The sequence below is a fragment of the Cyclopterus lumpus genome, chromosome 15 (assembly GCF_009769545.1).
Source record: "Cyclopterus lumpus isolate fCycLum1 chromosome 15, fCycLum1.pri, whole genome shotgun sequence".
Lineage (NCBI taxonomy): Eukaryota > Metazoa > Chordata > Actinopteri > Perciformes > Cyclopteridae > Cyclopterus > Cyclopterus lumpus.
This window is the reverse complement of record NC_046980.1, coordinates 18122815-18194903: the sequence shown is the minus strand read 5'-3', so window position 1 is coordinate 18194903 and position 72089 is coordinate 18122815.

The window sequence follows — 72089 nt, the reverse complement described above, 5'->3', positions numbered from 1 at the left end:
GTGTGTCGGCGCTGATGGATCGAAGCTGGAGAGGCTGTTGTAATAGAGTTCCACTTCAGTGGCTCTGCAGCCAGTTGAACGGCCAAATTCGAACATATCTGCAGCCTGCTCTGTCAACCACGTTGGTCACTGTGATTCAGTGATGCCTGACCTTATTATGTATGACTGTACGTGTGAGTTTGTATAGGGTGTACAATTTTTTGCATGTGGCTGTGACTTATACACTTAAGTATTTGCGATTGTGTGTGTGTTTAAATGCGTTGAATGATAAGGATCTGATATGGGAGTACACAACAGTAAATGGGTGAAATATGTGTTGTGCATTGTTATTTTTTTTGTCTGAGTGTGGATATATGTGTGCACATTTTAATGGGTTAGGATATATCTCTGCATCTTAAATTGAATGCATTTATGGTTATGTATGTGTGCATCTGTGAGTGCCCATCTATGATGCCTCACAGATGGAACAACTGCTGCAGCTACCAATGTGTTTTTTCACCTTCTAAAAATTACACCATGCTGTTTACCTCAAGCCTGTAATTTCACAGAGAGCTTCCACTGCATCGTCCTTGATGGTGAATCGATGGCTCTTTTTAATGTCCAAATGGCCCTCGCTTTGTTGTCAAGTGCACCGAAGCACATCTTTGCTGAACGAGTGGAAAGTGGGACGCTAAATACATGTGAGGTGTTTGGAACTCCAGTCAGGTTCTTATATTAACCTTTTGAGTTTTCATCCGTCATGTCTCCATGACCTCATCATTTAATGCCACTCAACTGCCTCTCCCCCTTTTTGCATTCCTATCCACGCCTCTCCCATCCTACTTCCACCTCCCCCTTTATCTTTTTCTTTCTGTCTTTATCCCGCTTTCCTCCCTGCATACTAAGCTCCGCCTCCATCTCCATCGTCTCCCCCTCTCCTCTACATATCTCCCTTAGCACAGGCTTTCCTCCCTCGATGCCTCCCTCCCTCCTTTGCTCCCAGGTGAGTGACAGGCCCATAAGTGCTCCAATGATAGCGGTGGGGGTGTTAGCGTGACAGCTATCGAGGCAGTGACAGCAGCCGGGCTCAGCCTGGGAGCTCATACTGCCTCTGCTTCTGCGGCCGAGCCCTTCTCGCCTTGACGGCAGACAGTGAGGAAGAGAGAGACAGATGGAGAGAGAGTAGTAAAGAGAGAGAATGATGATGTGGGGGGGGGGGGGGGGGGGGGGGCCACCCCATCTCACACCATACAATCGCCATGACAGTAGGAGCCGGTCACTTTGCCAACTGCTTGCCAAAGACTTTCAACTTTCGACATAGAAGGCCTGCAACAGATGGATGGTAGAGATGGTTTGTGCAGGGATTTGCCCGAATTTCTTACAACAGAGTATTATTCATTTGCTCCCCATAGCCATGGTGGTTTCAACTTCTTTTGGTTGGGGAGTTGGAGGGGATGGAAAAATGGGGTGCACAGGGAGAGCGTGATTGTACGATTTAATGAGGAGAAAGCTTGGCAATTTGCCTAACCAATGTGCTTAATCACATCTCTGACAATTATGACAAAGTACCGGGATGGTTCACTGGAATACATAGTTTTTATGCCATATAGCTTCATAAAACATCTATTTTTAGGGACCCTCCAATCAAATGAAAAAGGTTAAAAAAAACAAAAGAAATATAGCACATTGACATTAACTTTAGATGGTACAAAAGCCTGTTATTTGATTAGCTGTTCTCTTACTGTCAAGATGCCCAGAGATGATACAATTGCAGTTTATGTTATAGATGAATACTGGTCCCAGACTGTAGTGATAAAAATCTCCCCGTGCTAAGGAGCAGGGCCCTGAGGTTTACTGATCAAAATCCAAACTAAGTTGTTTCAAAGAGTTTCTGCACAAAGAGTCAGATTGCCAATATAAACTCTGCAAACCCTAGGCTCCTCAGGCAGTAACTACAAAAGAGAAATTAGTTCTCAGTTGACCAGTTTGGTTAAATGAGGTGTTTCTTCCCTTCAGAGAGGCAAAGCCTGCAGGCAAATGCTGTGTGTGTGTGTGTGTGTGTGTGTATTTGGGTGTACTTGTGTAGCGGTGCATTCATTTGTGTGTCTGCATGGCCGTTAATGCAAATGTGACAGAATGTGTGTGATGATTGGAGTGTTTTTGTATGCAAAGTGTTTGTGTGTATGTGAAATGGACACACATGGAAAGAGATGCACGGTGCTTTCAGGTTCATTCAGTCTGGGGGTAAATATGCACCTCAACCATTTACAGTATACCTCTTATTATCACACTTAATTGCTTGCAAGAAAAGGCAGAAATGAGAGCTTTCCCTTACAGGCGACAGGAAGACGGATGCTATGTGTGTGCATGTGTGTGTGTGTATGAACTGGGGTTAGGTTGGAGGGGACACAGGAGCTTATTATCTGCCCAGCTATCTCATGGACAGTGAAGGAGGTAAAAGCTGCACCGGCTTTTCAATCGTGAGTGAGCTGGAATTTGAATTGATTGGCTCCTAAAATTGCTTTTTCTGCAGAAGCTTTGAGAGGCAAGGAAAAGGAAACCAATTACTGGCTGTCAAAGCCTGCTGTCAAAATAGAGATGACCCCCAGTCCAAACACAGACAACCTCCTCTGTCTCAGTGTTGCACACCTAAACACAATCACAGAGAACAGATAACCCCCCCCCACACACACACACACACACACACAGGACTGTGTTGCCAAGTCATGCCAAGTTTCACTAATAGGGGGTTCTTTAGAGGCAAATATTCTTTGTATCCATGACAAGATCACAGATCAGTCCTTACAAATACTATCCAGGTGGTGCAAAGAGAACAGCGCCTCTTCATGTTAACACTTATTCTACTCTATGTGTGTGTGGTAAGCAGAAAGCAGCATCTTGATCATGTGACAATCGCCGCTTGCATACTTCTGTGTATTTAAGTACTGCATCGTCACATTAATGTAGGTTTGTCGCCCCCACTGCACTTGCAGGACAGATGGGAATCTGGATCGTGGTCCATGCCTACTAATTATTCATACATTCTGTCACATGCATTGAATGTGTTGTAACTCTGTAATGCTGTTCATTCTGTACACATGACATCTATTGCTTCTGTCCATCCGGGAGAGGGATCCTCCTCTGTTGCTCTCCTGAAGGTTTCTTCCTTTTTTCCCTGTGAAAGGTTATTTTTGGTGAGTTTTTCCTGATCCGATGTGAAGTCCTGGGATGTGTCGGTATGTGTACAGATTGTAAAAGCCCTCTGAGGCAAATTTGTAATTTCTGATTTTGGGCTATACAAAATGAACTGAATAGGAATCAAATGTAAATTCAGAGGGAGATATGCATGTCTCACATGTATCTCAGTTTACAGTGTACTATTTAGGTTTTTGATATCTAGACCTCACTGACTTAATAACAGAAAATGTCTGTACTTGACTGTATTTATCACCATTAATTTTAAAAAGCAACTGGATTCCACAATTGTCATTGACAAGAAAAGTTCAAACTATCGTAAGTGGTCAAACAGCATCTTAACGTCTGTTAAAGCGACAACAGTCACTGCAATAACCTGTTTAAAGTGTAACATCTGACTGCTGGTCTAAATCTTGACGATTTGGTTTCTCAAATGCTAACATTAAGCCTGGTGTTTTTCCTCACAGACTGATGTCATCAGTTCAGTCAGGTCTCGGGACATTATAGCGGAGATAGAAAATTATCTTATGTAATCAATCAATAGGCAATGAGTTACTGACGGTTATTCCTTATGATTGTGTTACGATTTGCACCATTTCTCTTCTTACTGAACAAACAGCTTGTACTTATATTATCCATCCACTTTGTTACAAATAAAAATGTATGTACTTATTGTTGTTATTTAATTTTAAAAGCAACCAGAAAGAAAAAAGTAAAGATTATTGTCAATTTATGGAGCCAAATCCAGGCCAGTAGTTTTGTTCGTTTGAAAAAAAGATTTGAACCTGAAAATTCAAGTTTTGGTCTTGAACTTTGAAAAATTCAACAATGTCTTCGAAATGAAAATAAGTGTATGAAAAGTGTTGTTGGTTTAAATATAATTTAGATTCAGTTATGGTTTCAACTACAGGGGCGTGGTATCATGAGTGACAGCATAACAGAGAAGGCTTGACGACCTGCCTCAACTACGTTGCCTTCAGGAAGCGTAGGTACCGCGAGAATTATGACTCAATACTTTATATACGCCAGATTCACGGGATTGGCAGTAAAGAAAATTGACGCTAGTGACTAAGTTATGTTTAGCAAGCTATTTCAGACCATACTTGGTATGAATCGCAGTATAAGAGCCATAAACTATGCCAGGTTGTGCCATTCACAAAGAACACTATTATGTCAGGATCTGTGGTGTTGTGTCGTGTTTCCTGTTTTATTTTGAAGTCCTTGTCTCTCGTGTCCTCTGTTTCTCTGCACTTCCTGTCCCTGTGATTGTCTGTCCTGTCCCTGATTGTTTCCTCCTGTGTCCAATCACCTGCACCAGCCCTCTGTATTTAAGTCCTGTTCGTGTCATTCCCCTTTGTCGGTTCGTCTTGTCTAGATCATTGAAGATCATGTGTGTGAGCCTGTTTTGTTTGTTTTGAATCCTGTGGAGCAATAAAGTTGCCTTTTCCAGTGTTGACGGCGTTTGGGTCCAGTGTCCTGTAGCTACACACAACACTATAATATCTGACGAAACCACGGCCCCACGCCAGATCCCGGCCAAAAGTCTGAAAGTGAAAAAAAGAACTGAACCTGAGAAAAAGATTTCAAGCTGAAAAATATGAAACTGTAAAAAAATAAGATTGAAAGTTGAAAATATAAAATCTGTTACTGAAAAATGAAAAAAATATATTTTATTTGAAATAAAAACCATAACCGAATCCAAATTATATTTAAAGCAACGAAACTTTTCATACACTTATTTTTATTTCGAATACATTGTTGGATTGTTCAATGTTCAAGACCAAAACTATTGGCCTGGATTTGGCTCCATATCAATTTCATATTTATATAATGTGACCGCATTGGCTTTCCTAATACACCAGTAGTGCAAACACATAGCTGAGATCAAATATGATCTGATTACAACCAAATTCAGGTTTTAAAGTCTATTGCTCAAAACCACCAAATAAAGTCGTACTGACTTTTAATCCGCATTAAATAGTTGCACAGTTTAGTTTTCTTTTGTCTTCAAAATGTGTGACAAGAGGACAAGTCAAATATATTCAAATATGTCAGCTCACAAAACATCTAAAAGTATGACTAAAAATAAGAAGTGAATAATTGACCATGAATATCGAATACAAATTCCTTCTATGTTCCTTTGTACACAGACTGCTGTGGGACTGTGTTTGTTTCTCTGAACAATATTACAGAGCAGCGGCCTGTGAACATCCCACAAACATCACACTGAGGTCCAATTAATGACCACATGCCCTGAACAACTCAATTAAACCTATAAGTGAATTCATATATTCTGTTTCATTTCAAATTTTGCCCACGTGAATGTACAGCTGAAGGTGTTTGAAATGACGCGAAACCCAAACCTCTTCAGCAGAGACGAGATGAAGGAGTGCCTCGGGTCAAACAACAACAAACACAGCACTCCGCAGTCCCCCAAGCTGTGACCCCGTGCACCTGCAGGGGTTTATGGGCACTGTGTGTGTTTTTACTGCAGACACTTTATAGTAATGGCGATGGGGAGCGTACGTTTACGACTGCTTTATTTCTCTAAACCATTACGAGCAGGTGGGGGTGCTCACAGCGACTGCTGCCTGCCGACAGGATTGAGCAGCCGGTTTCTATTATCTCCCGACCACCCAGATAACGGAGACAGAGCGAGCGAGAGATACAACTTTTAACACTCCTTTAACAATGTATACTTCTGTAAAAGAAGAGTCCAATAAAGTGCATGTCTTCACAGCATACTGTGACAGCTTGCAATTTAAATTATACCGTTTGCACGCATACACAGACACTATATACTGATTGCAACCACATGTGAATCACTGGGAGAAAGAAAAAAACAGCTGTTACCTCTGGAATAAGAAGGAAAGAAAGAGAGCAGTGTACAGAAGCTGGAGATAGAGGTTGATCTGCCAGTGAAAAGGCCTAATGCAGCGCTCATGTGGCTGGCAGCTTCACCTTGCAGACAGGCCTTGCTTGTCCCACTCTCTTTCTCTGTTTCTGTCCTCAATGATGAATCAATGAGATTAGCACAAGAACCAGAACAGGGAGGATATAGAGACAATGAAGACTAAGGAGAAACTACAGACACACCAAATGGGAGGGACATAGAAGGCCCGCTGATAAACATGAACTACGGTCAGCATAAAGTTCAGGCACAAAAGCCTTAAACACAACCCATTTTCATTTCAAAGTATCAAAGCAAACCTGCCCCCTTTCACTTCCGCTCTGACTCATTTTTCGATGCATTAACAGATGACTAAACAAATGACCCAATGGAGAACAATCTGTAGCTCCACTACACTCCCCAAACTCAATTTTCATCTAATTTTGCAACCTCACAGCTCCGGAGAGCTGATAGCAAACCAACCTCTGAGATCCCGTTGGTTCATCTCCAGCCCTGCGCACCTATTCACACCCAGTCTCACAATGTCAGATCACACACGATGAGCGCCCTATTATTAACAGTGACGCTGCTGGAGCCGCACGCCTTTCATTACAATAATGAATTATAATTACTGTTGTGACTACCATAAAGGCCTGTCTAAACAGTGGCGAAACATCCTCCACGCTGTAATTTATAACCTTCTGCCGGAAGCATTTATCATCGTGCCTTCGCTCTACAATGTACAGCATCTGCACAGATAGAACACACATTATGGCATTGGAGAAGACAAAGAAGACACTAATCCAAGAAGAATGCTGCATCTGATATATTTCATAGACGTAAAACAAACTATAAGAAGAGGGGAAGGCACACTGTACTTGCATATGCATACGACACCTGCATATATCATCTTCACATATATACATGTGCTCTAAGGTGGAGCCTGCTGGGTAGAAGGAGCAAGAGAGAGCAGACACAGATAGGAAACCGCAGAGTGATTCAATGCAACACCTGACAACCATTAGCAATCTAATGGTAAAACAGAGAAAGGGGAAGAAAATGATAACGGAGGGCATCTAATAAATAAAAAATGAAACAAGGCAAATTCTCTGAAACCCAAGGAGAGAAATCAGTGATTCTACTGGTAGGAGCAGCTGCTATGTCTGAAGTCTCCAGGGTAAGGAAGAGACCGAAAGACAGAGTGAGAGCGAAAAGGACAGAGACAAAAGAGTAAATCACAATAAATATTTATAATGATAAGTAATGCTTCAGACCATAAATATTAAACAGCCCCTGCCTGTGTGTATACTCCTATGTTAAGCGTGAGTGTCCACAGGGATGCAGGAGCGGGCACTGAGTAACGCATCGACTGACATTGTACATAAGCCCTGATCAGAACAAAGCATTTCAATTACATCACGCCGCCTGTTTGGCACAAAAAATAAACAAACATCCACATTTTAATAGCATAAATAATTATATAAACACCATCCAGACCCCACCCTCTTTACATATCAACCACCATAAACACATTATTGATGAACTGCAACACACGTTCATGCTCAGGAAACTGCAATGCTTTTCAAAATCCTTACTTCACTGTGAGAAAAACTCTCTGCAGTCTGAGAGTTACTGTAATATCAGGGCATACAGCTTCTTCTGATGACCCTCTCTGCTTGCCTTATTTACTCATTTGTTTGCACTCACCGAGAGGAGCTACCATCACCGAAGATGTTCGCAAATCGGGTTGGAAACAAAGTTCTTGAATGCAACAATGCACAAACAACAACGGCCACGGTGATGTTGTCTCATCATAGTCATTAGTAATGTGATCAGCACTGAAAATAACTATTCTAACACTTTGCTTCTGTGTTGGCATACACATATTAATAACATATGGGGATATATGGGAGATATGCTGCTCTTCACAACTGTACCCTCTGTACTCTCATTACCACACAAACTAAATGTAAAACCCACAAGGTGTTTGATAGTGAGTTATACGTCTGCTGAGGTTAAAATATGAATTAACTTTAGAGGTGCAGGTACATGCTTCCAGTCTTTATGTGAAAATGAGCTAATCGGCTCCTGGCTCGAGCTTAATGCACAGGCATGAGTGATGAGAGTCATAGCAATCTTCTCAGCAAATAAGCACATTCCCCAAATTGTCTAACAATTTTTTTATTGAATCCATTTGCGTGTGTTGTGTATAATGTGGAGGGCTGGCCAGGCCACCTTGAGAGAGTAAGAATGAAAGAGCTGTCCTCCCTTTTGGTGCTAAAACATAATTTGGCCACCATCTGTTTCACCTCACAGCCATCTGACAGAGAGCACCGAGAGGCTAGTCTCAGCCCCGCAATCTGGTTATATTGTAATGCTTTGAGTTTTTCTCTGCACTTAAACATGCAGACAGTTTGAACTGCTGGAAGACCTTAAGTGAGACAGGTGCACAGAGATTCATGAACATGAAACAGTCCTCGCAAATCAAAGGACACTTAAGCGCAGGTACAGGGAGCTGTAAAATAAAGTTTAGAATATAATAAGCTGGAGTTAAGTGCTCATGTAATACACGTTGTGTAATAACAACCAGTTGTTAGGGACCTCATGTATTAATTTTGTCACAATTTAACACTTTAACTCAAAATGCTTTTCTGCGGTTGGTGGGCAACGGGGTTTGTCCTTATTAACAGTCTGCCTAATTACTGTACCTGCTGCTGACTCACAGGAGTGGGTTGAACAGTGCTCCTGCACAAGGCTATTTTACCTTTCTATACTATATATATACTTTAAAATATATAATATTTCTCAACTCCCACTGAACAATATGAAGCAGAGAACCAGCACTTTAATGCATCTAACTTTTTCTGTGCTTCACTTTGTAACTTATGTTGTAAATTACGTGGATGCAATGTCCAAGATAAATACCTTAGTCGCTTGTTTGATCATATTGCATTCAATGGATTACAACCGGTGTAACATGCTGCCTAAATTACTAATGAACTAAATTATGACAATCCCACATAAGTAAACAAGTCTGTTCAAACACATTACTGAACACGCACACACACATAAATGGTAATCTTATAGGATAACAAATGGAGAAAGGCCTACAATGACCAATGACTTTGGTTTTAGCCATGGGTTGACCTTGATATTGTTGTGTATAGCCCATATGTGTTTGTGTGTCTAGTTCTCAGCCTCAGAGAAAAAGCTAGCTGAGTATGGGAAACATCTGTTTAATCTGCGTGTGTGTTTTGTCTCCAGTGGAATCTCAGAGGGCTTGAGTGTGTGTGTGTGTGCATGTGTGTGTGTGTGTGTGTGTGTGAGTGAGAACAGGTCAGAATATCAAAACCCTCATCTAACAGTGTATGTATACGAGTGCTGCCATCCGTGCCATTGTGGCCTCACCGAAACCGTCACATGTCATTCCATTTACAGCCCATTCACTCCCTCCACAGCCAGCACTCAGGATTCCATGGCGGTCTGCATGCTGCAGCACGAGGCCAACATCAGCCAGACTTATCAGGTATTAGACTGCCATGCAATCTCCATTTCATGAGCAACCAGTCTATAAACACTATTGATTTTCACACTGCACTTTTTGCACTTGTATCTGGTAGGTTGCGGGCATTCTGTCACAGGAATGACTGGTAATGAATAATAATTCAGAATTAAAGCTGCGAGCAGCAATGAACGGGTCCTTGCAGATTTGAGCAAGTCCAGTTGAGCCAGTAGGTGGCGCTTCAAATATGAGTGAAATTAAGCTTGTCGATATCCTCAGGCCGTGACTTGTAACAAGCACAACAATTTTGGGGCAGATTAGAGCAAGTCCAGTTGAGCCACTAGGTGGCACTTTGAGAATGTGAACAGATACATGCATCATGTGTCTCTACGTGAAGCGTAGACCATGTTGTGTAATTTTCATGTGAATCTGTTGCATTTTTAGGCTTATTTGTTTTGGCCAGTAGGGGCGCTTTGAGAATGTGAACAGATACATACATCACGTGTCTCTACGTGAAGTCTAGACCATGTCATGTAAATTAAAGCTACAAAAAAAAAAAGTGATGAAAAAATTTGCCCTGGCCTGGATTTGAACACACAACTCCAAGACCCAAGTCATGTGTCTATCCCACTGAGCCATCAGTTTGCTAAAATGTTTTTAAGCGACCTTAGGGGTCTGAGAGGCTTTTTTGTAGAACAGGTGGATATGGACATCTGTGACAAATTTCAAGTCAATCGGACATTCTGGGTGAGGGGCGTCGCCGGTCAAAATTGGAGGGGGCGCTAGAGAGCAACTATGAATTGCAAAAATTTGACTCCTTGATCAGATGGCTATTTTCACCAAGCCTGACAAGCGTGCCAAATATGGTTAGTTTTAAAAATGTCTACGCGCCCCAGAAATGCTCCCAATATAGATGAAGCAATTTCAATAGGGTCCTCTCGGACTGACTTCGTCAGTCGCTAGGACCCTAATTAAAGGGAGGTGATTGGAGATTTTGTTCGCGATTTGGTTAAAGCTGCTGCTGTACAGGACAGTAACTGCGGCCACTCTGAGGAGATGGGTGGTCGCACTTTAACTGTGAGAAACTAAACAAAGGGTACAATAACAGACCTTGAGGGAGTAAATAATACAACAGAAGGTTTAAAAACAATTCTTAAGCCATGTTCTAATTGGATTATGTCTCTTCTGACATTAGTGACCTCTTTAATATGAATCCAATATGAACAGTAAGACATTCTAAGATCACCTGATAATAGTAATCCAGTTTAAACTGATATTTATGTATATGCTTTACTGTAGTTTACTATAAGTAACTAAAGGTAATAAGTTAACCCCGCTAAACTTACTCTCTCGACTTAGCGAAATAGCAACAATCACACTACTGGACATGACCGTATAAGTAATTTGGCTTGAATTGAGGACTTTTTGCTCTGGATAATTCAACCAAAATTGAAACTCATACTGTGTTGGCAGTTTACTTCTGCTTTTGCATAATTATGTTGAAGGAGGGTTTAAGTCAAGGCACAGATTGTCTTTGTTGCCAACATGGTCACACAGAGTCTCTGCATTAACAGTGGTGAGTGAATTACTTAACTGTGATTGTTTGTGCTTTTATCAGAGGCAGCCTAGCTTGAGTCACCATTAATCACAACTCGTATGTCCCAGGAGAGTACTGGGTGACATGGCACCATTTCTTTCTCAATAAAACAAGCCCCATAAAAGTTACCAGTAAGTCAGGTTTATTGTAATCTATTTGGATTCCAGTTAAATATTTCTTCTGTAATAAATCACAAGAATCCATTGAGTAATTAATCACATTCTTACCAGGATACGAAGCAGTGAGGTACCAGGGGGGGTGTTTTCAGGAAGGCTGATGTTGTACAGCGGTCTGCTGAAGATGGGTCGGTTGTCATTCTCATTGATTAGCTCAATAAAGACACGAGCGAAACCCACATGGTCGGACATGGACTCATTGGCATAAAGCTGGGGAGTGACAACAAAGAGTATATACGTAACTTACAATTTTAATATTACCTTGAAACAATTATCCCTCTCTCTCTCTCTCTAATCATAATTTGCTATTGTGCCAAAAAAATAACTGTCGTACAGAACCGACTTGTTTTCAATTATACACATAGCGGAGCCCTGCTCCAACTGGGTGTCCAAACAAATAAAAGCAAGTTGTAAAACAATACAATAAGGCTACATTCATTCTTGTTGCCTAGAAATCTGTCTAGAGTTCATTCAAGGGAGCTGCTCTGTCTCGTACTCAAACTACTCACTGCTTGGTCATCAAAAGATGCCTTCTCTTATTCCACTTTGTATTTTTTATATGTTTTACTAAATGTATCCCTTTGACATTTACAATGATTGAACATTTCTTCAGCAAGTTGAGCTTCAATACTTCTTCAGAAATATTAGCTTAAAAGATGTGCCTTATCCTCTCCCCCGTGTGCTTATCATGCAGTTCAAAGCTGAAAACTCACCGAGAAGCTGTAGCTGCGAATGTTTTCGAAGTCCAGTGGCAAGGCCACCCGCACTCTGATGTCGGCGCGCCCCTGTACTGCCGTGGGGGAGATGGTGAAGTACTCAGAATTGTTTCCTCTCAAAAACACCTGGAACATGCTGTTAACCCCCTGTCATAAAAGAATAAGAGAAAAGGAGAGTAAAGAGTGACTGCGAGAACGAAATACACAGCCTCAAAGTTTCAGTGCACAGTCCAAAATGTCTTCAATTTTATTATTTTATCTGTGTGAAATTGTCAAAATTTGCATATGATTTATGGCACAATGACCTTGACCTTTGGTCTTTGACCACCAACATTTGACCAGTTTATCCTTAAAGCCAAGTGGATGTTTGTGCCAAATTTGGAAAACTCCCCCCAGGCACTCGTGTGACATTGTGTTGATGTTGTGTGTGTGAGACAACCCAAACACATAACGGCACAGAGGCATTAAAAAGGTTTTTAAGAGAGCGAAGGCAGGTGATGATGAATATGTTCTGTCTAACTAACTAGTGAAGAATGTAGACATGGTATTGGACAAAGGATACAATTCATAGCGAAAAATGGACAGATAATGTACACATCTAGAGAATGGAACTGGAGATTCAACAACATATGTATGCCCCAGAACACATAAAGGTATGTGAGCAGGTATGCCCCAGACCACATAAAGGTATGTGAGCAGGTGTGCCACATACGACATACAGGTATGTAAGCAGGTATGCCCCAGACTACATACAGGTATGTGAGCAGGTGAGCCACAGACCACATAAAGGTATGTGAGCAGGTGTGCCCCAGACCACATACAGGTATGTAAGCAGGTATGCCCCAGACTACATGCAGGTATGTAAGCAGGTATGCCCCAGACTACATACAGGTATGTAAGCAGGTGTGCCACAGACCACATAAAGGTATGTGAGCAGGTGTGCCACAGACGACATAAAGGTATGTGAGCAGGTGTGCTCCATACCACATAAAGGTATGTGAGCAGGTGTGCCACCGACCACATAAAGGTATGTAAGCACTATGCCACAGACGACATACAGGTATGTAAGCAGGTATGACCCAGACTACATACAGGTATGTGAGCATGTGAGCCACAGACCACATAAAGGTATGTGAGCAGGTGTGCCATAGACCACATAAAGGTATGTGAGCAGGTGTGCCACAGACCACATAAAGGTATGTGAGCAGGTATGCCCCAGACCACATAAAGGTATGTGAGCAGGTGTGCCACAGACCACATAAAGGTATGAAAGCAGGTATGCCCCAGACTACATATAGGTATGTAAGCAGGTGTGCCACAGACTACATACAGGTATGAAAGCAGGTATGCCCCAGACCACATAAAGGTATGTAAGCAGGTATGCCCCAGACTACATACAGGTATGTAAGCAGGTGTGCCACAGACTACATACAGGTATGTAAGCAGGTATGCCACAGACCACATACAGGTATGTAAGCAGGTGAGCCACATACCACATGAAAGTATGTGAGCAGGTGTGCTCCAAACCACATAAAGGTATGTGAGCAGGTGTGCCACAGACCACATACAGGTATGTGAGTAGGTGTGCCACAGACCACATACAGGTATGTGAGCAGGTGAGCCACAGACCACATAAAGGTATGTGAGCAGGTGAGCCACAGACCACATACAGATATGTAAGCAGGTATGCCCCAGACTACATACAGGTATGTGAGCAGGTGAGCCACAGACCACATAAAGGTATTTGAGCAGGTGTGCCCCAGACCACATACAGGTATGTAAGCAGGTATGCCCCAGACTACATACAGGTATGTAAGCAGGTGTGCCACAGACCACATAAAGGTATGAAAGCAGGTATGCCCCAGACTACATATAGGTATGTAAGCAGGTGTGCCACAGACTACATACAGGTATGAAAGCAGGTATGCCCCAGACCACATAAAGGTATGTAAGCAGGTATGCCCTAGACCACTTAAAGGTATGAAAGCAGGTATGCCCCAGACTACATACAGGTATGTAAGCAGGTGTGCCACAGACTACATACAGGTATGTAAGCAGGTATGCCACAGACCACATACAGGTATGTAAGCAGGTGAGCCACATACCACATAAAGGTATGTGAGCAGGTGTGCTCTAGACCACATAAAGGTATGAAAGCAGGTATGCCCCAGACTACATACAGGTATGTAAGCAGGTATGCCCCAGACTACTTACAGGTATGTAAGCAGGTGTGCCACAGACCACATAAAGGTATGTGAGTAGGTGTGCCACAGACCACATACAGGTATGTAAGCAGGTGAGCCACATACCACATGAAAGTATGTGAGCAGGTGTGCTCCAAACCACATAAAGGTATGTGAGCAGGTGTGCCACAGACCACATACAGGTATGTGAGTAGGTGTGCCACAGACCACATACAGGTATGTGAGCAGGTGAGCCACAGACCACATAAAGGTATGTGAGCAGGTGAGCCACAGACCACATACAGATATGTAAGCAGGTATGCCCCAGACTACATACAGGTATGTGAGCAGGTGAGCCACAGACCACATAAAGGTATGTGAGCAGGTGTGCCCCAGACCGCATACAGGTATGTAAGCAGGTATGCCCCAGACTACATACAGGTATGTAAGCAGGTGTGCCACAGACCACATAAAGGTATGTGAGCAGGTGTGCCACCGACCACATAAAGGTATGTAAGCACTATGCCATAGACGACATACAGGTATGTAAGCAGGTATGACCCAGACTAAATACAGGTATGTGAGCAGGTGAGCCACAGACCACATAAGGTATGTGAGTAGGTGTGCCCCAGACCACATAAAGGTATGCGAGCAGGTGTGCTACAGACCACATAAAGGTATGTAAGCAGGTATGCCCCAGACTACATACAGGTATGTAGGCAGGTGTGCCAGAGACCACATAAAGGTATGTGAGCAGGTGTGCCATAGACCACATAAAGGTATGTGAGTAGGTGTGCCACAGACCACATACAGGTATGTAAGCAGGTGAGCCACATACCACATAAAGGTATGTGAGCAGGTGTGCCCCAGACTACATACAGGTATGTAAGCAGGTATGCCCCAGACTACATACAGGTATGTAAGCAGGTGTTCCACAGACCACATAAAAGTATGTGAGCAGGTGTGCCACAGACCACATAAAGGTATGTAAGCAGGTATGCCCCAGACCACATACAGGTATGTAAGCAGGTATGCCCCAGACTACATACAGGTATGTAAGCAGGTGTGCCACAGACCACATAAAGGTATGTGAGCAGGTGTTCCACAGACGACATACAGGTATGTAAGCAGGTATGCCCCAGACTACATACAGGTATGTGAGCAGGTGAGCCACAGACCACATAAAGGTATGTGAGCAGATGTGCCCCAGACCACATACAGGTATGTAAGCAGGTATGCCCCAGACTACATACAGGTATGTAAGCAGGTGTGCCAGAGACCACATAAAGGTATGTGAGCAGGTGTGCCATAGACCACATAAAGGTATGTGAGTAGGTGTGCCACAGACCACATACAGGTATGTAAGCAGGTGAGCCACATACCACATAAAGGTATGTGAGCAGGTGTGCCAGAGACCACATAAAGGTATGTGAGCAGGTGTGCCATAGACCACATAAAGGTATGTGAGTAGGTGTGCCACAGACCACATACAGGTATGTAAGCAGGTGAGCCACATACCACATAAAGGTATGTGAGCAGGTGTGCCCCAGACTACATACAGGTATGTAAGCAGGTATGCCCCAGACTACATACAGGTATGTAAGCAGGTGTGCCACAAACCACATAAAGGTATGTGAGCAGGTGTGCCACATACCACATAAAGGTATGTAAGCAGGTATGCCCCAGACCACATACAGGTATGTAAGCAGGTATGCCCCAGACTACATACAGGTATGTAAGCAGGTGTGCCACAGACCACATAAAGGTATGTAAGCAGGTGTGCCACAGACCACATAAAGGTATGTGAGCAGGTGTTCCACAGACGACATACAGGTATGTAAGCAGGTATGCCCCAGACTACATACAGGTATGTGAGCAGGTGAGCCACAGACCACATAAAGGTATGTGAGCAGATGTGCCCCAGACCACATACAGGTATGTAAGCAGGTATGCCCCAGACTACATACAGGTATGTAAGCAGGTGTGCCATAGACCACATAAAGGTATGTGAGCAGGTGTGCCCCAGACTACATACAGGTATGTAAGCAGGTATGCCCCAGACTACATACAGGTATGTAAGCAGGTGTGCCAGAGACCACATAAAGGTATGTGAGCAGGTGTGCCATAGACCACATAAAGGTATGTGAGTAGGTGTGCCACAGACCACATACAGGTATGTAAGCAGGTGAGCCACATACCACATAAAGGTATGTGAGCAGGTGTGCCAGAGACCACATAAAGGTATGTGAGCAGGTGTGCCATAGACCACATAAAGGTATGTGAGTAGGTGTGCCACAGACCACATACAGGTATGTAAGCAGGTGAGCCACATACCACATAAAGGTATGTGAGCAGGTGTGCCCCAGACTACATACAGGTATGTAAGCAGGTATGCCCCAGACTACATACAGGTATGTAAGCAGGTGTGCCACAAACCACATAAAGGTATGTGAGCAGGTGTGCCACATACCACATAAAGGTATGTAAGCAGGTATGCCCCAGACCACATACAGGTATGTAAGCAGGTATGCCCCAGACTACATACAGGTATGTAAGCAGGTGTGCCACAGACCACATAAAGGTATGTAAGCAGGTGTGCCACAGACCACATAAAGGTATGTGAGCAGGTGTTCCACAGACGACATACAGGTATGTAAGCAGGTATGCCCCAGACTACATACAGGTATGTAAGCAGGTGTGCCAGAGACCACATAAAGGTATGTGAGCAGGTGTGCCATAGACCACATAAAGGTATGTGAGTAGGTGTGCCACAGACCACATACAGGTATGTAAGCAGGTGAGCCACATACCACATAAAGGTATGTGAGCAGGTGTGCCCCAGACTACATACAGGTATGTAAGCAGGTATGCCCCAGACTACATACAGGTATGTAAGCAGGTGTGCCACAAACCACATAAAGGTATGTGAGCAGGTGTGCCACATACCACATAAAGGTATGTAAGCAGGTATGCCCCAGACTACATACAGGTATGTAAGCAGGTGTGCCACAGACCACATAAAGGTATGTGAGCAGGTGTGCTACAGACCACATAAAGGTATGTGAGCAGATGAGCCACAGACCACATCTGCCACACATGTTTTTAGCAGCTCACAAGTATTTGTTGTACTAGAGGTATGTGCTTCTCAACTGTGACAAAAGAGCTTTGTGTGATCGAGGGACAAATTAGGGTGCTTTTTGTAAGGTTGAAACAATTATATAGAGCTTGTTCCTGTTGCTGCGTGAAATTTGCTGGTAATTGAGCTGTTAATGGCAGTGGGGACGCTGACCCCTCAAATTGTTTCAGGGTCCTGTTCACATTTGACCGGGAAAGCTGTGTTTTGCCGGAAAAGGAGGCAGCCAGTAACACAAAAAACATTAAGATACAGATTAGACTGCACAACAGATGGAAGAATCAGTCCATAACTACACGTTCATCTTGTCTCCTAATTTAAATTTGCCTTCATCTCCACTACATAAAGCCCACACTGTACTGTTTCACATTATGTTAACGGCCATTCGAATGCAACATGCAGTAGATCCCCATTCACTGCCCACAGAGCTGTGCACAGTATGTCCGACTGGGATGATTACCCAGCCGGTGAAGAAGGTAGAAACCGTGTGCTTTGATCATCACAGTGTGTGTTTTATGAGAGAGGAGATCATGTGATACCCGTTGTCCACCATGAACATCTACATCAATACAGATACACACGTCTGTTTGGTGTTAGGCTCGCTGTACCGCATGCTGAAAAGACAATGTTAGATTTAGAATTTAGAGTCTGATTTAGAAATGTTCTGCATTCAGGTTACTTGATTAGTGGTGATATCAAATTTTGATTAACCTCTAAGAGAGACCTACAAACTTCATGTGTCCAATACTTCTCTTTTATGGAGATAAATCCCTGAAGGGCAAAGGCCTTGTGTGTAAATATAAACAATGTCAGGGTCAAAATGACATCCTGCCCTGAGAAGCCTGTGGCTGTCATGAACACATCTCTAGATCCCCGCTGTCTTGATATATAAAGCTGCAGGGCGACCAATCATGTAACCATTGTGGCAGACTGAGGAAGACGAGTGGAGGTGGTCGATTGGCATTATGCTGGCTGTTGAAATAGCCCCCTTGTTTTTGTTTTCATCTCTGGGAGAACCATTGTGGCTGATGACTCCTATTTAAAAGACCATCCAATATGCAGGGATGTCACCTCAAACTGCCCATAAACGTAATTGCCCGTCCATTTGCTCCTGCCTTTAGAAGCCCCGAATAAAAGCACCCTGTCAGGCGTAACTGCCACAAAGTTTAGTGACAAGTTCCAGCAGCAAAAGTTTTATGGATGCTAACCGAGCAGAAGAGGATATGAAGGGAGCGACAGACGGAGAGAGCGGTAACTACCACTTGTGTCATAGTCTAAGAAGTGAAATGTCTGCCTCTAATGCCTCACACTTGGAAAAAGTGAGATTAAAGCACAGGTGTAGCGGGGTGTGAACGAGTGTGTGTATCGGCACTGACATGCAGGTTTAAAGGATCAAAACAGCAATACAAAACCGCAAGACAAAAAAAAACGTCTCAAAGATTTTACTCCTTGGAATGGATGTATGTGTGACAATGCAAGTCTCGTAGAGCACGGGCTATTTATGCGTCTCCAGCACACGACTTGAGAGCACAACGGCATTTCACTTTTTTTGTGCGAACCCCTGCTTCCTTGATCTCTTCCTGATGCATTTTGTTTTGTTATATGATGATGAATAAGCAGTCAGCGGTGGCTGCTAATGGACTAGTTCTGAGGAAGTGCTTTTTAATGCAGCATCTCTGGTGACTCTGGTTAAAATCATCCCGGGATTACCATAGACATTCCCCAATTTGCGGATAGCGATCACGCGCTGGAGATGCTGTAATGTAAAGTGGCTTGATACCTCCCCAGAGTGTGCTGCTTTCCATGGTGTTAAAACGTTGGGTGGTAACCTCCAGAGGAAACTCCTATCGCACGCCAGGTGTCTGGGTCGTCACCCCGCCAGAGTGCAGCTCCGCACTCACGCACCCCCCACTTACCCCCTCTGCCTTGCAAAACTCCTGCTATCTCTCCTTAATGTGCTTCCTTTCTCTGCTGTTCTCCCTGTTGCTTTCTGTTCCACCAATTATTCAGACTTCTGGTTTTGCTCCATTGCAAGCTACTTTCTGTTCAACTATTTTCCTTAGAGTTCCTCCCTTCCTCTCCTCCCCTCATGTCTGTCTCTCTTTTCTCTCCACCTCTTTCTCTATCCACTTGACTTGCAGTTATCTGTCAAATTCCACCCTGGCGGCTGCTGTGCCTGAATCAATCAGAGTTGACTAGCTTTCGGCTTATCTGCACCCTAGGTGATTGATTTTCCTCGTTAGGTATAATTTGATGCTCTATCCCATCTCTTCCAGAGCAAATTAAATTGTAGTCGAGTCCAATGCACTGGTGTGAGTGAGCGTGTGCACATGTGAGAGCAAGAGAGACAGAGTGGCAGCGCCAGCCTAAAGTGAGAAAAGTAGTGTATGTGTGTGAGAGACTGTGTGTCACCACAGTACGTTGATAGATACAACTAATGGAACATAGCAGACACACTAAAGTGTGCTGTTGTACATGGCTGCTGACAGTCCACACGCTCATGCGTGTGCGCACATACACACATGCACACACACACGCACACACACACGCACACACACACACACACACACAAACACACGCACACACACACACACACACACACACACACACACACACACACACACACACACACACACACACACACACACACTCTCTCTCTCAGATGACAAAAGACTCAGATGGGAATCAATCAGCTGGAGAGAAGATGTATCACTTCGTTGGTTTTGTTAGAACTATTCGGAACTATTCACATATGATCTTTGACAGACTACAGCTGCAGAGAGGACTTTAAGCAGACAAGTTTCATTTTGGCCTGTCGTCAAGTTACTCATGGCATTAACGTTAATTCCATTAACTGCTGCCGGCAACATTCATCATTTTAGGAAAGTGACGAATAGAGATAACAGATTAATTTGTGTTGGAGCGCAGCAAATCGGTGTTTTGCCAACCTCTGCGTCTTCATTCAGTTACGTGCACCGCTGCGGTAGAATTTATTTTCACATTCACAGACTTAATTTTCACTTGCATACAAAGAAATGTAGAGGTTGATGTTCATAAAGGAGAACAAAGCAGGCCGAGGTGGACAGAACCGCAGAGTATACTACAGAGAAGATCAGATTTTGATCAGGGCTATTTTATCCGATACTGATTTGTCCGTATTGGACCAGATAAGGATTCTTAGGAGCGGCTTGGGACATTTCTACAAACAATTGAGAGATACCGAGGCAGCATGCTGTCAGTGCAACCTTATCTGCATCAGAGTATCAGCCCGTTGACAAGAATGCTGTGACTGTGCCAGCCATCAGGACATGATCCACCCACCTCGTCCTTGTCTTCAGCCTGAATGAAGAGGGGAAGGGCAAAGCCCACCTGGGCCAGTTCAGTGATGAGGACCCGATACTCAGAGCTGTTGAAAGTCGGGGCGTTGTCATTCTTATCAATTAGCAGGATGGTAAAGGTGGTCTTCACTGTTGCATCGGATGGACTGCGATCCTCTTTCAACTCTGTGGCCTTGTAGAGAGTAACAGAGGGAGGAGAGGAGGAGGAGAGAGAGAGAGATTTGATTGCACTGAAAATGTCATTTTGGATGGAGGTGGTCAGCACGCAATTTCAGCTAGGTATTTACAGCTGTTCATTTATTGGATCAAAAGGTGGACAGACGGACTCAAAGCAATCATAGAAATAGGCTCAAAGTGAGGGCAAGAGAGGGCCAGCGCATGTACATCCACACATCCACACACACTCACAATGAGATTTAAGAGAAAGAAGTCCCGTTAAGAAGACACAATTACGCACTCTCTCGGTTTCTGGCTGCCTGAGTATTGAAGATGTGCAGCCTCTGAAATGGAAAAGAAATAGGAGAGACAGATAGGACTGGGCAGCTGTGGTCTTTTATTGATGGAAGAGTGTCACAAGCAATAGGAGAAGCGGCAGGAACAACTTGCTGGTCTCTGGGTAATCAAGGTAGTTTAGCCTCTCTTGTCCCAAAGCCAGTGAATCATTTGACCTCCACCTCCACACGCTCAGCACTATCTAAGCTGCCTGAAGTTGAGAAATTAGTTGTATTACTATGGCACACCGTAATCAATAGTAGCACCGCCTAAGAAAGCACACTCAGAGAGAGGGAGAGAAAATGTAGAGGGAAAAAAATCCATATCTTATAAATACATTTTTGGGCATCGTTTTTTTCATTTTCTTTTTCATTTTCAGCACTTTTGCTTATTCTACTTTTCTTCTTTGTAATTATTGATTTCAATTAAAAAGATGTACTGAAGGTGGAATATGTAAGCCGGCATCTTTTTTTCCTATTAAAACCCAGTTGTATCACAATGTCGTATTTCTCATACACAAATGTCATTTCTGAGCAATAATCACAGCTACATGCTCGTAAAAACCATTAGTGCTCTTAAGAGCCATTTATTGTGCTTTACAGATGTAAACCATTTCACTTGACATGGCATCAAAATCCCCAATGTAACATTGCAGTTACACGTCTTTGATCGTAAATCCTTTCACATTCCGTTGCACTTGGAAATCCGTTTCACGGAGCCTCTCACACCCTGTGGGATATACTTACATTCACAATACTGGAAGAGAAAAATGACGGAAAAAAAATAAAGTGTGTGTGTGGACAAGGTGGGAAGGGGGTGTTGTGAGAGGGCAGGACTGACATGCTAAAAAACCAAGTGAGATTGAGGCTCAGTGGAGAAAGTGCGATTCAGAGACTGCACCTGCGTCAAACGGAAGCAAAGCGAAAGAGAGGGGGGAAACAAAAGAGCTCTAAGCGTTGAGGAGGACTTTAAATCCTGTTCCTTTATCTTGTCCTCCTCAGCTCCCCTCGTCCTCCCTGGCTGCTGGCTGTTCACAGAACACACGCCTCCGAGGGGGACATTATCACAGAATCACAAAACACACTGTCTTCACTGGCAAGCCCAATAAAGGTACTTCGCCACATTTGTGCAAAAGGCTTGTTGACACAGTCTTTAAACACATATCATACTGCAGGAATATTGTATTTGGTTGATCAAGTATTGACCTTGAAATCTATCTTAATCATAGCAGTGTGCATCTACCTCAAAGGCTGTCACAATGGGTGCAGGATGAGGTACAAGGTGAAGCACTGCATTTAGCAGGTCTTTTGAGGCTATATCAAACCCAGACATTGCATTGATTTAACACACTATCATACTGTATCAAAGCCCTCTCTTGATCCACAGACTTTCGATCCCTTCTCTCGGCTGCGACAGCCCCCCGTTCGCCTCTCACGCAGTAGCTCACCTTGACAGTGAGAGAGAATCCTGCTGAGTAGAGTGGGTTTTCCCTGTCCAGCTGGCCATTCACTGTCAGTGACCCGCTGATGTAGTCCAGGGCAAAAACACTGTTGGTGTTCCCTGGTTGGATGGATGGGGGGAGAGAGAGAGAGAGACAGGGAGAGACACAGAGATAAGAAAAAGTCAGATGGACAAACAAAACTGATGTTGTGGATAATTCAACATAACACCTGGGATGCTGTGAGGAGCCTCTGCACGGGAAGGAGGTGAACATTCATGCAATATGGATACAGCTTTTGCTGACTTGTCTCTTGTCTCTCTACCTGCCTTTGGCTGACCCACCACCTCCAAGCTGTCCACACGCTGCCTCTCCTGCAATCCTTTTGTTTCATCTGTCACTGTCTGCCCTCAGTCCACTGCTTCCATTTCTTTTCTTCACCAGGGTCAGTGTCAATTCACACTCACTGAATTCAAGTTGTGTCTGGTTTATTTTCAATATTGAAAACACGCTCAATTCATTACTTTAAACCAGCAAAGCCTCTGCTGAGAATACAATCCCAGACACATTTCTAAATACAAGACACAATGCAATTATTTTTGTTTGGAGCTTTTAAGTGATAGACCACTAATGTTGGCACAACGCTCATTTACGCCACTTGACTTGTGCTGATGAATTGCATTAACTTTGCTATAGTCTATGCACTCCTTCGAAGAGGAGCGTCTCAAATGATGAACCCTGCACTGTCCTCATTAATACGCGTGTGCCTGGTGTTCACTATTCACTTTAATTATGTAGGTTAAATTATTTCTTTCTTTCTCTCTCTCTCTGTCTGAGCGTGAGCACGGAGGTTGTGAGCTGAGAGCGTTGTTTCGTGAGTAAATTGTGATTTTTGTCTGTTTGTCTTGGTGAAAGTGGTCGACAGAGAGTAATGTATGTTGTAGTGTCACGGGGGTGTTGTGTGGTGTTACTGTGTGCACGAGGGGGTTTCTGTGTGCGTTTTGGCGTGGCCGGCGCTATCGACCTCAGCTGGCTGACACAGGTTTCGCGTGCTCGGTGGAGGACTGCAGTCTGGCGGTGGGGCGGGTGGTGTGTCACGGCAGCGTGAAATCCGCTGCCCACATGAACAGCACGGTCATGATTTTTCTCGACAGCGTGGAGAAGGTGAGTATGGTGGTGGCAAAAGGGATCGTGGTGAAAGACACAGGGGTGTCGGTTCTTCCGCCGGTAACACCGGCAGTCAGAGTCACGGTGGACAACGTGCCTCCGTTTATTAGGGATGAGGTTCTGGTCAGGTAGCTGGTGCAACACCGGAAGGTGGTGTCGCAGGTGAGGAAGGTGTCCTCGGGGTGCAGGTCTCCCCGGCTAAACACGTGGTGTCTCACAGGAGGCAGCTCCTCATGGTCCTGAACAACAGGAGTGAGGAGCTCAACCTCGTGATCAAGACCAGAGTTGAGGACTTTGATTATGTTTTTTTGTGACCTCGGAAACGGGAAATGTTTCAGGTGTGGACGAGAGGGACATCAGGCCAGGGAGTGCCCAAGCAAGAGGTCAGCTGAGCGGGACGCTTCTAGCGAAGAAGCTGCTGAGGGACAGAACCAGAAGGGTCCTGAGGGGGTCGGAGGGGACCGTCAGAAGGGGCAGTGAGGACAAGGGGAGATGGGTGGTGCCCAGCAGGGGGAAGAGGGGCATGAGGAGGGGCTGGGTGGTGCCCAGCAGGGTGGAGAGGGGGATGAGGGGGGGCTGGGTGGTGCCCAGCAGGGCGAAGAGGGGGATCAGGAGGGGTTGGGTGGGGCCCAGCAGGGAGATGAGGGGGATCAGGGAGAGACAGGTGGGATCCAGCAGGTGGATCAGGTCGACAAGCGAGGGCAGGAAGTGGTTGTCGTGTTGACAGACAGTGAGGTTGTCATGGAGGAGGGTGAGGAGAAGCTTCAGGTTCACCGTCTGAAGAGGAAGAGCAGGGAGGTCGGAGAAAGCTCACAGGCGAAGAAAGGAGCCTCGGGCAAAGGGGAAGGGAAGTCTGAGTCGAGTATGGAGGAGGACTCTGATTCTGAATGTGGATCCTCTGAGGACAGTGATTGCCCAAGAGGGTACAGTCAGGGCAGAATAAAGTGGTTTCTCCATGATAAGGTGAACCTCCTTGAGGTTCCTGAACGCATCGCTCTCTCTCTTCCGGTAAGCGTATTGCATCACTTCCGGTTGCCAGCTTAGCAGCTCGCGATGTTTTCTTCTCCCCCTCCCGCTCCCTCTTGCTCAGAGTGTCTCATGTATAGCTATTCCTCTGCCTCTCTTAATGATAACGGTACATGCAACAAGTGTAGTTCATTTGCTAGGTTGGAGGCAGTTCTAAGTGGGTTAGATGCACGGCTCCGCACCATCGAAGCTCAGACAGTTACGCTAGTTAGCTCGCCACCCCCCATAGCCGGCGCGGGGCCTTTAGCTTTAGCCTCTGTTAGCTGTCCCCCGGCAGCCCCCGAGCAGCCGGATGGCTGGGTGACTGTTCGAAGGGGTTTTAAGTCTAAACAGAAGCCCACTGAGCACTGCCAACCTCTTCACGTTTCGAACCAGTTTTCCCCACTCAGCGACGCACCCGCTGAGAAACCCACTCTGGTTATAGGTAGCTCCATAGTCAGAAACGTGAAGATAGGGAAGCCAGGGACCAAAGTCATATGCATCCCGGGGGCCAGAGCGGGCGACATTGAATCTTGTTTAAAACTGCTGGCTAAAGATGAGCGTAGTTACAGTAAGATTATAATACACGCCGGCGGTAATGACTCCCGACTGCGGCGGTCGGAGGTCACTAAAATTAATGTGGAATCGGTGTGTACTTATGCCAAGACAATGTCGGACACCGTAGTTTTCTCTGGCCCTCTCCCCAATCTGATTAATGATGACATGTAAAGCCGCATGTCGTCGTTCAACCGCTGGTTGTCCAGGTGGTGCCCAGCAAACAATGTGGGCTACATAGATAACTGGCAGACTTTCTGGGGAAAGCCTGATCTGATGAGTCGAGACGGCATTCATCCCACTTGGGATGGAGCGCGTCTCATTTCTGCGAACATGGCGAAGTTGATTAGCGGACTTAATCCATGACCCAGAATTCAGATCAGGAAGCAGAAGCAGAGTTGTAGTCTTCCACCCTTCTCTGCTCTTCCATTCGAGCAGTTACCCACCCTTAAGCTTAACTCTATAGAGACTGTGTCTGTCCCACGGCCACTTAAATTAATTAAATCAAAAGTAACCAGAAGAGGAGTCATACAAAATAACCTCATAAAGGTTAACATCACTACTGCCACAGTGCAACAAAAGAAGATAATTAAATGTGGACTCCTAAATATTAGATCTCTGTCATCTAAAGCTGTATTAGTAAATGATTTAATATCAGACAATCACATTGATTTATTGTGTCTTACTGAAACCTGGCTGAGGCATGACGAATATGTCAACCTAAATGAATCAACTCCTCCAAGTCATATTAATACTCACATTCCTCGAGGCACCGGCCGAGGAGGTGGAGTAGCAGCCATCTTTGACTCAAGCCTATTAATGAATCCTAAACCTAAACTAAACTACAACTCATTTGAAAGCCTTGTTCTTAGTCTTTCACATCCAACCTGTAAAACATTACAGCCAATTCTATTTGTTATACTGTACCGGCCACCAGGTCCATATTCAGAATTTATATCTGAATTTTCTGAGTGTTTATCAAGTTTAGTCCTTAAAACTGATAAGGTTATTATTGTAGGAGATTTTAATATTCATGTGGATATTGACAATGATTGCCATAGTACTGCATTTATCTCATTGTTGGACTCGATTGGCTTCTGTCAGAGAGTACAGAAACCCACTCACTGCTTTGGCCACACCCTCGACCTTGTTCTTACATATGGCATTGACATTGAGCATTTGGAGGTCTTCCCACAGAACCCTCTTCTGTCAGACCATTACCTCATAACTTTTGAGTTTATACTCCCGGAGTATACACCGTTAGTCAAAAGTTTCTACACCAGATGTCTAACTGACAGTGCTGTAGCTAAATTTATAGAAGCGATTCCTTCTGCATTTGATTCAATACCACGTCTCAATGTGACGGAGGACTCCTGTGCTAACTTTAGTCCGTCCCAGATTGATCATATTGTCGATAGTGCTACAGGCTCACTGAGAATGACACTAGACTTGATAGCCCCACTGAAGAAAAAGACAGTGAGGCAAAGGAGGTTTGCTCCCTGGTATAACCCTCAGACCCGCAACCTAAAGCAAACTTCACGAAAGCTTGAAAGCATATGGCGTTCCACCAATCTGGAAGAATCACGCTTAGTTTGGCGAGATAGTCTTAAAACATATAAAAAGGCTCTCCGTAATGCCAGAGCAGCCTATTACTCATCAATAATAGAGAAAAATAAGAACAACCCCAGGGTTCTCTTTAGCACTGTAGCCAGGCTGACAGAGAGTCACAGCTCTGTGGAGCCGTGTATTCCTATAGACCTCAGTAGTAATGACTTCATGAACTTCTTCAATGAAAAGATTTTAACTATTAGAGGCAAGATTGATGCTCTCTTGCCCTTAACTACTACCGATCTGTCATCAAGAGGAGTGGCCTTGGAAACGGCTGTATGCCCTGGTGTATATTTGGATAGCTTTTCTCCCATTAACCTAGACCAATTGTCCTCAATGGTTTCTACTTCTAAACCGTCTACCTGTCTCTTAGACCCCATCCCAACGAGGCTGCTTAAAGACGTGTTGCCTTTAATTGGCACCTCTCTGCTGGATATTGTTAATGTGTCTTTGCTAACAGGCCATGTAACACATTCCTTCAAAGTAGCTGTAATTAAACCTCTCCTGAAAAAGCCCACTCTTAATCCAGAGGTGTTGGCTAACTACAGACCAATCTCTAACCTTCCCTTCCTCTCTAAGATCCTTGAGAAAGTAGTCGCAAATCAGTTGTGCGACTTCCTACATCAGAATAGTTTATTTGAGGAGTTTCAGTCAGGATTTAGAAAACACCACAGCACAGAGACAGCACTGGTGAAAATTACAAATGACCTCCTAATTGCATCAGATAAAGGACTCATCTCCGTACTGGTATTATTAGACCTTAGTGCTGCGTTCGACACCATTGATCATGACATCCTATTACAGAGACTGGATCAGTCGATTGGCATTTCAGGTACCGCACTAAGTTGGTTAAAATCCTATTTATCAGATCGATCTCGATTTGTATTTGTAAACGATGAAGCCTCAATGACCACCAACGTTAATCACGGAGTTCCACAAGGTTCTGTGCTTGGACCAATTTTATTTACCTTATATATGCTTCCTTTGGGCAATATTATCAGGAAACACTGCATAAACTTTCATTGCTATGCAGACGATACTCAATTATATCTATCGATCAAACCAGAGGAGACCAACCAGCTCGCTAAAATTCAAGAATGTCTTAAAGACATAAAAACATGGATGACCTGCAACTTCCTGATGTTAAACTCAGACAAAACTGAAGTTATTTTACTCAGCCCTGAACACCTCAGAGATCAATTATCTGGTGATGTGGTTTCTGTAGATGGCATTTCCCTCGCATCCAACACCACTGTAAAGAATCTAGGCGTTATCTTTGACCGAGACTTGTCCTTTAACTCCCACGTTAAGCAAATCTCAAGGATTGCATTTTTTCATCTACGTAACATTTCAAAAATCAGGCACATCTTGTCTCAAAAAGATGCAGAAAAGCTGGTTCACGCGTTTGTTACTTCCAGACTAGATTACTGCAACTCCTTATTATCAGGCTGCCCTAATAAGTCTCTTAAATCCCTCCAGTTGATCCAGAATGCTGCAGCTCGTGTACTTACAAAAACTAAGAAAAGAGATCACATTACTCCTGTATTAGCTGCGCTGCACTGGCTCCCTGTAAAATCAAGAATCACATTTAAAATTCTTCTCCTCACCTACAAAGCCTTGATTGGTGATGCACCATCATATCTTAAGGAGCTTGTAGTACCATATTGCCCCACTAGAGAGCTGCGCTCACTAAATGCGGGGCTACTTGTGGTTCCTAGAGTCCTAAAAAGTAGGATGGGAGCAAGAGCCTTCAGTTATCAAGCTCCTCTTTTATGGAACCAGCTTCCACTTTCAGTCCGGGAGGCAGACACAGTCACCTCATTCAAGAATAGACTTAAGACTTTCCTGTTTGATAGTGCTTATAGTTAGGGCTGAATCAGGTTTGCCCTGGTCGAGCCCCTTGATATGCTGCTATAGGCTTATAGGCTGCTGGGGGATGTTTTAGGATACACTGAGCACCTCTCTCCTCTTCTCTCTCTCCTTATGGATACATTTACATCTCTCCATTGCACCTTATTAACTCTGCTTCCTCCCCGGAGTCGTTGTGACTTCACGTCTCATAGGGTCCATTGGACCTGGAGGTGTCTGATGCCTGGTGAGCCGGCCTCCCACCTTGGCCCTGCTGATGCCCCGCCCCCTCCTCTCTACCTCCTTCTGTTTCATGGATTAAAGTTCCATTCATACATTGTCATATTCATGTAATGTGTTTATGTAACTTTGTAAATGCTGTTCATTCTGTACACATGACATCTATTGCTTCTGTCCATCCGGGGAGAGGGATCCTCCTCTGTTGCTCTCCTGAAGGTTTCTTCCCTTTTTTCCCTGTGAAAGGTTATTTTTGGGGAGTTTTTCCTGATTCGATGTGAGGTCCTGGGACAGGGATGTCGTATGTGTACAGATTGTAAAGCCCTCTGAGGCAAATTTGTAATTTGTGATATTGGGCTATACAAAATAAACTGAATTGAATTGAATTGAATTGAATTGAATTGAATTGAATAAGAGGACCCGGAAGGGAGTGACGAAAGAGCAACACTTTTCTGATATAGTGAAGCTCTCTAGGTCTATTCAGCGCCACATGGCTGGTAAAGGCAGAAAAGTCTATACACCTCAGGAGTGCGTCAGATTGAAGAAGATAGTGCAGGACATTAATGAAGAGCCAAAGGAGGATGGTGTATGTGAAGCACACGGGGCCGGAGATCCAGAGGAGCGACCCTGAGGAGACTGATGGAGGTAGCCGGTCCTGGACTGGGAGGCGAGTCTGCGGTGGCTTCCCTGCTCCGGAGGACGAGGCCGAGATGGAGATGCTGCAGGAGGGTGGAGGAAGAGGAAGTTCCCGACTCCACAGAGACTTTACCGGAGCGATAAAACTGAATGGGGTCTCAGGACCACCACTCAGGGACACAAATGGTGTTAAAGTGCTCAGAAACGCCAGCGAGCCGACACTGTGAAGGCGAAGGCCTTTATTTGTTGTTTTTGGTTTTATTTGTTGTTTTATTTGGTTAATGTGAATACAATGTGTCTGTTTGTTCGTATTGTTTTATGTAAAATAAAGGTTTTGTAAAAATCAAAAAAAATCTCTCTCTCTCTCTCGCTGCTGCATGCCTGCTAATTGCACCCAGCAGAGGGAGACAACAACCCCCCCCCCCACACACACACACACACACCGAACTGCACAGTGTCTCCCCCTCACCAATTCACCCGCTCTAGAGATCCCAGATCCCTCTATATCAAGTCACATGAATCATGTCTCATTCGAAAACACTCAATGCCTTTCATTGGGATTCTCTTCGTCTGTGTTGTATGAAGCCTGAAGAAGTCCCTGTGCAATCTGGAGATAGTGGCAGTTCATACATGTGCATGTTATCAGAGCGATCTGCACAGTGGAGCAAACCATGGTGCATACAGAGCCGTATGACTCAAGTCCACCTGGAACTAATTCATTTATGCCTTGTCAATACAGACCGCTCTTCCCAGCTGACAGCACAGCAGCTCCTCTGTGCTTCCACATACTTTATGTTTCACAGGATAATCTCTGGATGAAAAAAGAGCAAACAGGCTCAGTGAACTCATTCCTGTCTCAGCAAAAGTACCAACATATGTGAATGTACTGCATATACACAACAAATAGAAGGTTTTCAGGCCAAGTCTATAACAAAGTTAAGAGACAGGGTGTGTTTAAAGAAGAAACACAAAGACGTACCTTACCGCTCAGAAGGGAGAAGGAAGCATCATGGCAAAACAGGATGCATCACAATAATCGTTTTATCTCGATGATCTGGCCTCATAATTGTTGGAAGTGTAAATCTGTGTGTGTTTTAGTTCATTCTTGTCAGTTACAGATGTTTTTAATTGAGCAGATTGCAAACATATCCGTTATAGGCCAGGGTGTTATTCACTTTGGCATATTACACGACTGAGCATATGTTCGTAAAAACTTCCTAGATTGCAATGATCTAAATTGAGAGTGTGGAACTTCCCATGCAAAACTAGTGTTTCCCTGATAACTGCTCTTTTCAACTCATTTAGTTGTTTGTCTTTAATAGCATTAACCAATCAGCTGAAAAATTACTTTTACTCTTTAAAAAAGACCGCTACAAACGCTGCACCTTTTCACACACAAAAAAAGTCTAATGTTAAAATAAATATGTGAGCCAGAATTAATTATTTACATTATTTGTTCATTATTTTTGTTCTAGTTTCTTTTACTGTGATTATGTTAAATATGTTATTTCAAATTCTGAAACAACATTGACAAGTTTGTCTTTCTATTCACTTCACAGTACATGTGAGAATATTTAAAATGTAAAAGCAAATCAAACATGCCTCCTGTTCTGTGAATCCACCTGGTATTTTCACAGTACTCGTTTGTAAGTGGGGCACAGTATGAAACCTGAGCTGCACTTTGAGGGATTAAGAATGACTTTCTTTCAGATAGTTTGAAGTAATAGTAAGTCCACAGTGTACAACGGCTGGGGTCAACAGATTAACCCATGCCTGTGTTCCCCACACCCCATGCGCTGCTCTATTATTGCCCTACCTAGCCTCGAATGGAGAGTGCACAGTGTTGGCATAGAGATAGGAGGCAGGCCAGCAGAGAGAGCAGAGCCCTGGGGTAATTAGCCTGGATTGAGGCCAAAAGGTGGAGAAAGGGAGGGAGGCAGAAGGGAGTAAAACTACTGCTGATTAGATCCACCTTGCATACTCTATTCAATTGTGGAACTGGAGGAAAGTGAGAATAGGAACGCGGTGTGATTCCTGCAATCCTCAAATTCAAATAAACTTAACATACACACATGCTGACAAGAATCTACAGTAAAATCATACTTTAAACTTAGCAAGTACTACACAGCGACTGTTCAGGGCAGCATTGTTTGAATGTGCCTTCAAGTCACCGTTTCAATTTCTAATCAATTTGATTTCTAGTTATACACCGATGATTAAGATTTGGCTATGTTTTTGCACAAAAACAACTCGGTTCACGTCGAAGTCATGGCCGTCGCAATCTTGGATTATGGCCATTGCCATTTTGGCTTTTTGCAACCAAGGAACAGAAGTTCCATATTCCGTATTTGGAATGCAGAGGAGTGATGTAGTGACGCTCTGGTAGTGGCAGCAATCTGTCAATCACAGTAAGCATGCCCGAAAGCACCTTCCGCTTTATATTCTAAATGGGACCATAATTTACTAAATGAACATCATGCTGTATTGAAGAAGACTTGAAACTAGCGATTGAGACCATAAACTTGCGTTTACTGAGGGAATATATCAAGTCATTTCCTCATAGATAATCTGACCGGATGAGTTGCCCCCTGATGGCCATTAGAAGGAATTCATGTTTAAGTTACTGGCTTCACTAGGCAGAACCGGAGGTTACCGCATGCTCAAGAACAAGTATTTGGTTTGTCCATTCTGGGCTACTGTAGAAACATGGCAGTGCAACATGCACCACAAGGGATTTTCTTTGTATGAAGAAATGAAGGGCTCATTCTAAGCTAACAAAAACACAACTATTCTTATTTTCTGGTGATAATACACCAATATTGTATTCACTCTCGGACAATAGAAGTACAAAAACACACACTGTAGGTTTCAAGTCTGACGTGTTGTTGACTTTGTGGCTCTAAAAATAATGTGACACTACTAGAGGGCTTTGTCACTTGAACATGAACATATGTTGTTTTGGCTAGACCATTTGCTGAAACTACTGATGCTTGCATTTTGTGGGCCAAGCCGCTTATTAGTATCAGTTTGTCATTGTAAGACATTTCTTTTTTTGCTGCCAGAAAGTGTATGTTGATAACGATCGTTGGGATGGTAGGGGGTAACGTGCATCAGGGACTCAGACCCACGCATCATGCCTCTAAATTGGTTCGTCAGCTTCAGCAGCCTGACTTTGCATGCCATTTACTCCAACAGCCGCTCCTTACTCGGACGACTGTGTGCTCACCTGGCCGGGCAACGAGTGGTGTACATGTGCAGAGTCACAGCAGACCTGTTGGTCCTGCTCTCTGTATGCATCCGTTAAAGAGGCTCCGACTCACTGCTTCAGGTTCCACAGAACAGCTTTCCACCTCAGCTCCGCTGTGTCGAGCTTGACCAAAGCGACAGATTGAAATTACAGTCACTCACAGGTCCCACTGAGAGGAAAACATAATAATATTCTAATTGCTGACAGAAAGTGCTCTCCAGTGATCCTCCAGGACACTGTGATTAGACACACAGGGGGTGGACATTGCTGCACACATATGACCACACTCCAATCCAGTAGAAATAAATGCACACTTCCTGTTTGCATTTGATATTCATAATAAGTGGAGGTGTTTACGTCTTCCTTGTGTGTGTTAAGGTATTTCTTTACTGAATTCTCATGTAGATAGAGTATCAAAAGTGTGTGTGTCAGAGTGTATGTGGCGCTAACTGGCAGAGTTTGATTCTATGATGTGAGACTCCAGGGGATAAGCCGTGCTTTCACATTACTGACAGTACTGGACTGGAAAATGAGAAACCATGCCATGATTTTGTCTAGTGTGGAGTACACACTCAAATGCACTTACGCACACACGCCTAAATAAATGCCCACAAGCATGTACGACGCACACTCAAACTCAGACAAACAGCCATTATTTCCTTGTGGTGCAAATGTAGTATGAGTGCAATAGCTTCAATAGCTGCTACTGCAATTATGCGACAAAAGTAATCCAAATAATTTGCCTCATTGAATGATCTCAGTATTATCACAGCATAAAGCAAAGCACGGGTGGGGATTTCATATTATCTATTGACAAACACATTTACATTCTTGTGCCATGAAATGGAGGCTCATTTACTGAGCAAAGGTTGCTCATTGAAATTCCCTCCTCCACTCACAAAGAGCAACCGAGTGAATGCAGAGAAAGAGGGGGGGGGAATAGATTGGCCAGAAATTGGGAGAGTTGTATTGCGTCGCACAAATGTAAAACATGCATGTGTAGTTCTTAAGTGGGGATTGCCCAAGAGAACAGATGGAATAAGGCAGTTGATCTGATGAGTTCAATCGGTGCGCGCGACAAGTGGATGACAATGGCTTTCTCCGAGCAATGAGCTTTTGAGGACAGCCGAAGCAGGAATCGCCATGACTAAGCCAGTGACAACTGTTTTCTCTACTTTGTGACAACACCATGGGGGCGCTGGAACATTCCAGTAATGTGATATGGCATGCAGCCAGTGCTTGGGGCTAAGATTGTGTGTACTTTGCTAAATGTACACAAATTAGTGTCACTTTTAAGGATTACGCCGAAAGGCAAATCATGTTGATGATGAGGTTTCAGTTATTGTCTTCGAACTACACTCACCTCCAAATCCAAATGAACGGCGTCTCCAACACACTGACTGATTCTCGTCTGTGCATTGCCACACACGGCTAAGTGTATGACAGCTACCAGTACATTTTTGCATGTGCTTGTGTGTGTGTGATGCAGAGTGATAATGTAATGGCCCTGTGGGTGTCTTGCCATTGGCAGACAAGCTGCATTTCATGAATACTCAATGAAGTAGTTTCATCAAAAGTTTTTCTTGGGAAAACAAAAAGGGTTCAAGGACAAATATTTCTCAGACAATACATCGCAGATGAAAGGAACTTTTCTTTTTTGCCCATGGTGTCACACTCTATGCAGTTGACACAGCTGGTTAGATGCACTGCCGCTGTCATTGAGGAGGTGTGGGCCTCAGTTATGACAAGCAGATCCTTTTGCTGCATCCAGAAAAGGGCCCATTTATCAGACCCCTCCTTACTGTCTCTTGAATTGGGAACAGATGTGTTACTTTCGTGGCTCCCTCCACCTTGTGACAAAATGGTGTCTGCTTTTTCAGCAACCCCAAGAAACGGTGCGACATTGTGCTGAGAAAACCCACAACTGTAGGTGCGATGGGACACACTGCTACAATTTATTTGTATCACGTCAATTCATCAACAGATATTATCTCAATGCACTTTTCATATAAAGCAGGATCAGACCATACTTTATATCTTACAGAGACCCAACATTCTGATTAAGAAAGTGATAATAATAATTCCCCTTTAATGGGTAGAGACCTTTGGCAGAACTGTGCTCTGGGTGGGTGGCCATCTGCCTTGACCAGTTGGGTTGAAAGAGAGAGAGAAAGACAGAGTTATATAACTCTCTCTTTGATACTACTGGGATTTGAGTAAACTAAAGTTACTGCCTTGTGGTTGTCTGTCGTCATTTTATCCTACTAGAAATTTACGTGAAATTGTAATATTTAGCATATGAATTCAAGACATACGATCAACAATGTGTTCTGTGCAGTTGGGATGGACAACATGAAAACATAATGCCTCCGGCAAGTCGCTGGCGCAGAGGCATAATAACCTCAGACTGAGATGTCACTAAGGATGGGCACAGAGTGTACCAAATGTGCTATAATTGATATCATGCCATTTACATTTGTGGAGGGTGGGTAATGTTTCATCTTTATCCGTGGCCCACGTCACACAAACGGAGCAAATTTGGTGTGAAAAAGGCTGTATGAGGTTCATTCCCAACCTCAAAGACACTCCACCCAATGAACCACCGGGAGTTGCTTGTTCAGTGACCAGGCCATGACCCCACACCTGCTTCCCACCAGCCAACATAGCCTGTTATGATTAACAGAACGCCAAACCAAGCCGGGGGTAGAGCCCCCCCCGACTGATCGTGGGTCTCTGCAACCAAAGATTCTTAATAGACTTAATAGCTCGCCTCCTCTCTCTGAACAATGATCTACTTACTATCACACTTACTTAGATCAAGTGGTACTTCAGATTCCTTAGTGCTTCTGGACCTTCTCTTGACCTCAGTTTCCAGATGCCGCCGTAAAAGCTGAACTGATTCTCAACCTGGTCACAGACAGAAGTATCGACCCACAATCTTCAGGTCTCATGGAAAATAATCAAACTCAGAGCTATTGATCGCTGGCTTTGATCTGTCAGATCAAGGTGTCACATTTTCTCTTTTAAACAGAACATTGAGCTGGCAGTTTAGTCTTATCTCTTCACATTGTGCGCATTTGTGTAATTGTTGTCTGTGTCTTTAAGAGTAGGCTATAGTTTACCTGCTATCTGATTTTTGCAGTTTGCTGGACGATACCAAATCTGTTTCTGCACGCTTTGTACAAAACAACAGCTGGTTGGAAGGCAGAGGCAGATGAAATTGGGTTTGGCATTTGGAAATGTGCTTGTTCAGAAGCTGAGAGCTTAGGATAACATCACTCAGAGCCAGAAGTATCCCCTTTATCCCGTAAATGAATATAAAGGAAAACCTCTAACACCGATAGATAAAGCTCGAATATGTAGGTTAAGGATATATTATTGCGGTGAGAGGGCAACAACTAATCAAGGGCAGAGTGGAGGATTCTGACTGAACTTTTGTATGTAATAAAACTTTTCTTCGTTTTGTTGCTCGTTTTCTTATTCTTCTAATTCAATACACTTCTTGTCAAATTCAGCATATATCTCCTCACGGTCCGCTAGCTGTCTGCTCTGTTTGTGTGATGGGGAGAAGATGTTCATACACAGGCCTAGCTCCTTAAACGGGAAATATACATGTTGTGTGTTTTTTACATGCAAAGCTTCTCCTGAGGTTTTCTGATGAAGCTTTGAATGTCAGTCGCCCTAAAAAAAGACTTTTGGACTTTCAGAAACGAAGACTGAGCGCTGCGGCGCTCACTGTGTGTTTGTCTGACAGGGAGTGTGAGTGGCAGAAAGAGAGGAAGAGAAGGTGGACTATTGCATGCAATGTTTCTGTAAGTAATTCAAAATAATAATTCAAACGTTATGAACGAAGCTTGAAACTATTCGGTGCACTATTCTAGCCTGGACAGGGGAAAGGCCATGGACGTATAAAGAGAGAGGCAGTGGTAAATCTGTCAAAGAAGCACTGAAGGAAGGAGTGTATTTGTCTGGGTGTTGAGTTCAAATATCAACAATCTTTCTCCAGACTTTCTGACTCCAACTCTGATTTTGTGTAATTCTGAGGTATTTAATCGTAATTCCTAGTATGAACTGTTAAGTGCATTTATCTGTGGGACATGGGCTGACTGAAGAAACCTTTTGATCATCTTTTTCTTCATTCATGAAAGGTAATCCAAATGAGGAAACCTGCCGTACTGTATGAAGCCTATATCATAGCTCAGTGAGGTCTGGACTTGATTGTGAACTGCTAGGCTCTACCAGAGTCGACTAGACTTTGAATTGTGTTGTGATCACTGTCCCACAGACTATCTGCTTTCTCTCAGAGATTACATAGCAACACGCTCCGGAGAGCCTCGGAGCGTCTAATTGAAAACCTGGAGAAATCCCAGCGATGCGGCAGTCACAATAAGAGCTCCCCATAGAATAACAGGTATTAGCCTTGTCCATATTACAGCGTGCCTGCAGATACGAGTTAGGTATTATGGAATCGGAGCATCTGGGCATAGCAGCAGTGGAGTATAGAGATACGTGTGAAAAGGCAGACAAGGGGGAAATAATCGCCTTTACTACTTATCAGTTTGTCCAGGCGGGAAATGGCGTGGCCATATCCATCTGACCTGTATGCTGGGAGGAGGCTGGTACACAAGGCCAGTCGTCTCCGGATAAACAGATCCACAGCAGTCCTGTGGCAGAGGTGGGAACATGCTGCCCCAGACAAAGGGCCGTGGAAGTCAGTGGATGGCTGTGGCTGATTTTGTGTATTATGTGGTCTCATTCGGCAGCCTCTGACAAACTTCTAAATACTGTAGGATACTTTAGTAAATAGAAAAATTGAGTTATCATCTTTTATCAATTTGGAAAGATTATTCTGCTTGGGTTGCTGCAAATTAAAATCCAATGCGGTCAGGCAGAATGTGAGGACTAGGAGCTTGGCTGGCTTTGGCACAATTTATTTTCTGCAGTTTCCCAACACATGCAATGAGAGGAAAAATCATCTAAAAGGGAAGAATAGGGTTGAGATGGAAAAGGGCTTAAAATGGGATTAGCTGTGCTTGCTTGTGACAAAAGCGATAGAAACAAGCACACAAAGATAAGCAAGAGGCTGATATGAAAGGCTTGGGGGATGTCCTTTAATTCTGTGAGCCGCTAGGCTGACTTTTATTCTGTTGTTCTTACACCATCATTACAACACTGTGGAGAGGCTACACAAAGTTTACACAGGGGTTTAACTCTTATCCTAACGGACAGCAATACTCTTGGACAACACTTGTTGGCCTCTAACACTCCGTAATAGGACCCAGATATAGTAACACTCTTTTAAGAGACAGACAGTTTATGTCCATTGGGCCAAATAAGGGGCATTGTCATATTTCTTAAGAATCATATTCTGATTTAATCTGTTCCCCCCCTTCTTCTTCTGTCACTATCTCGTCTGTGCATGTGTGTGTGTGTGCGTGTGTGTGTGTGATCCATCCATGGAGGTATGCATGCTGACATCCCCTCATGAACCTGTGTTGTGTGGCCAATGTTCCTTGGGTCGTTGGACTGACGAGGCCGTCTGTGCTCCTGCCTCGGTCGTCCTCGGGGTGATTTGAAGTGGATAATGAATGTTGGGATTGTTTGTTGCTGCAGCTGTTGGTCAAAAGCTGAGGTGTAATACTCTCTGCATGTGAATAAAAGCACATTGCTGTAATGAAATATTGTTTTGTCAAACTATATCCCTGTGAACAACCACACACACAATCTCTGTGCCAGTTACATCAAGAGAAGTCATTATATATATGATTGTCCGAAGATCGCATATACTAATAATGATTATTCTTTTTTTTTTTAACCTACAGGTGAGCTAGTACTAGGACTAGTTTGTTGTACTGTTCTCAACATGTAAAAACTGGGATCAATATGGGGATCATACTGGTTTAAGAACGAGAACTGTCAGAGGAAAAGGTCATTTAACGTCCACTGCGACTGGACTTAAAGAAGATACCCGCACCATAGGTGTCAGGATCTGTAGTGTTGTTTCGTGTTTCCTGTCTTATTTTGAAGTCCTTGTCTCTCGTGTCCTCTGTTTCTCTTCACTTCCTGTCCCTGTGATTGTCTGCCCTGTTCCTGATTGTTTCCTCCTGTGTCCAATCACCTGCACCAGCCCTCTGTATTTAAGTCCTGTTCATGTCATTCCCCTTTGTCGGTTCGTCTTGTCTAGATCGTGGAAGATCTTGTGTGTAAGACTGTTTTGGAATCCTGTTTTGGAATCCTGTTTAGCAATCCTGTTTAGCAATAAAAGTTGCTTTTCCATCGTTGACGGCGTTTGGGTCCTGTGTTTCAAGCTGCACATAACAGAACGAACCGACCAAGAATGGACCCAGCCTACAACCCCTTCGAAGGGACCCGCTTGGCCTATGGGGGCCCTCGTAGCCTCCAGAAGGGGAACTACAACCCCCATAGGGTCTCGGCACCAAACCCCTTCGAAGGGACCCGCTTGGCCTATGGGGGCCCTCGTAGCCTCCAGAAGGGGAACTACAACCCCCATAGGGTCTCGGCACCAGACCCCTTCAACGGGACCCGTTTGGCTTATGGGGGGCCTCGTAGCCCCAGGGGCAGAGGTCACCCAGGCCCAGCCCCGGAGTGGGGGGCGCAAACCTCCGGACCGCGTCGGTGGAGGGTTCCGGCTGCCGCCTCTGTGCCGCAGACTACTCCGGTTCCCGCAGTCGCCTCCGTGCTGCAGCCCTCGCCTGTTCCTGTTGCCGCCTCCGTGTTCCGGCCAACCCCAACTTCCTGGGACCTATTGGACTTCCGGCCGGCCCTTGCTTCCTTTGCCTTGTCCCAGGACGCTTTCCGGGACATGATGGAGTCCCTCCAGGCGTTAGACAGGGTCCTGCTTCGGCCGCAGTCCCCGCCGGTTCCTGCCGATGCTGTCCCGTCGTCGCCCCGGCCGACTCCAGCTCCCCGTGTCCCGTCGGCGCCTCAGCCGATCCCAGCTCCTCGTGTCCTGTCGGCGCCCCGGCCGACTCCAGCTCCCCGTGTCCTGTCGGCGCCCCGGCCGACCCCCGCTCCTCGTGTCCTGTCGGCGCCCCGGCCGACTCCAGCTCCCCGTGTCCTGTCGGCGCCCCGGCCGACTCCAGCTCCCCGTGTCCTGTCGGCGCCCCGGCCGACCCCAGCTCCTCGTGTCCCGTCGGCGCCCCGGCCGATCCCAGCTCCTCATGTCCTGTCGGCGCCCCGGCCGACTCCAGCTCCCCGTGTCCTGTCGGCGCCCCGGCCGACCCCCGCTCCTCGTGTCCTGTCGGCGCCCCGGCCGATCCCAGCTCCCCGTGTCCCGTCGGCGCCCCGGCCGCCCCCGGTTCCCCGGGTCACGTCGCCGCCCCGGCCGACTCAGGCTCCCTGTGTTCGGTCGCCACCATGGCCGCTTCCGGCTTCTGTTCCTGGGGTTCCCCCGGAGCCCGTCTGTTCACCTGGTGGTCGCCCTTCTGCCCGTCCCCCGGAGCAGGTCTATCTGCCTGGTGGCAGTCCTTCAGCCCGTCCGCCTGGTGGTCGCCCTTCTGCCCGTTCCCCGGAGCAGGTCTATGTGCCTGGTGGCCATCCTCCTGCCCGTCCCCCGGAGCCCTTCCGTCCACCTGGTGGCCGTCCTTCAGCCCGTCCCCCAGAGCCCTTCCGTCCGCCTGGTGGTCGCCCTTCTACCCATCCCCCGGAGCAGGTCAGTCCTCCTGGTGGTCGTCCTCCTGCCCGTCCTCCGGAGCAGGTCAGTCCTCCTGGTGGCCGTCCTCCTGCCCGTCCTCCGGAGCAGGTCAGTCCTCCTGGTGGTCGTCCTCCGGCCCGTCCCCCGGACTTCTTCTGCCAGGCTTTTGGTCCCGCCTCCGGCTCCCCTTCACCCACCCTGGGGGACTGTGTTGGGTCGTCTGGAATCCGCCCCTTGAGGGGGGGGTTATGTCAGGATCTGTAGTGTTGTTTCGTGTTTCCTGTCTTATTTTGAAGTCCTTGTCTCTCGTGTCCTCTGTTTCTCTTCACTTCCTGTCCCTGTGATTGTCTGCCCTGTTCCTGATTGTTTCCTCCTGTGTCCAATCACCTGCACCAGCCCTCTGTATTTAAGTCCTGTTCATGTCATTCCCCTTTGTCGGTTCGTCTTGTCTAGATCGTGGAAGATCTTGTGTGTAAGACTGTTTTGGAATCCTGTTTTGGAATCCTGTTTAGCAATCCTGTTTAGCAATAAAAGTTGCTTTTCCATCGTTGACGGCGTTTGGGTCCTGTGTTTCAAGCTGCACATAACAATAGGGCCATTGTTCTGCTATCCTCTCTGTTTTTCCTAATAAGCCAATTACCAGAATGAGCTGAGAACAGAACCTTCAAACAGGTCTTCATTGCTCATTTAGAGCAGTGTAAAAAGCATCACTTGGTATAATATTGCCCGTGGCCAAATTTGACTGACTCAGAAAATGTAATGAAAGGAAGATCCCATTTTTTATTTAACAAAATGTTGGGTAGGTGGTAGTTTCAGATGAGGGGAAGTGCATTTGGATTTTGCCACATATTTTTGGCCAAACATTAGTAGTACCAAGAAGGAGCGAGGTCATGGTGATAAATACCCGAGCACCTCTATTACACCTGAATAATGATTCATCAGTGACTCTGCAGAGCTTTCTCAAATAAAAAGACTTGCAGAAACCACAAATTCCTTTATCCAAAAAAAACTTCCTGCCCATGATGTGCTCTCACAGCAATCTAAGGCATGCTGACATGATCACTGGTGGATTAGAACAAAACTATTATTTTCTTTACCTTGTTTGTTTCAATAGGTTTGTAAGCTCACATTCACATGGTTATTGTAGCCTTTAAGCTGGTCTTAAGGCTTTGATAATGATACTGTGCATCACAGCTCAGACCGAGCAGGGGTATACATCATTAAGTATTAGACATTTGGTTGTCTCCGTTTCCCGTCAAACGAAAAAAAGAAAATATAGGAGCAATTATAGAAGAATCTACAATGATGAGTATCAGGTCATTCAATCAATACCACTTCTGTTTAGGGCAACAACAACCACTTAGGGCCTCCTACAAAATCCTTATTTTCATAATCAATGGTGAAAAGATGTGTTATTGTTGGAGAATGTTGGGTCCAAAAATTAAATCCTCCATAAATCTCTGTTCAGCAGTGAGCTTACAGCCGTTTGATGTATAATGAGACCAGTAGGTGAAAGGTCCATTAAGGGGTAAATCATACCCTGTAGACCAGGGATTTACCATTAGAACCGTCACCCCCCCAAAATCACCATCATAACGAACAATAACTGCAACACTGGAGGCAGAGCGCCACTGTGATGCTATCTCTTGCAAAGATCAAATCCCAGATACGCCCTCTGATTGGAGGAGGGAGAGGAAATCCTCATCTCGAGTTCCACAATCATTAGCATAAATCACAGCTGCAATTAAAAGCTCGTTTATCTTAATTACTGAGTTAATGAGACGAGTCCCGCAGGAGTGAGCTGCACTCTCCGAGGACGACCGGGGCGAGGAGCGAGAAGGCGAGGGAGAAGTCACACGCACGTCTGCAAACAAGCACGCCCTCGCACTAATCTGACTGCAGCAGAGCACTATGGGCCTGGATAGATAGAGACATATGCAAAAGTACACATGAAAAAGCATGTGCACACACACACACAGACGGACGCACACGCACGCGCACACAGAAAGTCATCTGACAACCTTACCCTCCCACCTTTATCTAATGGCACTGCATCACCCTTCAACTTCCATTATCTATCAAACTTATAATGATTTGATCAAGCCTACAGGCTGCATCTCCATAAGGGCTTAGTGCGGTGCTATAACTCTTGATTTTTCAACAACTGGGAATACATCGCAACACCTAATTAATGTCTTTTTAATGCTCTTCTCCTCTAGAGGTTAAATCAGCCCTTCAACTTTGCAGCAAACACAACACAACACAACACAACACACACACACACACAACAATACAACATGTGGCAGCAGATGGTAAGTAAGACTGAGTAGGTGTGTGCACTGAATAGGCGCAAAGTGTTTATGGTGAGCTCCATGAAGAAGTGGGAAGTGGGCTGGGCCGTGGACTGCACATGCAGGCATTGCAGAACAGACACTCACAAATAATACATGACTGCGCACATGTTTGCACATAATGCGCGCGCGCACACACACACACAGACACACACACACACACACACACACACACACACACACACACACACACAGGGTCAAATTCCTTTGTTCAGCAGTGAGGTCAGGTGGTGACTCAGCAGATGGCAGAACAATTAATATCTTCATCACCCGAAATGCCCATGGTGCGGCAGGCTAAAGCAATGCCAGCCCTTATCAGCCAGCTGGCCATACTGGAGGGGCCCATGTCCTTCCATCCTGGTCATTCTGGGCTCGACAGGGGGCATGCAGAGTTTAACAGGATACAGTCGACATGCTGTAATCCTCCCAGCTGGTGTTTATTTTCACCACGCAGATCAATGTTTCAGGATCTTCGAGTGATTGTGCGTCCTTCGGGATCCAGACGTTGATTATGATGAAAATGAACACCCTACAGGGGTATTAAGGCGGTATTACATCAGTGCATAAATGCCAAGTTTTATCTTAATAGGAATATGGAGTTTACTAGGAGAGGTGGGCAGAAAGAGAGCTGCATCTTCCAGGAACTTTCTAAAAAAGAACGAACAGAAGACGTTTGGATCAAATAAGTAAATTATAGGTGACAAGAGTCGATAAAGACACATTCTGTGGCTTCAATGCACACACATAACTCACAAATACTCAGATTAGATCTTCAAATACATAATGTTTAGTTATTTGATAGTCACGGTATTATCAGAAAGGATATGTAGCCATATAGCCAAAAAGCTAAAATATCCATTTCACCTTCTGACCTTAGAACACCAAAGAAAACCAGATGGTGCTACATACATGCTACAGCAGTAGTAATGTTGATGATGTTATTGCCATTAAAAAAAAAAGCTGTTAACTGAGTTATACTTACTCCATTACAAAATGACTGAGAGTAAGATAACCTGTTTATGGTGCAGACATGACACTAGATTAATCTGAGTTTTGACATGATCTAGTTATAATCACAACACCAGAATGCAGGTAAACTCAGTGTGTCCTTCTACATAGTTGATCCATTTCTCTCTTTTTGCTTATTATGGCCTCTTTCCAATGTAGCCCTGTGGCAACATTCATTTACTCATGCAAGTTCAACAAAAGCTCCACAAACCGACCAGTCAGTGCAGTGCACAGACTGTTTAAATCATGGAGGTAGTCTCTGTGACGATACCCATAGTAATTGGTTACAGTTTGGCATTTTAACATGGGGATCTATGGGGACTGACTCGCTTATGCAGGAAGCCTCAAGTGCCCATTTGAGAAACTGTAGTTTTTGGCTCTTATGCGTAGGATTAATTTTTCAGCAGTGGTGGTTGCTGCTTGTTGCAGTGGAATGTACTGGAAGGTTTACAGTTCAAAGGTGACAGAGTAAAACAGTGTGCTTGTGCGTACACCTGGACGGACAAATACAAAGAAAAACAATATCTCCCCCTGAAAAAATATGTATTCATCCAGCAAACTTACAAATGGGATTCAGAATAATGTCTCTATATTCATAGACTAGAGCAGAGCTGGAACGGTCTGATCGCTTGGCCTCCGGAATTTCTGGAGAACCGCTCATCCAAACAACTTCTCACTCGACACTGCGGTCGCTGGGGTCCTGAGCACTACACCTGCCATGACATAGTTACATGCACTAGCAATGCAACGGTATATTTATTTGTGTGCAACAGCTCAAAAGAACATCGACGGAAAGTAAGCTTTGAGATGTGATTGGATGGACAGAAAAGACAGACATCATTTGAGTTTGATTATGGTGAAAACAACAGGAAACTTAACAGTGACAATCGCAGATATGGATCAACACCAAAATCTAACTTCTAGCTCCTTTCCCCAAAGTAAATGTGTCCATCAAGTTTCATGTAAATTGTTCAGATACCCTGCGAGCAGACAGACAGGCAGGCAGACAGACAGACAGACAGACAAAGTAACTGTCAGGGACAAACATCACATCACAAAAACAACTCTTCAGAAGTATTAAAGCAGGATCACCTCTATAACCTCAACAGCAGCGCGCAAACTGTAGCGTTCCCCTCGTCTTCTTACAAGTCAAACTCTCAGGTATCGGAACTCCAGCACAAGTTATGGATCGTAGGAGGAGTCCCAGTGAGGCGGACATTAGTACTGACACCTAATGTCAGTGCCTTTTACCCAAACTGCATGTGTGACATATCTCATAAAAACAATCAAAGACAAATAGGCAACAGCAAAAAATCACAGGATCACTCTTCTGCTGAAGGTTAAATATGTCACTCTTACAAACCATAATGCTGCTTCGTTAGCATGAGCCAACTTGTGGATGACAACACTAAATGAAGGCTGACTTCGGCACAACTGCACCAAACAGTGATTAATAGCTGCTTACAGGTAAGCCTATTCTCCAATTCTGAGGCTGTTCTCTGCCGTTATTGACTGCTGTGCCTGATGAGACTTGTCTATTATTGCTGTGGGATTATGATAAGAAGTGATCGATTCAGCACTCTGTGCTGTGGATGTCAGATTGATTAAGTGACTCAGACCTGAGATGATGGTGTAGCCGATGCCTCTCGGTCGGCCGAGATCCTGGTCAATGGCTGTTATCTTCCTCACCTCGTATCCCTGCAGAGAGACACACACACACACACACATACACACACACACACACACACACACACACACACACACACATACTGTATAAGCGGCATGCAATCTTCACAGTCGCATTTATTAGCATTTCTACAGTAGATTCCATCACAGTAAACAGCTATCGGCGAATGAAATAAGCAGATTCCTATATTACTGTTTTTGCCCTTTGCACAAATATATGATGGTGGCCTTTATTATATTGTAAATATTTGTTTGTATTTTTTGGCTTTCAAGATAACAGTGATTTGCAAATTCTAAGTTGGGACATCCCTAAACTGGAGCATCAATTTAGAGACATATTTCCCAGTCAGACAGCCATTTTCAAGTGATGATCATAAATAAGCACCTTTCTGCCATTAACACACACAATTATTCTGAAATGTAGGAGCACTATATTTCCAATACCCCCTATAAAGGAAAAGAAAATTTGTAAAACCGGAACAGAGGCAAAGAGCATGAGGGCAGGCAAATCATAAACTATTTTCATTATGGAGTGTTTTATTAGCTTTTCATTGGGATGTATCTCTCCTTTCAGTCCACAATTCGTCAAAACCACAGTATGACAGAAAAAAAAAGAAAGAAAGAGAAAGCGGTTTGAAAAGTCTTTGATCCGCTGAGCTTTCTCAGCCTTCGTGCCTCAATCAGACACGGTGGGGATACTTAAAAACCCCTGTGCTGCAGTGGGAGATGGAGAGACCTATCCTACTTCGAAATGTTCTTCCTTCTCTCCTCCTCCCTCCCTCCTTCGCTCTCTTCCTTCGCTTCCATTGCTCACTCACTCACGTAAGCGAGCTGCCCGCCATGTTCCTGCAAATTTTGTCTGAGACGTGTTTATGCTCCATTTCTGCCAAAGCATCTCCTGTCGTTGACCAATAACAGCAGAATAAATTACAAACCTTTTAGAGACACTGATTCACACCAATCACATAGCTGAGAGGGAAACACACACAACATTCCAGGATGGATTAAAGTGTGATTTATGCCTGCCACATTGGTGAGGGACACAAGTGTCATCACGACCAGAGTGACATCAAACCAACAGATGGGGCCCTTCAAAGGGGTTCCACGCGTCAGTTTTTATTCCAACTGTGCACACAGAGGTCGGGGTAGAGAAAAAGGAGAACTTTGAGGAGCTTTGAGAATGTTGTGAGGAGAAACCCGCACCAAGTATAGAAGATCTAAACGTTTCCTCGTCACTATTCCACATCAGCTCATATCTGTGTGACCGTCCTTGCTGAAAGTAAAACTGAGGCTTTAGAAGATAAATAAGAGACGAGTGAGAGGAAGAAGTGACGCTGAAGTAATGTGAGCAATATTCGTGAGCTGTCCACACAAGTGGAATATGTCTAATCAACCATCAACAGATACAACCCCCCTCCCCCTCCTCCTGCAAACATATAGAGACAGGCATACACCTGCACATCGCCTGCTCTCCCCCTCTTCATCCTTTCATTTCTAGCTATACAGTGCATTACCCACCAACCCATTCTCCCTTTGCTTCTTTCTCCTCATTGATTTGACAGCCAAATTGTGTTTGTCCGAGAAGAAACCTCAGTCCAAGCAGCATGGTTTCACAGGTCTAACAGCTGAAAACCTTGGCCTGTGACTTTTTTTTTAAACTCCTTTGTCAAAGTTTTCTACGGATGACGGGATGATTGTTTCTCTGTGTCTGTCTTTCTCTTTTTCCCCAGCCAAAGAGGAACAGAGGCAGAAATATGGGAGGGAGGGGTTGTATGTGTTTGAGTGTGTGTGCACTCACACCTTTGAGAAATGACCTATGACAGGGATCCAAGTTTGATATCCCTTTACGTGTAAATGTCATGGTCCTTGAGAACAGTTGACACTTGTTCCGTCACTGTACGCCCTCGGCTTATCACCGCCCAACACTGCCTAATGGAAATGACACATGCCTGTTAGAATAGCACGTGAGGGCTTCGGAAGTGTGTGTGTGTGTGTTTGTGTGTGTGTATAAGCGCTAGGGCACTGTTGGCCTGCATCTCTGTCTTTCTGTCTCTCTTTAAGCACCGTTGTTATCCCTTCTGTATCTGTTGTGGGGTCAAAGTGGCTCGGTAACAGATTGTGGTTGCACGCCTGCTGTGACCTCCTCTCATAGCATTGCAGTAATAGGATTACGCAGTGCCCCCTACTGTCAGAGGCAAGAGCTACAAGACTCCAAGGCAGTATTACTGAGGCTTAACGCTGTGTGGAATCTTTTCACCAATGTCAACTTGTGATCCAACGTGATGGCGCTCCTTTTTAATTCTATCCGCTTTATTCCGTCACCTCACTTCTTCCTCTCTCCTATCACCCAACTCTCCCCCCTCCTCTTCCTCCTGTTGTGACCTTCCTGGTGACAGTTGATGAATCAGAGAGTCAGGGAGACAGCGGGCGTCGACTCCGTCACACCCCGTTAATATGCATGCAAATGTAGCACTTGACATTTCTACTACAGCGCTATGCAGGCTAGGGACGAGAGATGTGCTGGTGGGGAGGACTGACTGGGAGGTGTGGGTGTGGGTGGAGGGGGCAGAATAAAACTGATAGAGAGAGAGAGAACAGAAAAAAAACGGACAGTATTATCCCCATGTGTGTAATTCCCCCTCTACGAGTGGAAACATCAATAGCTGGACCATTAGCCACCTGGGAACTGAGTTTGGAGGGCTGAGTCAGGGGAGTGAACATAATGGTGTACAGGGAAACAGACACTCAGTGTATTAGACACCCATTACAAAGCTACTTGCAATGAAGACAAAGGTAAGGTCATGGTGACACTCCACTGCTCAGCGCTTCAGACTATACAAAGACTTCATACTTCACACGCATGCAGCAGTGTGAGCACATGAAGTTAGTGTGGCGAGATAAATCCTATAGCCTCAGTGACCTTTGCTAGAGGCCTCACATCCCTGAAGCAGGACTGTAAATCTCTTGCGGTAATTACAGTCTCCAACCCTCGCAGTGCTGCATGTAGGAGCCCAAGGCAGAGTTTGGGTGGGCTCCTGGAGGTGAGATATCTTGCCCCGATAATAACTCAGACATCGGTTTTAAACCACATTTCCCCCCTACACCTGCTCTAAACACCTCCTGAATAATCAAAGAGTATGAACATGGGGCAAGAGGAGCTGGGGATGAGCAATGAGGTGCAAAATAAGTTGGCGACAGAGAGGGATGGGAGAGCGAGAGATGGACAGATTACAGGGTTCCACATAAAAGCTGAATGAATGGGATAGCTGGGGCAGTGTTATACCAGGTGGGATCGTATATTACTGACCAGGGGAATGTCTTCCTCTATGTTGGTACTGTAGGGCAGATTGGTGAAAACGGGGTCCATGTCCTGGATATCAGTGATGGTAATAGCCAAATTGGCAAGCCGGGACAGAGGTCTCACTTTGTCTTGATCCTGATAGAAACAGAAGCAGAAGTTTTAGTACGTGTGTGTTTTTATTTGACTTGGTGTGTTGGCTCTGCGTTCATGTCTGTTATGCTCGTGCTGACCGTGGCATTGACAGTGAGCTGGTACGCTGAAGTTGCCTCGTAGTCCAGGGGTTTGATGACCGTGACGGTGCCTCGGGCCCCGTCGATGGAAAAGAAGGGAGACAAAGGCTGGAAGGAGAAGAGAACGCTGCCTCCAGTGCCCTGGTCTGGATCTGTGGCATTCACCATGAACACTGATCTGCCCACCGCTGTGTTCTGAAAGACACAAACACACACACACACATAAACTTATGACCTTTATGTGGTGTACCCGGAAGCCTTATCTAGCTTCATAGCCACAATTTAATTTGGATATCATTTTTGAGACACGTGTACTAGTTGTGATTGTGAATGTGCATATTCTTCCGCTGCGGCAACTCTCCCAAATAATTCTTGGTCGATCTGGATGAATAAAAAGCAATGAATAACATGGCTGTTTTGATCACTTGTGATTGGTTGCTGGCCAAAATGTTCTCCAGTGGCTCCACATGGCAAATTGTAGAGCACAAACAGTCTGTAAATGTATTTAACATACTGCATACCAAATGGACAAAAGAGGAAAAAGATTAAACACAGCTGAAGACGTTCAATATTATCTCTTCATGGAATAGTTTCCAGCAAAATGAAAATGCATTCACTCACACACCAAGAGAGGCTTGTAACTATAGCTGGGCTGTGTCTGAGCAGCAACATCAGAGATACAAAACCCTTTGGACCACTGTGCAGGACTTGTTTGTGACGTTATGTTTTACAGACTCTCCCATTAACATTTCCATTGAAAAGCTTGAGAGAATGCTGAGATGGAACCAATGTCGCCATCCTGTCCTACAAACTTCACCGGATCACCAAACGATATGTGGATGAAATTAGAATGATTACATTTTAATTTTGAGCTCAACTTCTTTCAGCGCTTCATGTGGATGGACGGTTTCAGAACTGACCCAGCTAGCAGCTCAGTTTGAATTTGACCACACAGGGTAATTCTTTGGCATCTCGGTTTGACAGAATGTCTGTTGCAGCTCCACATTGTGACTTCCTCTGATGAAACAGATCTTACTAGTGCACCTTCAATGGTTTTGGGATACCTATTGTCAGTGGGTATTTGTCACAGCTTGTTGGAAATAAATGTCTTGCCTATCTGTGTTTCCCGCTAAAAATGTCTTTGGTATCTAAAATCTAAGAGTTAATAAAATATCAACAGGCAGCACAATATCAGAGTTGAGTTTGTCTTGGTTGTTGTCAGTGTTGAAACCTGGCGAGTGGAAAAACCCAGGTATTGCAGAACAGCTTGTCTGTAAGTTTGAGGAAAATCCTCATTAATTGGAATTTTATCTCAAAACAGCCACAAAGAAATGAGAATGCCCACGGATACAAGAAGAAAAAAGCTTGTGCGGGAGGACCAGAGGTATTCCAGCTATATTACTGGAAAGAAACTACTATTCTTGACTTTTTGTTTTTGTTTTGTCTCTCGCACACTGACGTGCGCCCACACACAGTGCAGAGTGTGTGGCCTTGTTTACTGCAGGGGGAGAGCGTGGCCACATGGGGGAGGTCATGGTGTTGAACTGAGCTGGTCCCTGAGCCAAAACTAAAGTGACACAGTAAGAGAGCAGTTGACCCCACCGGCTGTCTGCACAGGTGTCAGGGTATTGTGGCCGGTGTGTGTGTACATACATGCTACCATGTGCTAGTGTCGTGCTGTTTCAGGGTCTATAAAACCCTGTGTGCGTTTGTGTTTGTGAGTGCTGGGCTTAGAGCATGTGTGTGTTTGCTTCAACATGTGGGATGAGCCAGTGTCTGTGGATGTGTGTGTGTGTGTGTGTGTGTGTGTGTGTGCGTGTGTGTGTGTGTGTGTGTGTGTGTGTATGTGTGTGTGTGTGTGTGTGTGTGTATTAGACCTGCTGACACAGCAACATAACGGCAAGATAAGGCCAACTGCCTCCGTCTACATGTCTATACATTAAAGCAGCTGCCATTCCCCCTCGATTTCCTTAACCACTGGTCTGAACACATGAGCGGTGCTGGGAACCGGTTCGTTCGTCTAATCAGATTAAGCCTGGCAGCCACAAGGGAATTGAGGGACAGAGGGAGGAGAGAGATCCGAGTGGTATAGCCTTGGGGGAAGACGAGGAGAGCAATGGATATCAGGGTTCAGTTTCTCAACCATTAAGTTGAAACCCCCATAGAGTCGTCTGATGTTAGCAGACAGTGTCGCAGGAGTTTTTATTGCCCGCTTAGATCTGAGGTGCGTAGCTTCATAACCCCCAACACCCATTTTTGAGTTAAGTCGTTTTTCATTCCTGTTTCTACAACTATACGGTGAAGCAGTGGCTGTGGTGTGGAGCCACTCTTATTGTCGAAGTGAAACACCTCTTGCAGGGAAAATAAGTAACCTTCTGCTGTGCTCAGGTCACTGGGTGAATCGACTGCAGCATCGAGAGTGGAGCTGAAGTCCGCACAGCAACCTCCCGTTCTGGAAAATGAAGCCAATTTGGAAGTGCCTTAAACTTGGGTGCAAAAAGAAAAAGGTCTGAGAAAATATCCCTACTCCTCACTCGATTCATTACCTCAGTACACATTGTAAACACAAGTTTATGGTCTCAATCTGTATTTCCAGGTATTCTTCGATACAGCATGATGCTCATTTAGTACATTTTGGTGACAAAAATAGACCATTGAGCAGGATATGCTTGTGAATGGACCTGTATTTGTTTAGCGCTTTTCTAGTCTTTTGAGCACTCAAAGGGCTTTAACACTACATGACATCATTCATATACGAATGGGAGGAGCTAAGGTCCCACCTGCCCATCAGCAGTAACTAACATGTACACACATTAACACACCATAGGCACAGCTACGGGAGCAATTTGGGGTTAAGTGTCTTGCCCAAGGCCACATCAACATGGGCTAGCAGAACCGGGAATCGAACAACCGATCCTCTGATTGAAGGACGACCCTGAGCCACAGTTGCCTGGAATGAGCGGTCACAACCAAAAATGCTGAAAAAAGCCAGTTCACCACGTCCACTTTTTATGTACAGTCTATCAGCAAACCGCAACGTTGAAACAGTTACTAATCCACTCCCCCACAAGAATAATTGCACTTGAATAAACATCTAAGCTGCATGTCTCTGATATATTTATTATGCTTGACAAGCTGTCTGCTGATGAGGGAACTGGAAACACCTGTAAAAATGTACCCACAGCCTGCAGCATGAAACTGGAGCACAGGCACTTATTAAATGGATACAAATACGTAAAATCAAACTTGAGATGAATGGATCAAATATTTCTGCCTGTGCTTGTTTGTGTGTGTTTACGTGTGTGTCTGGAATGGGTTCCTGCTTTATCAACTTTGCTTTGATGTCAAGGAGGCAGTTTGATAGTTGAGCATTAGATGTGTGTGCGTGTGTGTGTGTGTGTACACATTTTTTTAGAAAGAGGGTGAGATCTGGATGTGTGTGAGGATGTGTGTGATATCTCTCTCTACACAGCAGCTTGTGAAACAATGAATCATAAACACCTCCCAGTGTCAAATGCCACAAGGTTCAGTAAATAACATCACACACACAAACACACACACACACACACACACGTCTTGATCTGCCAAATTTGACAGTACCGCGGTGCTCAAAACAGTTCAAGAAGCACAGATGACCAGCTCTCAACATGTCTGTCATTGTGCCAGTGTGGTGCGTCAGAGGTGAGCACACTTGACTGTGTGCAGGTGTAGATCACCTTTGAGCTGCTATTAGACTCTGGAGGCTCTAAAGCCGATGAACAGATCCACAACACAACCATTACCTGTTCACCTTGTTCATTCTTATCTTGTTTTCCTTTATCCCCCGGGAAAAAAGGCTTTGAAGGTCAAAACGCAAAGTGGTGCATTTCAATACTCAGAGAAAAGCAATAAAACAACCTATTGAAACAGTTGGATCATCAGCTGCTCATGATTCATTGTTCTGCATTCCAGCAGTTGACTACTACTAGTAGTACTACTACAACAACAACAACAGCAACAACAACAACAACAACAACAACAACAACAGAGAGCTCACTCCAGCTCGTGTGGTAATCAGAGAGCAAAGAGCCATCTGGCATATAGTCTTCTACTTGGCCTTCTTCCATTGGATCTCAATAGCCTCGCCATCAGTCCATTGATTGGACCCGTGTGATGTAGATTACAAGTCAATGTGGGTGACCAGGCACAAAATGCAAGGCCATGAATCCTTTGGTTTTTATTATCCTATAAGTCTGTCCAATTACTTCTCCATAAACGATTCACACAATAAACAGTGGAAGGCTTGGCGAGACCAGTGGCAGCTAAACTGGGAACCACTGCATGCTAGTTGAGAAGCGTTGTAAGTGTCACCACCTCTTTCTTCAGAAGAGCAAAAGACAGTTTTTCTAGCCACGTTCATATTCCCACATATATGCCTTGACAGTGCCTTGTAGCTTGTGAATACATGGGGTCTATTTCCTATGGGAAGCAGAATGTTAAGTGGAGAGACAGTTGGAGAGGGATGAAGAGAGTTCCCTGCTGTGTCTTATCTGAAGAGCATTGCAGGAAATCACCCTCTTCTCCCTCTGAGAGCAACTACTTATGGAAGGAGAGACATACTGTAGAGGAAACAGAGAGATACTTAAACCAAGAGCATACTGTATTTAATGGAGACTATTCAGACCTCTTGTTGTAAACCTAATTGAGGAATCATTCAAATGTTTGCCATTATTCACCTTTAATACTTCCTAATAATTATGCAATATACATTAGGACTACATTTAACAAATTATTCAGACCCTTTGCTATTATTCTGCAAGTTAATTTTTTGTTTAAATCCTCATTTATTTGAACACCATTGAAATGATTAAAAGCCATCTGCGAGAAATTCACTCGATGAGACATGAATTAAAGGCACATAACTTCATATACCTTCCTGTAGCCCTTAAGTCAAAGGAGAGGTCCAAGATAGACTTAAGTTGAGGAACAGATCCCCGAAGAGTGTAAGAAATTATTAATCAATACAATCTCACAGGAGCACAGGTGGCATCATTGTGTGAAGGACAAATGGGCAACTAGGGCATTGGTCTGGCAAGAGACCAAGTACCCAACGGCCACTCCAACACAGTTTCAGCAAAAGATGGCAGAGCCAATCACTGCTGCATTTCATCAATCAGACCGCTGAGATAGAAGCCACTTCAGACATAACACATAACGGACCAAGAGAATTATGCCAAACAGCTCTTAAAGGATTGACAGCATGAGAAAAAAGCTTCTCTGGCGTGAAGACACAAAATTGGCAACTTTTTGGCCTGTTCCACATCATGCCACCATACAGTACAGCTGGTGAGAGCCACAGTTTGTTAATTCAATGGCTAATACAGTACAATACTAACAAAGCATGGGGCTCTACTGCTTGCTTTGGGGACGGATTCTTCTCTGGGGCAGACAAAGTACACACCCAATCAGAAGTCCACGTTTAAGTGCATGGAGTCACACTGAACTGTCTTCAGAGGAAGTCTGAATGTCCTTGAGCGGCTCCCTCACTGAACCCCAATGAAGACAGATCACTGATGCACTCTGTCAACAGTGGCAGAGCTTGATGGAATTAGCAAGGAAGAATGGGATTATAAAAAAGGGATAGCTAGACTAACAGAGAAGCTGGAATTGCTACAGATGGTGGTCCTACAAAGTAGTAAATAATGGGTTCAAACACAAATTGTATCTACTGTAGATGTGATGTTTCAGTTGTCCATTTAACTTTGCCTTGATGAAGTAATATGTCAAATGAAAATAAAATGAGGGAATCTGAATAATTTGTATTCTGTGATTTCTTTTCTGACATCTTTGTTCCTCCTTGTACCTGCAGTTTGATAAGTAATTATCAAAAGAAAACGAAGACTGAGAGGACGACAGACTGTGAGAGAAGAGAAAGAGAGCGAGAGCACAGACATGAACATATGAACGTGAAAGACTGTCACGAACAACTTTGAGACATCTCTAATTGTAACAGTTCAGCTCCACACCTTCTTTCTGTTAATAGTTGTTTTCATTAGATCTGTTTGTCTATTAACTCTCTTGTCATTTCAGACCCGGTCATTCACACCTGATCATCCTTCATTCCATTCACCTGGTTCTCACGCCCATCTCACCTGCAACCCATTCCCTCGTTAGTCACTCACTACTTAGGTTCCCTCACTTGCACTTGTCCTCTGCCAGATTGTCTTGTGTTTTGAGACCAAGTTCTCCAGTGTGTATTGTTCATGTCTTGTCCTGAAAATATTCTGTTCAGTAAAGGATTATTTCTTACTACCTCCGTTTCGTCCATTGTGCTTGGGTCCCTGGTCTTCGATCCGTGACATAACAATCTGGCCAGTCATGGACCCAGCACCCCCTTCTGCAGCAAGCCGGTTCGAGAGGATCCAGGATGCCCTCCAGCAGCACGAGGCGCAGATAGTCCGCTTCGCCGCGGAGACGCGGCAGTCCACAGCAGCCCAGGAGCGGGCTATGACGGCGATGACCACCCAGATGCTTCAACTGACAACTGCTCTGACCCAGCTCGTAGCCTCTGCGCCGTCTCCTGTCTCTCCGCCTCCTGCCTCTCTGCCGCCTGCTCCAACACACGAGCCTCGTGTGGGAACTCCGGAGCGCTACGTGGGACAACCCGAGGGCTGCAACCCATTCATTACGAACTGCTCCATTCTGTTCTCTCTGCAGTCCCACACCTTCGGCACAGAGGAGGCTAAGGTGGCCTTCACCATCAACCACCTGATTGGCAGAGCGCGACTTTGGGGTACTGCTGAATGGGAGAGACGTACGCCAGCTTGTTCTTCTTTCCTGCTGTTTTCTGCGGAGCTTCGCAAGGTGTCGGGGCGGTCTCCAAGGGTCCAGATCCAAGTGGGGGACTAGCGGAACTGCGCCAGGGGGATTATTACAGTTGTGGATTATGCCCTAGAGTTTCGCACAAGGGCACGCTTTAGCGACTGGAACGAGGCAGCCCAGTGTGAGGTGTTTTTGACGGGACTAGCGGATTATGTTAAGGATGAACTGATCTCTTTTGATTTGTCTGCCAACTTGGATGGCTTGGTAGAATTGACTTCCCGAGTGGAAAGACGCATCCAGGCAAGGCGACAGGAGCGACGCAAGGGGGAGACAGATCGTCGTGTTTTCACCCAGCGTCGAACTTCTCCAGCAGCCACCAGCTTCACCTTGGGGTCCCAACCAGGGGAGGTTGAACCCATGGAAGTAGGGCGCACCAGTCTCACCCGGGAGGAGCGGGAGCGTCGTCGCCAGGGAGGTCTTTGCCTGTACTGCGGCCGGGCTGGCCACTTCATATCCCGGTGTCCAGTAAAAGGTGTGGCTCACCCGTAGCAGGGGAGATACTGGTGAGCCGAACCACAAGACTCTCTCCCCACCAGAGACCCCTTTTCCACGCTCAGCTGCTGCTCGCGAACGGATCACAGACCCTCGCTACATTCATTGACTCTGGCGCTGACGACAGCTTCATTTATGAGGACCTAGTCCGTCAGCTGGGTATCGAGCTGCCTTGTCCTGTCCCAGCCAACGCTCTGGACGCCCACCTACTAGGGACAGTGACTCACCAGACCAGGCCAGTGCGCATGCTTCTGTCCGGTAACCACTATGAGACCATTAAGTTTCTTATCCTGCTGTCACCCCAGCATCCACTAATCCTGGGGCACCCCTGGCTCCGCTGCCATAACCCTCACATTGACTGGGCCACAGGGGCCATCCTGGGGTGGAGTGCATCCTGTCACCTGATCTGCCTGAAACGGGCTTCTGCACCTCAGCGGTCCGCTTGCCCCAGCTCTGCGTTGGACTTGTCAGGAGTGCCTACGGAATACCATGACTATCGGGAGGTGTTCAGTAAGGTCAGGGCCTCATCTCTGCCTCCACATCGGTCCTACGACTGTGCCATTAACCTGCAACCAGGCACTACCCCACCCAGGGGCTGCCTGTATTCCTTATCTGCACCTGAGCGAGGCCATGGAGGCGTACATCGGTTCCTCTCTAGCTGCTGTGATCATCCGTCCCTCTTCTTCACCTGCCGGTGCGGGGTTCTTCTTTGTTGGGAAGAAGGACAAGTCACTTAGGCCTTGCATTGACTACAGGGGCCTCAATGACATCACAATCAAGAACCGCTACCCACTCCCACTCATCTCTTCTGCCTTTGAGTTGCTCCGGGGGGCAACCATCTTCACAAAGCTAGACCTGCGTAACGCCTACCACTTGGTCCGTATCCGAGAGGGGGATGAGTGGAAGACAGCTTTTAACACCCCCACTGGGCATTATGAATACCTTGGCAAGCCCTTCGGTCTGACCAATGCCCCAGCCGTCTTCCAGGCCCTGGTGAATGATGTGCTGAGAGACAAGCAGGTGTTCGTCTACCTAGACTACATTCTTATTTTCTCGAGGTCCCGAGAGGAGCACATTCACCATGTCCAGGCCGTCCTTCAACGTCTCCTGAGGAATTCTCTGTTAGTTAAGGCCGAGAAGTGTGAATTCCACGCCTCTTCTGTCCCCTTCCTGGGTTACATCGTTGGACAGGGGATCGTGCAGATGGATCCTGGCAAGGTGTCAGCGGTGACGTCCTGGCCCATTCCAGACTCACGTAAGCAGCTACAACGATTCCTGGGGTTCGCCAATTTCTATCGGAGATTTATCCGTGGCTACAGCACCGTGGCTGCCCCACTCACAGCCCTCACCTCATCCAAGGTGCAGTTCCAGTGGTCACCCTCGGCTGAGGAGGCCTTCCGGACCCTTAAAGCCCGGTTTACCTCTGCCCCTATCCTTCAGGTCCCCGACCCAGAGAGACAGTTTGTTGTTGAGGTGGACGCCTCCGAGGTAGGGGTGGGGGCCATCCTTTCTCAGCGGGCTGCCTGTGACCAGAAGCTCCACCCATGTGCCTTCTTTTCTAGGCGGCTCTCACCTGCTGAGAGGAACTACGATGTTGGTAACCGAGAGCTGCTTGCCGTTAAGCTGGCCCTTGAGGAGTGGCGCCACTGGCTGGAGGGGACCAGTCTGCCATTTCTGTGTTGGACTGATCACAAGAACCTTGAATATATGCAGTCCGCAAAGAGACTGAACTCTCGGCAAGCCAGATGGTCTCTGTTTTTTACCCGGTTTAACTTTTCCCTCTGTTACAGGCCCGGTACTCATAACGTCAAGCCGGATGCCCTGTCCCGCCAGTTTGTGGACAAGGGGGATTCCACCCCTTGCAATGACAATATCCTTCCTGCCCCCGTCTTGGTTGCCGCTATCACCTGGGAGATAGAGGAGAGAGTCAAGGCTGCTCTGGAGTCCCAGCCCGGCCCGAGTTCCTGTCCCCCTGACCGCCTGTTTGTTCCCCAGACCCTGAGGTCCGAGGTCCTCCAGTGGGCCCATAGCTCCAGACTCACTTGCCATCATGGGAGCCAGCGTACTAGGGATGCTTTGCAGCAGAGGTTCTGGTGGGTGACTCTGGAGAAGGACACCCGGGAATTCGTCAACGCCTGTCCTGTCTGCAACCAGCACAAACCATCCCATCGGGCTCCCGCTGGTTTCCTGCAACCACTGTCTGTGCCCCATAGGCCCTGGTCGCACATCTCCCTGGACTTTGTTACCGGCCTCCCACTGTCCAACAAGCACACCACCATCCTAACAGTGGTCGATCGGTTCAGCAAGATGGCCCACTTTGTGCCCTTGCCCAAGCTCCCCTCAGCCAATGAGACTGCGGAGTTGGTTCTGCTTCATGTCTTCCGGCTTCACGGCCTACCCACGGACATAGTCTCTGACCGGGGTCCTCAGTTCACGTCCGTATTCTGGAGGGAGTTCTGTACACTAATCGGGGCCACAGCCAGCCTGTCATCTAGATTCCACCCCCAGTCTAATGGCCAGACTGAGCGCAAAAAAACAGGAGATGGAGACCGTTCTACGGTGTTTGGTCTCCGAGACTCCAGCAGCTCCTGTGGGTGGAGTATGCCCACAACACCCTGACCAGCTCTGCCACTGGAATGTCCCCGTTTCAGTGTGCCTACGGGTTTCAACCCCCATTGTTTTCTGCCCTGGAGGAGGTTTCCTGCCCCTCGGTCCAGGCCTTCGTCCGCCGCTGCCACCGTACCTGGGCCAAGGCCAGGGTTGCACTCCTCAGCTCGGCCAACCGTTACTCCACAGCAGCCAACCGGCGCTCCAAAGCCCCTATCTACCAGGTTGGCCAGAAGGCTATCGACCAGGGACCTACCCTTGCGAGTGGAGGCGAAGAAGTTGGCACCCAGGTTCATCGGACCATTCGAGATCCTGAAGGTCATCAACCCTGCAGCGGTGAGGCTCAAACTGCCCCAGACCATGCCGGTCCATCCCTCGTTCCACATCTCCAGAATAAAGCCAGTTCGGGAGAGTCCACTGGCCCCTGCTGTACAGCCACCGCGGTTCATCGAGGGAGGTCTTACCTACACGGTGCGCCGCCTGCTTCGTTCCCGCCGTTGTGGAAGAGGGTTACAATACCTGGTTGACTGGGAGGGCTACAGTCCAGAGGAGAGATGCTGGGTCCCGGCCCGACACATCCTGTGTCATAAGAGAGTTTCACCGCAGCCACCCTGATCAGCCCGCTAAGGGCTCCTCTCTCCCATTAGCAGCAGCAGACATCGGGAGGATGAGGAGGAGCCATCTTCTGATCTGGAGAACTCACCCAATGAGGAGAAGGCGGAGATGTCTGAGGAGTATTAGTCCTTCCCCAGATCCCCTCTGCCCACCCGGTGTGGCAATTGTTTTGGGATGTCGGGAGCCGTCCCTTAGAGGGGGGATTCTGTAACAGTTCAGCTCCACACCTTCTTTCTGTTAATAGTAGTTTTCATTAGATCTATTTGTCTATTAACTCTCGTCATTTCAGACCCGGTCATTCACACCTGATCATCCTTCATTCCCTTCACCTGGTTCTCACGCCCATCTCACCTGCAACCCATTCCCTCGTTAGTCACTCACTACTTAGGTTCCCTCACTTGCACTTGTCCTCTGCCAGATTGTCTTGTGTTTTGAGACCAAGTTCTCCAGCGTGTATTGTTCATGTCTTGTCCTGAAAATATTCTGTTCAGTAAAGGATTATTTCTTACTACCTCCGTTTCGTCCATTGTGCTTGGGTCCCTGGTCTTCGATCCGTGACACTAATAAAGAAGGGAGTCCCTATTTGCATTTAACTACAACTCGGCTAGGTTGAAGGAAGCAGTGTAGTGCTGGTCTCATGTGGGCATAATTTCAGGTCCTCTGGGACCCTGGAGAGTCCATGGCTGCCAAGACCTCAAGACTACATGTCCCAGTGTCTCTCTGAGACCTTGAAGGATGACAGAGGCTGAAGTCCACTGTGGGCTGCAGCTTTAAGTGTAATGGACTTCAATGGTTAAACGTCGGCTCTCTCCTCTAGGGAGTCCTTGCAACAGTGTGTGACAATACTCTGTCCAAACTGCCCGCTGTTTAATTCATTTATACATCACTCTACTGATAGAGCAACTGAAGTCAAACTCAATCAGACTGCAGTATGAAGGTAAATTATGCTCTTCAGGTGCACAAGCTAAAAGCTCCAAAATATTAAATTCTTAGCATTCTATGAATGTAACATTTTTCTGAAAAATAGTCATATCAAACTGAGTGTGAAAGATCAAGGGTTACAATTGCATTGGGAGCATGTCGCTGTTACTCATTAAAATAACAGACAACTAAAGTACCACCTCTACTCGGCACTTTCCCTTCTCTCCTAGGAAATGTTGATTAGTCCCGATCAGCAATCAATGGAATTTATGCCATAATGGTTCTATCACAGCTGGTTAGTATTCTTCTATGTATCTGTTAAGATACATGAATTACCATTTTGGAGAATCCAACTCTCCAAACCGATTATCAGCTGACATTGGGCGAAGGCGGGGTTCACCCTGGACAGGCCGCATCAATGGTTGAATGTCTAAATGTGCCCATCCCAGGGCACATATAGACATTCACAGCTATGGGCAATTTAGAGTCCAATTAACCTGAGCTTCATGTTTTTGGACTGGCAATCAAACACAATCAAACCATCACCCAGAAAATGATGTGATACTGTCCTAAATACTATTTAGTACTAAATACTAGGTCCAAGCCAGCAGCCCTCTCAATGCTTAAGGACTTAATTTGCTCAGGATTTGCGTATTAATGATATTCATAACACATACACTGCATCGATTTTGTGCTCAGGAAAATGTCTCGTATTCAACCTTAGATTTTCTAACCAAACGGTCTACAGATTGTTGATAAGTAAAAGATGCTGCTCTGCTAATGTCCTATCGATTGAGCCTGTGACAGATTGAGCTCATTTACCAATAAATGCAAATGAGAACTTTGGCCAGTGAGTTGACTCAACACCTCTCACTAAATAGGACAGATGGATTGAACCTCTGATCAAATAAATGACCAACTAATCAACTGACCTATACTGACTGAGATTGGTGCATCCCTACTTATACCCTGCTGCTCGTGGGCTGTTCTGCCCCCAACACCTGTCAAATGTCCGCCTTTGGCATGCTATTTCCAGTTGACTTGTTCTCGCTGGTAAAGGCTGTGGCAAACCCATATACTTTAGAGTGCAATGCTCTGCTCTTATTTTGTCAGAATTGTTGAAGGCATGGTGATTTGCAGGGGGAGCGCCCCGGCTCCGGCCTCCTGCTGCTCACGGCTCCAGAGGCCCAGCTGTTCACTACAATAGAGCCATGATTACACCTGCACTGCTCGCGAGGTTCTTAGTTCCTCCCCGGCTCTCGGCTCTCCGCTTCCAACCCAGCAGGAATGTGATTGTACGGGCTACGCTCACCATTTCACTGCCTGCCTCTCACAACCTCCGTCCCTCCGTTACTGCCTCCCACACGTGGCGCTTTGTTACTCTGCCACTGGCATTATTCTGACTGGTGTGAGGGCGTGTATCACAAATGAAGAGAAAAAGGAAGCTATAGAATTAGGTGAGATGTCAAGGAAGGAAAATGTGTGAGTAAAAAGGCGTTATAAATGCATGCAAAATGTTCCTGTTTTTTTGTTTATCTGGTGTCTGTAAACATCATCCAACAGGACACCTCAACAGCTGTTCTAAATCAGAGTGCAGGGTCTGCAGATAACTCCCAGTCCCTGCTGACTCAGACCTAATCATGGGTAAAACTGATGAACAAACTTTGGAACATTTGAACACAGCTCATCTTTTTGGTATACTGTGAGTATGTCAATGCAGAAAGCACAAGCTCAGCTCCGGGACCGCCTTCCACTTCTTACGCCATGATGAAAAATCTGGGAAAAACTCATCATTCTGAGTCACCACTTAACTGCGTACCATTTCATACAAGCATCTAAAGACAGGAAAGCAACAGACCATATGGAGGAGCCAATAGAAAATCCACTATGTTCCTCTTTTTCAACAAGTTGATTTAATCAGGTCTGTGCATTAATGAGTCCAACTTCAATGCTTGATCAAAATAATAAAAAAATGTTTTGAGGAAAATAAACCTGAACATAAGCAAACATCATCATAACCCCTCAGCCTGCAGCTTTAAGCAAGAAAAATGTTGATGACAAACATGCTAGAAGTCGAGAAGACTTGAATAACAAATGAATCGATCACATTCATGAAAATAAATGAACACCACAACTATGTGATGGATATATAACACAGACTATAGCATATAAATAGGTGATAGGCGATGGTAATGATTTCACTGTGTGCAGCTTCGACAGAGATGCTGAAGCAGGTGAATCACGAGACCACTTAAATTAATCATAAGGTAACACACAAAGCCATTTTTCACATTTGAAATTAGCTTATCAATAATTCACTGGTTCCGAAACAAGACTAAGTGTCCTTCATCTGCAAGGCTCCAACAGTAAGTGGGGAAAATTATACAAAAATGATTTATACTGCCGGAATTTGGTTTGGTTTCCTTTGAAACCGTTTTGAATTTTCCAAAAAAAATGATCATCTAGGATGATTAAAATAGTGTGTTTGTGTACTGTGTGTTTACTGTATAATAATAAATATCATCCCAAATCATGCTTGCAGTACAAAGGCTCAAGGACATCCCAGAGATTACAGATAAAATAATATTGAGCTGCGATTCACAAAGAACCAAAAACTGTGTCTACCATCCCAAACTCAGAAACATCTTCACAGTTCAAACACTTATGTAAATGTGCTGTGTGCGGAGCAGCCCAGCCATGTCCCTGGTAAAATGAGCCATCAGGCCCAAGGGGCTTATAGTAACAACTTTAAGTCATATGTCATAGCAATAACATCCACCAATGAGACAGGCCTCCTCATAAAAGGTGTCTCAGATGTCTGCCATTATAATTCCACTCATGGAAACAGTTGTGACAGGGGTTTGTTTAAAGTCCATGCTTTCCCATTGGAACCAAGCTGCAGTCCTCTTGTATGGAGCACGGTTCTCCCCATGTGTGGTCTGTGGTTTGTGCTGGAACCTAGCCCTTCAATCTTAGCATCCCCAGTGGTAAATCTCAGGTGGATGATGCCATTATTGCATCTTGACTTCAGTTTGAGCTAAGGGACAGACTGCCAGAGTGACAACATTGCAATCAGCAGATAGGTGTGCTTATCAGTAGTTCAACTCCAATTCCAGGAATAATGGTTCTTGGAGGAGAGATTTCTGTGGAGCTTTGTTCTGAAACTGACGAATGGCAGCTTAGCAAGCACTCCCTGTGCTTTGTACAGTCATTGTGGAATGATATGCCAGCTGTTTGATTGTCAGCAAAAATTGGAAAAAATAAGCTACCAACTAACAACCAGCCCAGTGTTGCCAGCTCCTTTCCAATGACGGTTGCAAGCACTATCGCTGAATGTGGCGAGAAAGTTTCAAAGTCGGCAGCACTGACAGCCCGTCCCTTCAGGACTCCCTTCAAAGCCCCTCCACTCATGTCATGTACTTATTTTATGGATGGAAACAGTGAACTCGACTATTGTTAGTACTCAAAGCTGTCCAGCTAGCAGCTTGTGTAAGACTCTGTGATGCACAGATTAAATAATATTGTCAGGTAGCCCAAATGCTTATTGCAGTCCTGCAACAGCCACCGATACCGTTTTTTTCTTTCTCTTTCTTTGTCAGAGCATTTGATTTATTGTTCTGTAAATATAATTTAAATAAATATAACAAAAACTATTTCAAAAATATATTACAAAACCTAGCTTTAAAGCTGTAAAATAAACTAATTTCTGGTAAACAGGTTACTGTAAGAACATTTCTGTGTACTCTAAAACAAATGATGGTCAATAAACAAACATTTAAGTCCAATAGGAATAGAAGATTGGTCACAATTGCAGGGCTAACTATAAGTTCAGTTTCATTCCCTGCTTGTCAAAAGGCACATCACCACATTATCCTCAAACAACCCTATCAAGTTTGTATGTGTTGTGTGTATGTCTCATCTAAGAATTGTAGCTCTTTTCATATTGGATTATGATTGGTCTCGTCCGAAAATCAATTGCTCCAAAGAATGGATTGGCAATGATATTTATATGCACTTCCCACACATAGCTGGCATTCATTTCTTCTTCCGTTTTCTAACAGCAGTTAGCCTTTCCTGGCAATTCATTTGATCACCTGTATGCAATATTTCTGTTAATCTGGTCGTGAAGACATAATACAACACATAATATAGAGGAAGTCAGTGTGTACTGTACAGCAACTTATGGCAAACAAAAAAGAGTGTCACATTAAAACCTCTTTTCATTCCATCTGACTCATGGACTGCTTTCCTCTCTGCCCACTCTGAAGCATTGCTGAGCGATGGGCGATTTTCTGGAGAAACACTCAGCCGAACAAAATGATTCCACACCAAAGACAGCGAGAGTCACTTTTAAAAGGCAAGGACAGCCTAGGAATGTGCGTGTGTGTGTGTGTGTATGCATACATGCATATATTCATTATGTCATGTTTTACCGTACTTTCCGTTTGAGTTAGATCCGTTATATTCAGGACTTTTTGTTGAGAGTGGCCATTCTGAGTGGTACTCACCTTTTAAATGGCCTTGGAGGTTGGGTTAAATGGTTTAGAAGGACTTAAGTTACAATTAGGATCAGGTCAGATTTGAGAAGCAGTGATGGTTAAAGTGAGGGGATAGGGAATCAATGCAGCCAATGGATCAGGATGTGCGTCTGTGTGATGTGTGTGGGGACAGGGCCTTTTATCAGTCGAGAAAAGAAACAAAGAATGTCTTTATCTCCTGATCGCTCTTCTCCGCCAACTGCCTTGCCTCTGTCAGAGCTCAAGGCTGACTGCCTCCAAAGAGCCAGGACTGTTTGTTTAAATGTAATAGTAATCAGGTCCGGCATGCCGCAGGGATCCACAGAGCCAGAGTGAGACAGAGAGTGACATGTGGGTTGATCCCCGGGGAAGAGTACAAGGACGGGCCACGTCGGCCAGACCTGCATCCTCTTTCTATCTGTTGTGGAAAGTTGTCCATCTCAATTGAGAATACTAAAAGTGGAAGTTAACTTATATTTAAAACTAGTAGGCCTATCTGTAGCAATGTTGGAGCTTGAGGAGCTGTGTCCTCTTGCCGTTTGGTGCCAATAGGCAACCTTCTTTCGGATATTTACCACACAAAATAGTGAGTCAGCCTTTATAACAGAATGAAAACGTAGAATGAAAAATGCATATACTGTAGGGGCCAGTGCTGGTCTCTATGGTGGCCCTTTTTTACAGTCAGTATACATTATATGTCTCCAAACTATGGTTAACATGGTAAATGGAGCAAATATAAGTGGCTAAGCTCTGGGAGACCGACTACACTAACACTGCTGCTCAAGTTAGTCATGTTAGAGGGTTTAAGAGGCATAAACTCCCTCAAGGGATTTTTCTACACATTGCAAGCGTTTTGCTCCTAAATACGAAGGGAAATTAGTGCATGCAAATGATATAGACTCTGGTGCTAATATTTTAGTTCTGACACTCTTATCAGCAAAGCTAAGTGTACTAAACATTCAGTTCGCAGCTTTTAATCTTAAGTCAGCTGTCGCCAACTCTTAATTACTTGACGACATAGCAAAATAACAATATACTTTGCGGTTTGTTGTTTTGAAGTTAGTCTTCTCCCCTGGAGTATTTCCCTCCCCAATACCATATCGTGGCCCTCCGCAGCTGAGTTAGGTTATAGTGTGCATGCAGAGGAGAGAAACTAGCGGACAGTAAGTGACAGCAAAAAGCAGTTCAGAACCTTACGTTACAGTATTCTCTCTCTTTCTCTCAGAGTTTAAGCATCCCACTAAAGGACTGGTTGGGTTAGTTTAAAAAGAAATCTTATTCTTTTATTAATAATTATTGCGGATCAACTTTAAGTCTTGAATACAGTGTGCCAAAGTCAGTAGGCTATTGTCATGTCAATGTGTAAAGACATATTTTGTCAACAAACCATCTTCTGACAGTTTGCATGAGGTTGTAGCTACAGGCTGTGAACAAGAATTAAACTGCCACTCAAAACCGTGTGTGTCTTCTCAACCTACAGATTTCAGATGGATTTTTTAGTTTAGTTATTTATAATTTTGGCAAAAAAGTTGGACACTAAACATAAATAGGTTCACTTTTTGGTTTGAAATGATTCAGATATGTTTTTTCTTCCTTCAAAGCACAATTATTGAAACTGACAGAGCAAAACATCCGCTCAAGTCTCCATTTCTCTCAACACATTTTCTGTGTGTGAGTGTGTTCGGTTTGGTCAGTATATTCATGCACTTCACGAACAATAACGTTGAAAAATCAAACCCAGACTGCATCATCAGAAAAGTGTTTTAGATTGAGCAGAGCATCGTGTGACGTCACACTGTGTGAACTGTGTGTGCAATAAGGTTACAAAATGGTGTTGTTTTTATGAATCATTGTATAGTTTAGCATGAGGTGGTTTTGTTTGCTACCTGTGTGTGTGGTTATGTGAATTGTGTCTAGTGTTTAATGTTTGTGCAAAAGCAATCTTAATAAGGAACTGCAATGTTTTTGTTTGTTTGATTTTTTAAATGGTTCCCCTTCTGAGTCCCTAATAGCCCACAGTTGATACACTATGATAGAAGATCTATGTTCTTATTATGAACTGGGTGGCCTTCTAGGAAAATTTCCCCCCTCCCAAAAGAAATGAACTAGTGGATGAAAGACAGTGTAAGGTAAAAGATAAGAAAGCCTGTTTGATTTTCCTCCTGCAGAATATCTTGTTCTCATACATAATGTTTTGCGTTCTTTTCCACTTTTTTCAAGTCATTTTTTAAAATAGAATTAAATGCAAATTAGAGTGGAGCTGATTATCATATAAACGGCAGATGCCTAGAGGGGCAAGACACACGCTTTATTTATTTATTTAGTCATATTTTTCACAGTTCCCCATACAACTCTGACTTTAATCAGTCCACACTTTCTTTTAAAAGACATAAGGGAACCAGGGACCAGTTGAAGCGATGCGTGTGTTTGACCGTGTGTCTAGGCAGCTTGGATTTGTGTTTGTGCGTGTGCATATGAGCGGTGTGTGAGTAGAGCAAGAGGCCGACAGATCGACCTGCAGCATCCATGGACCTGTGCTGCTTCATGAGCATCATGTCAACTGGTGCTGTGCATTGTTCAATAAGCTGCACACTGCTCCTTCTCATTGCGTCATGTTCATCCTCTTCCCCTATTCACACTGAGGTCAATCACCTGTGAAGGTATACATCTGGAACAACATCACAAGGCTCCATAATCCAATACTGAGCGGTAACATTACAAAGTCACACACGCCAGTACAAGTGGTCTGATCTGAATTCACTGGGAATGAGGGAAACGTTGTTCAGGCAATTACCCGGAACTAACACGGAGGGGGAGAGATGAAGGGAAGTGGTTGAAGAAAATTACGTGGGAAGAGATTTAGACAAAGACAAAGTAGAGAGTCTGAGCACTGCACTTAAATCAGCAGAAAGGGAAAATTGACCTCCAAACGAGCAGTCTGTGTTTGATGTTAATACTTAGATTAAAGGTTGATTATCTTTTCATCGCAGTTCTTTACGATTGCTTTTGTATGATATTGAAAACAAGGCTTGTTTTATCAAAAAACTACATGTTCTTATAAAATGCGAGTGGTTCACACAACCAGTTAAACGATGCTGTGCTCAATCTAAAACCCTCTGAACACTTCTACTCTTCTAAAGATTTCGTGTTGGTTGTATTTTTTCAAAGACATTGTTCAGATGAATATATTGAACAAACACAACTGAGAAGACCAGTAATGCACACTGACAAATACATTATATGTAAATATATTTCTCTCCATATTGTAAAGACACTCAATACATCCAGAATCCAAATCAGAAAACTGCGCTGTGGACCTGTGTTTTTTGTATTTTTATAGTTTATCTTGATTGATGAGTTGCCAATCATTCAATTAAGTGTTTGGCCAGCTCACTTGTTTATTGGCCAACCGGTTCATGGGTTTGGGTTTTTAGAAAATGGCAAACAAGTGACTTTATGTGAGATTCCTGTCTTCAGAGAACCATGTGCTGCATGTTACAGAAAGCAGCATGTTGAATTGCACATTGGGTGCAAAGCAGAACATGTGTTGAGAGTTTTTGGAGCCTTGAGCTGATGTTTTGCTCTCAAGAGTGTGATTCATGTGAAATTTGAGTGTGTTGGCAATAAAAATAAAAAAAAAGAAACGTGTGAGAAACTTGACAATATGCTAAAAAGCTGCTAACAGGTAACCTCTGGCAGTAGAATAATCCTGTTTGTCTAACCAGTCATTGATGTGCTCTGTTTGTACCATCTCAACTACTGCAGTGTCACAGAAGAAGTTGCAGAAAGCACAGAGGCGAGACTACCCAGATCCCAAAAAAGACCGTATCCTTCTTTTTTTGGTGTATTTGCAGTTCATGCACAACATACAAAATCCATCTGAACCCATCTATTTACATTTTTGGTGCTCATGAGATTTGTATAGGGTGGGACGATTCACAGTGTGGCCTTAAAGCAAAAAGGTTTGAAACCACCAGTACGTGGAGTTAACACATTGGGCCAAATGATGTCAAGACATCAGGCGTGGCACTTCACCCGGGTTCCATGCCTCTCCGTGCACTGCCAACATTTTTGAACTAAGGGGATGGTAGAAGAGAATTGACGACTTTGAGGAGCTTTGAGAATGTAGGTCTGCTGAGAGGAAAAACCTGCGTGGAGTATAAAAGACCCAGGTGTTTCCTCGTCACAAATCCACGTCTGCAACCAGTCTTGCTGAAATTATAACCGAGTCTTTGATTGTCATTCTTTGATTCTTTCAATTATGCTTTAACAAAGGAAAAATGCTTCGGTTCAAAAACAATATCGAAATAAACATGTCAAATGTACTGTGCTGCTCTGGTACCTCTGCATGTTACACCAACAGTGTTTGGAGCTGAGGAGAGGCTGCGCCTTACGCAGCACATTCCCAAAACAAACTGTGCTGCCCAAGTTGCTTCTGAGGCCATCTCAGCAACATCCTGTGGGATTCAATGCACTCTGCTTTTTGATACACTACTCTCTTTCTCCTGCTGCCTTTTCTCTCCTCCCTCCTTGTATCCCGGCATGTGCTTGTGTCTTCACTCTGCACCCCTGAATCTCTCCGTTCTGCAGTCTTAATGTCTCAGGTGTCTCTCTGCAGACGCAGACAGACACACACACAGAAACATAGATGCTTCCATTTCAATGCATAATTCACAAACTTTAAGCAATTGCATGCACATCTGAGTACTTATATCCAGACTTTTCTCCTGCACTATGACCCCAGTTGCCATTATTCAAGTGTTTCAAGAATGCCAGTGGTTACTGTACTGTGTTTGTGTTTGTGTGTGTGTTTGTGTGTGTGTTTGTGTGTGTGTGTGTGTGTGTGTGTCTGTGTGTATACATCACCACACAACCAGAGCATTAAAAGGCCTTCATCTCTTTACCAGCTAAGGAACTCTAATAGGACTGGGGTGTTGGATGGGCAAAATAACACTGAAACATGGTATTAGTATGCAGGGTTTTTAGTCTCAGCAACTGTACGAGATAAATATGGAGAAGGATAAGTAATAGGAAGACAGATCAGCCTGGTAGAAATTATGAGCAATCAGAAAAAATAATTCTAATTCCAGCCCGAGAATCACAATCTGCCAAAATTGTTTGAATGTCAACTTGATGGAGGATTAAGGGTTGAAGTCTTTACGAGCCATCTGCTCTGGTCAGAGTCAATAATACCTTAGCTGTCCTATGACGACAACACAGACAAAGAAAACTATTTGCCATGCCAGTGAAGCGCTTTTGACTGGACTACAAAGAATAGAATAATGGGTTTTTTTCATGACACATGTCAAAAGCAATTCAAACACTAAATGTAAGGAAATAACCTCATTAGTTTCAGCTTTTCAATTATGTCCAAAGTATTGATAATAATGTGGACTGTGTCATCAGTGTAACGATAAAGATATATCTTTTAACGTATGTTTGAATTGCCTAGCTGCTGAGCGGATATTCTGTGGGAAAGTGGAGAATGTGACAAATAGGAGAGTATTGGCATATTGGTCGCATGCAGCAAAGCAAGCACCAAACTTGAAGGCACCACACCCCGTTGATCGCACTGGATGTAGCTGAACTGAGCTAAACGTGAAGTCACATACAGGAGGATGAACCGATCTGAACAGACAGAGAAACCGCAGCACGACTGCACTCCGTTTGCAATCACTTCATGTAGCTCTGCAGCAGAGTGGGGACACGGAGTAGGACTGCATGTGGGAGGAAGATGGACACGATCAATGTACCAAACGGTTTACAAGGTTTAAGCTGTGTGCATATTATTTGATAATCAAAAACACTGGCAAAACAGAATGGCAATGTGTATAATCATCTCCTGTATAAAGTGATCATTACATGGCAATTTGGTACTTCCTACAACAATGCAAATAACCCAACCTGTTATTTCCAAAATTTCATTTCCCTTTCATTTCTCTCTTTATCTCAATTAATGGAATGTGACGTTGTCAAGTTAAATTACATCTTGTTGATGAGACGCGACACCAGTAATGGAGTGCTCAATGAGAGGAGTGTCTTCGACTGCCTCAATCCCCTTCGCTCATGCAACATTGCATATTAGCATTTTATTGATTAATTTGTAGCAACTGCTGAAATGTTGCCTCCAGTTTGTATTAACAGTAGCTCACACTCTTCTTATAATATGCCTGTCCTGCCCAAATCCCTCCTGTAAGCACTGTCTCAACTTCCTTTCCGCTTTTGTCCTGTCCCTTTTAACCTACCTTTTCTATAAGCCGGGTCTTGTGGTGAGGGGGTCACAGAAGAAATAGAGAGCACAACGCACAACTCAATTATACATCAAAGCCTTTATGGTGGGGACACAACGGAAAGGGTGAGTTAAGAAGGGGGTGGGGAGGAAGATGGTTAAGGACGAAAGCGGTTTCTCTTGGATGAGGAGGGACCTTGGTGACGGTTGCTGGTATCCATGTTAGTGGTGACTACAGGGAAAACAGATGCTTCTTTCTAAGAGCAAGAAAACATGTGAGGACTGTCAGAAAGCTAATGAACTGAACGACTTCCACCTCAGGTTTCAAACCCATCATTTTACCAATCGGTGCAATTCTGTTTTAGACTCTCAAACTGGCGGCTCAAGCACAAGGCCTGAGGAGCATAGTAGACAATAAGGCATATGCATGTTTACAAAGTTGGAACATACTACAGAGAAAACAATGTTGAAAGTCGAAAGCTGTATCGTGTTGATTTGTTTTTCTAGCCTTACCTTGGGTCCAAATTGTAACATTTAAATTCCCTGTGAGGAGCATACATGTGCATGGGAGAATCACTTTGCGATCAGCCTGTTAAACTATGAGATATGAGCTTTGTGAGAAGCCAACATTTTTGGGCTTGGAGCCACACTAGACTCCATAAAGTCTCCAAAATA